At 40.0% G+C, this 72,089-nt stretch overlaps 3 protein-coding genes across 3 annotated transcripts; all 3 read right to left on the bottom strand.

The window, feature by feature from the left end:
* Positions 1 to 6,634: 6,634 nt before the first annotated feature.
* On the bottom strand, positions 6,635 to 13,383 carry LOC139479357 (fucolectin-1-like). Its single transcript, XM_071262215.1, has 4 exons — positions 13,304 to 13,383; positions 12,525 to 12,758; positions 8,971 to 9,207; positions 6,635 to 6,906 (listed from the first exon to the last, which is right to left on the bottom strand). The coding sequence occupies exons 1-4, from the start codon at positions 13,371 to 13,373 to the stop codon at positions 6,635 to 6,637; spliced, it is 813 nt and encodes a 270-aa protein (XP_071118316.1). The 5' UTR covers positions 13,374 to 13,383.
* Positions 13,384 to 20,993: 7,610 nt separating this feature from the next.
* On the bottom strand, positions 20,994 to 26,811 carry LOC139480352 (fucolectin-like). Its single transcript, XM_071263415.1, has 4 exons — positions 26,742 to 26,811; positions 23,550 to 23,783; positions 21,960 to 22,196; positions 20,994 to 21,280 (listed from the first exon to the last, which is right to left on the bottom strand). Exons 1-4 carry the CDS (start codon positions 26,809 to 26,811, stop codon positions 20,994 to 20,996), a joined length of 828 nt encoding a protein of 275 aa, XP_071119516.1.
* A 7,806-nt stretch (positions 26,812 to 34,617) lies between these two features.
* On the bottom strand, positions 34,618 to 41,584 carry LOC139480564 (fucolectin-like). Its single transcript, XM_071263706.1, has 4 exons — positions 41,497 to 41,584; positions 35,935 to 36,168; positions 35,334 to 35,570; positions 34,618 to 34,880 (listed from the first exon to the last, which is right to left on the bottom strand). Exons 1-4 carry the CDS (start codon positions 41,564 to 41,566, stop codon positions 34,618 to 34,620), a joined length of 804 nt encoding a protein of 267 aa, XP_071119807.1. The 5' UTR covers positions 41,567 to 41,584.
* Between the last annotated feature and the right edge of the window lie 30,505 nt (positions 41,585 to 72,089).

Below are 72,089 nucleotides of genomic sequence, written 5' to 3' on the forward strand. Positions count from 1 at the left end.
GTGTATTGCTGGCTTGCTTACAGCTTATATTGGTCGCAAGGATTCATGCTTTTGTATGCAGTATTATGTACCTGACTGCTTCCTTGTGATATTGCCTGTGTGGCCAATATACAATAACAATGAATTGTACAGATTAAAATATTGTTAATTGACCGGAAATAGGATTTACTTCTTAAATAATGTGCATGTGCACTTGTAAGTGATTGTACGTGAGAATGTCATGTGTTATCAGGGCTACCTTTGGAGAGGACATTGACAACAACTCGGCATTAGAGGAAGACCTTCTAAACTTGCCCGAATTTGCCACAGATGATGATGACTTCCCTGACACTTCTGAGCCACTGCTTGAACTCATCTCCACACCGAAGTTTATTGGTTACCTGAGTCCGATCATGGAGTTGGTGAAACTGAAAGCCGGTGACACTTGTACAAGACCAGCCTGTGTTAGTCCGCTCATGTTCACAGACAAGATGTATGACACTGCCTTGGTTGTACGATGGGACTGCACTTCTGGTTACTCGTGTGGATCCTGGGCCTCACAACCAAAGAGGATGTTTTGTGGAAATCTCCAGCTGTCGACCAGTATCCTCTTCAGTGGCAACTCCTACGTGAAGATTCCCAACTTTCTACCATGGTGTTATATGATGACAATAGAATAAATTGACATCCTGTTAAAACTCTAAATATTTTCCTGTATTACTAAGACACAGGTTAGATACTTCCTGCAAATACTCCTGCGACCAAAATACAAATAAGTAGTTGAAAATGAAATATGCTTTCATTTTAGGTTCAAAGATTATAAAAGGGTACAATGTGTGATGCCCATTTCCCGTGTGCCCCATGGAATACTGCTAAAAGCGGCATAAAACCATAGTCACTCCCAGCAGGAACAGACTCTTTGCAGACTTTCTGTCTGGTACAACTAAAAACAACCCATTTTCCTCTGTTTGGGGCATGCCAGTTACAAAAAGGTGTACTTCGACACAGTCTAAAAGTAATGACCGTCCGCATATTCATCATTAAGGATATGTTGAAGTGGTATTACTGGGAGGTGAGATAGGTGTTTCGCTGTGGAAGGACTCGCTGAAGGTTGAGACTGTGACTCCGCGATTCCAACAGTGCTTTGGTTTTCACCCAATGAACGGCAACTTCAACTTCTGAAGCACTTCCCACAATGTCAGACATGTCTTTACCAGCCATGTGTTTACCACAAGGACTTTGTGCACTATAAACCTAGGTTGTTTGCTTTGTTTAAATAATTCCATCGGTGATCTGTTCGCACCGATGGACCACAGTGACCATAGAGTGAGTGAGTTGGGTTTAACGCCGCTTTTAACAGTATTCCATTCCAGTTATAACACGGCGTGTCAGCTTAATGAGGGAGAAAAGCCCGAAGTGATGCAGGTCTAAGACGTTTACCACTTCGGTGAAACCCACGAAAACGGGTATGGTGCTGACAAACCTAGAAACATAATCGGGGCGAACCGGGAATCGAACAATCATAGGTTTCTGGCGTGCCCAAGGGACGCAGCGAATCGCGGCGCCTTAGACGACTGGGCCACCCGTGCCCCCGGGTTGACCATAGGCATCAGTTGCCCATCCTTGTCTCATCCTGGGTGTCTAAGTAACTGGAGGCCTCTGACAATTGTTCGCCTGGAATGTAGGAAGGAGGGTGGTAGTAACTGTGCAGAGGGTCCCTGAGCACAGTTACTGTTGTCCTAAATGAAGAAGAAGGAAACCGAGTGGGTCGTCTTTGAGACTGCCATGAGTGTATTCCCTTTACGTAGGGGCCTCGGTGAAAATTGACCCTGCGATGGTGATTCAGTTCTTGTGTTGAGTTTTGCCACTTCACCCGTGAGTTTTATGGATCCCCCCTTGTTTTCTTCCAGCTCCTTGTTTCAGATTTCAAAGCAGCCATTGCGGGAGTAGATTTAGTCTTGTATGATAACCATGATCGGCCCTTTACCTCTTGTTCTGTTCTTCGGAGAGAGATATATTCACTACAAGGTGTGGCTGTTGTCGAATTTGTGATCAGAAATTCCGTCAGCCCTGGTAAGAGTCCTATCCATCGATCTCAGCATCGGATCTGTCTTACCTATTTGTTCCTCTCCAGCACCCACAGCCTGTCCAAGGAGGTAGTCAAGACGTAGTGCCCAAGAAGCCGGTTACATATATACATAATTAGTGTACCTAAGACATGAGTGGCAGTGAGGAAGCAAGAAGATGTTGTTTCGGGTTGTGAAAAATAACTTACTTATTTTATGCAGTATACCACAGTAGTATCCTCAAAACTTGGAAGTTGATGATACAGTTAATTATTCTGAAAGGTAATTGTACACTTTATTACAGAGCTAAATACTACACGAGCAAACGGGGGTTGATGATGTGAAATCTAACACTAAATAATAAATACTAAGCTATTGAAATATAACCTTACACTAAGTTAATACTTTAATACTTAATTTACCCTAACTAGAGATATTGGAGTTTAGATATTAGGTTACAGTTCGGATTTGTTAAATGGTTTGATACTTAATCATGAACAGACACACCCATCAATTCAATCACGTTAAACCAAAAAATAGACAAGTTACGGGAACCCGGTTCTAGTCAAACAGATAAGGAATCAATCAGTGAATACCAATCAATACATCATGGCAAACAACAGGTAAGTATGGCATAATAAAATTATAGAAGCAAACAGGTGGTAGGAATGGTACTCAGCATGTAAAAAAAACATCTATACAAACACAAAGACAACGATAAGTGTAACGATATGGACAAGAGAAAGCAGTATGTAGATCTAATTATACAAGACGTTCAAGTTTAAAGCATAACAATGATATATCAATAACGTTCACAGAAATTGTAACTAAATCTCAAAGTCTATAAATGCCCAAAGTCACTTGGGTGTAGAAGAGTCTAGCTTCCCGTTGATGAATGTGTCTCGTCTTGGCACACAGCAGGGTGACTGGGCACATGAACACACTTCACCACGACGATACAATGAAATCATTCAATAACGTCAATATAGTCTGTGAGGCACGAAACACACTCACTGCAAAGACGTATCCCACGTAATAAACGCATCAAACTGCAATGTCGCTGATAGTACAGAATACAGTTGTAGTCATCACTATCATCTGGAAGTCCCAGAAACACAAAACAATATGCAATACAACACAACGAATGTTTGTTTGTTTGTTTGTCGTTTAAAGCTGCACTCAGCAATAGTCCAGCTATATGACGGCGGTCTGTAAATTAACGAGTCTGGACCAGACAATCCAGTGATTGGAAACATGAGCATCGATCCACGCAATTGGGATCGATGACATGCATCAACCAAGTCAGGGAGCCTGACCACCTCTTAGTCGCCTCTTACGGCAAGCATGGGTTGCTGAAGACCTACGCATGTATCTGACCGCCTACTTAAGCAAACTCCGCTAAAACAGGAGAAAGGTTTACATACATTATTAGAAGCAAGTAAAGGCATGCAAAACAGAACATTGGTGATTGTATAGGTCATTAGGGTGAAAGTTGCTTTTGTTAAGTTAATATACGTCATATATATATCAAATAATATAGTTTGAAACAGAACGTGCTGAAACCGAAACAAGACAATTAAAATTCTTTACGGAAATATTTATAAAAAACTATACACTCAACTCGGCCATATAGAGTAGATTATTGGAAAGTTCTTGTTTCTTTTATTTAACTTATGGTCACGATACAATGCATTCCGTATAACCACCAAAGTGCATTATCTTTTTTCTTCAGTGACTACTTAATGAGATTAACATACTTTAGCCAATGATATTGTTATATTGCAGTGTATAATGTTATATTGCAGTGTATATTGTTATATTGGAGTGTATTTTGTTGTTTGACAGTGATTGTAACTGTGTTACATTGTTTCTGTTGAGATTTCTTAGACGCTCATTGTATTGTGTTTTGACACTCGTCAGGAAGTTACTACGTTTAGATGTGAGTGGGGTGTCTAAACTTCCGGTTCGGTATACCGCGGACAATGATATGGTATTGTATTGTATGAAAATTAGGTATCTCTCACGCATTTTAGTCGCTACGGTACCAGCCTTCATGTGAGGATCGCTCATCATCCCTGATTCCCTGCCTAGCCTAACTTGGAAGCTTGACCACTGTCGCCTCTGGATGAAAATATATTATTATCACTGACCTTTGCCCTTTCCACTGTATTTTGGTATTTCATACTGACCACTGCCATGATATTATTATACTGGCATTGAATTGTGTACTATCACTCTGTTGTGTACTGCCATAGTAATTGCTGTGCAGTATTTGGTACAGATTTGTAAAACTAGTTTATTTTATAATACAATTGTTGATTGAATACCGCTTGTTGGTTGTTAGTTGGTTTCAAACTGGGCCTTACGTACAGATATCTTATGAACGTAGGTGCATTGTAGAAGCTGTAATATCAGTGAAGACAGAGTTGACTGACTTATAGATTTGTCAAAAATGAAAGCAAATGCCATCTGATGTTCACTTATAAGTGAAATGCTGCACTTCCTCGTTGATAACATCTTTGAAAAAATTTTGGGGAAAGAATTTTAGGCAAGAAGTAAGCATCACAATGGGCACCAGTTGTGCTTTCTATCTTGCTGAACTTTTTCTTTATGCATCTGAATCGGAATTTCAGCTTGAAACAAGGTAATTTTTCCAAGACGTTTAATTAAAGCGTCATTCATATAAACAATATGATATCGTTTAAAAACCATTATATAGCCAATTCCCTCCCACTTATTTACTCATTTTAACACCAATAAATGAGATTAATCTGTTTCGTATTTATATCTATGCATAAAGATTCACTCTACACAGGGCTGTATTACAAAAGGGATTAATTCAACATTCCAATAGTCAACTCTCCATTTATGCCAAGCCATATTCCTGCAGCTCCAGCCCATGGTGTTTACATTTCACAATCGAGCATGCTCCTTCTACCGAGATTTCAAAGAGAATCATACGACTCAGAATTTGCTTGATCAAGGATTCGTCATACAAGGCCTCAGTAAAGCTTTCAAAAAGTTTTATTGTAGACATATGCAGAATAAATTTATAAACTTAACGCATCAGTCCAAAAGGATGTCCCTATTTTAACTTGTATGATCCCATGTTTTTCAGATGAACACTTTGACTTGACTTTGCATGTGTTTGTGACGGGTGCCACCGGTGGGGCAGGATATGCTCACCGTTTCGCGAACACCTGCCATCATCACAATTTGATAGTGATTCATAAACACATACTCAATGTATTCTTGGAATCGTACAATCATATTTCTTATGAATATGGAAAGGGTTTGGTCGCTTTTCTTTATAGATTTCAATCTCTTTATTATTTCAATGTCAGGTTTCGGTAAAGGTGCTAGTACCTAAATCAAGCAAGAGATGCATAACTAGGAAGGCAATGTTATGCGGCAATATTACACATTGATAAACAACAACAAAACACGGTGACAAAGGATGATGGCAAACAGTATCATTATCGACATACCTCCAATAAGTCAATGAGGTTGAAACAATATTAGGATATGAGAAAATGCAGTTTTTCATTCAGTTATAAAATGGGAAGAAAAATATGTTCACTGAATTAATACAAATATCTAAATATATTCGACACTCAGAAATGACCATAACTTTAAGTTAGTTAACTTATTGTTTCAATTTGGAAGTCGACACGTAACAATTTGATAAAATGCATTTTTTCGTTTAGTTTTTTAAATTTGAGGGGAAGAAAACATATTCATTGAATTTACACAAATACGATTGTAGAGTATTCGACACTCAGATTTCATAATAACATGTACATGAGTTTTGTTGTTTCCCAAACATTACACATCTAATCAGCTGCAGTCAGTTATGGTAGATAGTTATAATTCACACTGGCTTCATTCCATACTCCTTTCCGACCTGGCATAGAATCAGTGTGAATCATGAATCACTATTCCTGTCAGATCTACGAGTCGGGAATCCGGATAAGAACGACGGTCTCCAGCAACCTATGCTTGGACGTCTTGTCATTCTTTGTTCATGTGGCCGACAGTGTATACTTAGATGATTGTGTATGACTCAAAATGTAACACGTGAAGACGAATAATTGAATGAATTTGTAGTTTTCTAGCTGATCACATCTTCCGTCTTCTCTGCTACAGAACGCCTCTTGTTAAAATGTTCTGTAATTAGGTGAACACATGTTGGGATTCCTGGTAAAAATATACGCCCACAGCAATCCCCATATGCCGGTCGTAGGTGGCTACTAACGTGGGTGGTTAGACTCGGTGACTTGGTTGATTGCATGTCATAGTATCCCAATCAATGTTCCGAGTGTGAATTACTGGATTTTGGTTTCAGATTCAATTATTTACTTTACCTCGCCACATAAGAAGACAATATCTGTGTGAGGCGTTAAACAACAAACAAACAAACAGTAAATTTGTTGAAACACACTGTAATATCCACATCCTAGGTTTCTGTTGTTGGTCCGGATCTGCATGTGCTCAATCTGTTTGTTTTGTCACTGATATATCTCAACAGCATTGATTAATCACCTTGCCACATGCACATGTTATGCATGTTGAACAGAAGTACCAATACATCAAGTTTCGGAACACAAGGCCTTGTAATATGTCCATCCCGGTTTGCCGTACAGTTTAGCCAGTGACACAGACACAAACTCACATGTTCCATTGTCACTACTGCTATCCAGGATATTAAAGTTAAAGCCATCACATGCCCACATCATCGTACATTCAATCATGCAGGTATTCAAGCTGCCGATGATTTCATACCTGGCTCTGGTCGTGTGATACATCTCTGTGTAGGGCACAAAGGTGGACGGGGACCTCACACTGAAACTGCAGTTATTTTCTGAAAGTGTCAAAGAAATAAAGAAATAATTCATCCTTTCATATATGCAACGGAGTGAGTGAGTAAGTGAGGAAGATTTAACACCGCTTTTGGCAATATTCCAGCAATATCACGACGGAGGACACCAGAAATGGGCTCCCAACATTGTAGCCATGTAAGCCGGGCCTTAAGCACTTTAAGCACTAGGATACTCCATCGCCCATATGTGCAGCTCTGCTTCATGGTATGCATCAGATATTATTACATACTGCTATTGTACATGGTTATAAATCAGACCACTCACCAATATTGTTGACATTTTCAAATTCCCTAAGTAAGTAGGGGACACGGCCATTTGAAGGTATAGATGGGCTCCAAACAGAATTCGTCAACCTTTTTTGGGAGGATTTAAGCAAAGGGGTTCATAGATATATTACAGAAGTTTTTTGAAACAGAAAATTAACTTCAACAATGAATAGGGGTATTATTACATGCATCCTTAAACCCAATAAAGACAGAATATTACTTAAAAATTGGCGCCCAATATCCTCAACCAAATTCATTACACAAAATATTAAGTACATGCATTGCAAATAGATTTAAAACAACATTAGATATACCTGTACAGGAAAACCAAACCGGGTTTATCCGAGGAAGATGTAGTAGTCAAAATATAAGATAGCTCTGTGAAATATTGTATGAAACTAGAAAGGTAAACAAACATCAACTTCTTTTGTTAATCGACTTTAAATAAAGCATTTGACATTTCAAAATAAAAAAAAGTATTAGAAAAAATTGGCTTTGGGCACAATATGATCAAATGGATAAATATTTTAATAAACAACACAACATCATGTGTTATACAAAATGGACATCTCTCAACATTCCTTATATTAGAATGGGTATGCCTGCATGGAGACCCAGCATCACTATATCTATTTATCTTAGTTGCTGAAAAACAAGGATGCATGACTAGAGAAAATACCTACATTAAAGGAATTACACTTATTGATGTTGAACACAAAAACTTGGGCAATATGCGGTTGACACTCAACCGTTTTTGGATGGAGACAGTCTGTACGTATTTATTAAGACATTGAGTAATTTCTACGAAATATCTGGTTTTGAAATATATGTCGACAAAAAAGCTATCTGGATAGGTGCAATGTCAGGAAGTAATTTTAAGTTGTGTACGGAGATCAAACTTGAGTGGCACACAGGCAATTAGACAGGTTTCTTATACCAATTCAACTCAATTATAAGTATTTGCAAGTTTCTATGTACTGACAAAAGAGAAAAAATTAAAAGAATTAACATTATTAGAAAAAATGATTTGGGGGATTTAGAATGATAGAACTTGAAGCATTTTATTGAAGCATAGAACCTCTCTACCCCTAAAAGATATTAACAGAGTAACAGACAAATTCACAACTTACCAATTCAATGCTTATATTTAGTTATACCCTAAGTCTTACTTCTACACACATATCCACTGTTAAAGAATAATGCCTCCACCATTATTTAATATCATATGCCGTTATGTCATATCGTCCTTAATATATTGTCTGGATACTTTTGAAATTGAATAAAAATTGTTTGAAGAAAATGAAAAAAAAATGAAAAAAGAGAGAAGACGTTTTGATATGAGTGTATGTTCCACTCTGATTTTATTAGATGATTTTGATTTTTTATTTCCCCTGCGACTTTCGGAAAAGAATCAATAAAATCCACACCTTAGTAATGCTTACTTTACTATCCACACTTATTATCGGCTGTGCAGTGTCTGCTATATTAGTAACATATATTATCTAATCTAACAGTTGCATTCCAAAATATCTCATTTCAATATGATTAGCCTTGATTATAAGGTTTACAAAGACAAAATTAATCGTGTATGAGATCTTTAAAATGCAATACAAATCAATCAATAGGAACATGTTCCTTCGGTTAAACCCCCTATGGTGTGTATGCTGATATAAACAATGAGATGACAATTACTGTTAATGATTCGTTATCCGAATAATAGTTAATCTGAATAATTAACAAGGTTCAACTATTAAAAATTTAGAATATTGTTTGACTGACCATATATCTTTGGGTGGACTGCCACTTCACACAGAGTTAGCCTGTCCCCACTATTCAGATGTTGCCTCTTCTTTATCCGGACATAGCGCCCCACAACGGGATACATGCATCTAAGAGTTTCTGTAACTGCACTCCCAAATTCCCCAAAGAAGGAATAACACATCTGACCGTTTGCATCAGGGTTTTCAACTGGATCAACTGAGAATACTTCTATGTCAAAGTTGTGAAGACGCCAGTCTGAAACCAAAATATTGTGTAAGAATTCTGTAAGTTTTCACGAGACAGGGGAGTGGATCCGGAGGGGAGGGGAGGGGGAGCTGTTGTATTGATAAAGCTTGAGACTCTGTTCTATGAACGAATATTAGTGGTAATATATATACTGTTACTTTTGTGTGGTACCTGTGTGAACGCTTCCTATAACTTGGGATAAAACCTAAAAGCATCTGGTTTCAACAGGCCACAGAACACTTTCACGGACATGACAAATACGGAGTTACAATGGCTTACAGTTAAGAGTTATGCCCCCTGCTTTATACTTATGTAAACCGCTCCGCCGTTTTTTTTTGAAGATATATTTTCGCTACATAAAACAAGTACATTTTCGTTTAAAATGTGTCACGTTATACATAACCACATAAACACGTTACACAAAGCTGTCAAATAAAACGTTTTGTCGCACTGTACTTTATCTTTGTAGGATAAAATGTGATTACATTTTTAGAGGTTCTTTCGTTAGCAAAACAGTAACTTGCACACACTATATCATGTTTTTAAATCACTATGAAATAGTGATGATAACAGGTGTTCGCGAAAAGGTGAACATACCCTGCCCCATCGGTCACACCCGTCACAAACACATACAAAGGCAAGTCAAATTTTTCATTGGAAACGTGAAATCATCCCTATTGCCATATAGTCTTGTGGAAAGTGTTTTGTCACTTTGAATCTTTATGCATATATCTAAATATGAAACAGATGAAGCGTTCCCAATCTTCTTTATTTCTAGATCAGGAGGATCAATCATTGGAAGGGAATTGCCTATTTGATGATTTTTTTAACGATATCAGATCATTGATACGCGTGAAGCTTAAGTTAAACTTCTTCGCCAAGTTATCTTGTTTTTACTTGCCAATCCGAGCAGATGTTCTGATTCGAATGCATAAGAAAACAGATCAGGAAGAAGGGGAACGCAATTGGTGCCACTGGGGATGCCTATTTCTTGCCTAAATGTCTTCTCCCCAAAGTTTACGTAGATTTTATCGATGAAGAAATACAGCATTTCAGATATTGATTTCAGATGGCTTTCATTTTTGACAAATTGACAATTATGACTAATTAGCCATTCCTTTTTTAATTTTCTTTCCACAAGAACCGATTTGGATATAATTTCGATTGTGTTCGTGGAGGCACGGGTGGCCCAGTCGTCTAAGGCGCCGCGATTCGCTGTGCAGAATTGCGTCCCTTGGCCACGCCAAAAACCTATGTTTGTGGGTTCGAGTCACGGTTCGCCCCGATTATATATCTAGGATTATCAGCACCATACCCGTGCTCATGGGTTTCACCGAACAGGTAAACGTCTGAGACCTGCAGCACTTCGAGCTTTCCTCCCGCATTAAGCTGACACACTGCGATATAACTGGAATACTGTTAAAAGCGGCGTTAAACCCAACTCACCCACTCACTCTTGTGTTCATTGCGGCGCTTCAGCTCTGAATCGCGTTGGCCATCACTATTATTAGTTCCAAAGCTACTGTCATGATTGTTTTCACTCACAGCTTTCATTGGAATGATCGTATTGTGCTGTGAGAAGACGGTAATGTTTGTCAAGTAAAGCATAACAGTCAACGCATGTCAGAAGTTGGATGCACTGAACTCGATACACTGCACACAGTATATTAATTTAGCCTAACCGAATCCTCGCGCTGCAACATGTTCAATGACACAGACGAAAAGTACGGTCATAAGAGTTTCATTGCAAACGAGGAAACTGGCGAATGAGAAGACGGCTGAGCAAATGTCTGTCAAGTTAATTAAGAGTGAAACAACGTTAGTGTCGGAAGCATTTTATAGGGTCGGTCGGGTAATCGGAACCACAAATCTTACTGATAGGCCTGGGTAGCAATATACTCAACAACAAAAGTTCCTGTGACACGTAAAGTTTGGTTTTCAATATTGTAGTGCAAGTATGGAATCAAGTCACAAAAGCGCAACTGCTACAGAAAAGCATTCATTCCATGCAAAAGTTTTATGCAAGCCCCATGCATATCACTACCCATAAAAACATGTGCGTTAACGGGATTCCATATGCATTGTTTAGCATCGTGCTGACAACAACCACTCTGAAAAACAATAAAATTACGCAATTATTCAACATGACGAAATGCCAAGCCTGTCCGAAAATGAGCGTCTGCGAACCATTGGTATGCTCAAAGCAGGATCGAATCAACGTGATGTTGCAAGACAATTTAACGTCCACAGAAACACCATTGGACGGCCATGCAGTGGGGACAAGTTCTATTCACTGACGAGTCTCGTTTTCACCTCAGCCACAGCGATGGACGGATTCGAGTGTACGGACGTCAAGGTGAACGTTACGTCAATCATTGTGTCATGGAAGAAGATCGGTTCGGGGGGCGGCAGCGTTATGGTATGGGGTGGGATTGCAGCAAGACAGAGAACCCGTTTGATAGTGGTAGAGGGAAATCTCAATGGACAACGCTACCGCAACGAGATCATCAGCCCTGTTGTTCTACCGTTTTTGCGTCGTTATGGCCCATGCATTACCTTTCAACATGACAACACCCGGCCTTATATTGCTCAACTTGTTCAGGATTGTCTTCAACAAAACAACGTGAATGCCATCCCCTGGCCGGCTCGCTCCCCTGATCTCTCACCAATCGAGCACATGTGGGATGAGATGGATCGGCGCCTTCGACGTCAACCGCGTGTTCCACAGACACCCCAGGAACTTCGAAACATGCTCCAGCAGATATGGACAGATATCCCACAGGACTTTGTGCGACGCCTGGTCCATTCCATGAGACGAAGATGTGTTGCTTGCATCGCAACCAGAGGTGGACACACACGCTATTGATTGTAAATTGACATTTTGTCATGTTCATGTTTGTTTTGTGAAATGACGCATTTTCTGAAGTCAGTATGGCAAATTAAACCATTTGAACACTTACAGGAATCTTTTATCAGTTGTAAACCGAAATTGTTTCAGTTTTGGTAAAAAACATAACTTTGAATTAAAATCTTATTCAATTTCACAGGAACTTTTGTTGTTCAGTATATGTATACAAAATTTCACAATTCTCCGAAAATAAATCCAAACTTTATTTCCGAAACGGAAATGACACAATCTTTCAAATCCTGAATAGCAAATATTTTTTCAGCACTGTAGAGTAGTGAAAACAAAATACATTTTAACCCCAGAAGCGGTTTTTATCAAGAGTGATTTAAAGCTATGGTAATGTTTCGTTCATAATCGTCGGTTCATAATCATACGAAATATATCGTGATGTTATTCAATGTGAATGATAAATACTCACCAAATTCGCTGAATCCTCTGTTCACGATGGTGACCGCCTCAACTTTAACGACCTGCTGCAGATCCACCCGCCACCACGGCAGTGGATGACTACTGGTTGCGGGGCTGTACGTACATGATAAACCTTCGAAGATAAGTTCTCCATTTCCGTCCACGGCTAGCCCCGGAACAGCTGAGAAGCCAATAGCACTCTGGACAGCAGGTTTTCCACTGGCAACGTTGTCAAGGCAATATGCTGAGAGAAAGAGAAGAAATTTCAGACCAGTTCTTCCAACTCTGAATGTCCGAGACTTTAGACCAGTAATTCCTGCTCACATTAGTATTAATAATAATAATAATAATAATAATAATAATAATAATAATAATAATAATAAGAATAATATAAAATAATAATTCTAATAACACACTCAAACATGTATAAGGTTGTTACGTAGTAACAGAGTTTTCGTCGAATTTCATATCTTAGTTTAACCATGTGCTGATGTCTGATATCTTTATTATGCTCAAAAGTACAGATGGATGTTTGATTTCCACGTACGATTATATTCGGAGGGGTTTTCAGATCTTCGCACACAGAGGTATGTATGAAGGATTTTGGCCTGAAGGATGGGCCTACAAACTGTTGGAGCCTACATGCTCATATGTGTTTGATCATTTCAGCATAGGAAACATGTAACTTTTTTGAGAGGCATTTAGGAAACATGTGTTTAAGCAGTGCAACAAACACATTCTTTACAGATTAACGATTACTGTACGTCCAACAGTAATTACGGGACTTACCACAGACAGAAGAAAAGTAGCGAATGATGACCACCAGTATTTGACTGTAAAACAGCGCTGAAACATGCATCCTTCCCTGCGCCGATTGTCACCCAACACAGACGGATAAGGATAGTGCTTTTTGTTTTGACTTGCTTCCAAGAAACGCAGTCTTATTTATGGTGTGTCATTTGCCATATTCAAACGTTCTGTGTTGGTCAATGTTCCGTATAGACATGTAAATAAATAAAGGACAAGATCACTACTATTATTCGTGTTTGGTTGGCTCAATGGGTTCTGTACAACCTGTTGAATATTTATTTATTTCCCCAGGGATAAAGGTTTTGTCTACTATGTCCCTATACGTTTCAAAAGATTGGACAACCAATAGGATGGACGTTTACCGCTCTGATTAACTCTGAACACTCTGAGAAATAGACGTCGATGGAATTAATCTTTAATGTGAAGCTGTGGCAGAATTGTTTACGTCGTCATGTGTTTGTCAGGCAATGTCTGAAATGGAGGGCCAAGTACACTAGACTAAAACTGGGACTATAAATGGTTTCCACATGCCGTTGTAGGAAGGTTGTTTTGTTGCCATGTTATTGACATCAATAGTATGCAAGGGAGATCAGAAAATATTACATCCCAAATCCATGATTATATTGTAGTCTTCTGTAACATACCATGTGCTAATATCGTTATGGGAGTGAATGAACATTTTAACGTCGCATCGGCATCATTTCAGTCATGGCCAGAAGATAAAGGGCAAGTAAAGGAAATAATTATTATTTTTGATTTTGTTGCGAATATCAACTTTCCTAAATACATGAAGTCAATTTTCGAGAAAAAGTGTACTCCTCAAAACGAAACGCAATACGGATATTTTGGGCCATAAAAGCAAACTTAGCGGACCAAGAGGTGCAAAACGAAGAGGTTTAATGTGTTATAGTGTCAGTGACAAATTTTCCGGATCAAAAGCATCACAACAAGGACATGCAAACCATTAGTCGGGAAACACGTACGATTCAGATAAACGTGCCCATTGCATTAACAAATGGGCCATGGAGCTGCACGTAATTCACGTGCAGCAGGACAATCAACGGTATTATAGTGCAGGGCGTTTGATTGCCTGGCATCTTCGTCAATCGAACAGTGACTGTTCAACAACATGGCAAGATTAACAGAAGTGCAAATAAACAACGTCATGGGCCGCGTGCAGGCAGGGAAATCCCGATCAGCTGTAGCCAGAGTTTTCAATGTAGCGCCCAGCACCAACACAAGGCTATAGGATGGGTTTCTACATGAAAGGACGACCACAGCCACCTCAACCGCATCCAAAATACCCGGTCTGCGCAGAATCTCCGACCAGACCGTACGAAACCGTTTAAGAGCAGGTCTACGAGCAAGACGTCATGTTCGACGTGTAATAGACAACATAGTCAACAACGACTGCATTGGTGTCGTCAACACAAGGTATGGCCTCAACTGCGTGCAGGAAGTGGACAGGTTTGGTGGGGGTAGCGCTATGATGTGGGCGGATACCTCTCATCATGGCAGGAGAGGTTTGGTCCATATCCAGGGCAATCTTACGGCTCAACGATACAAAGTTCTCCTATCACACGTCCTCCCATTTTCAGCCAATGGCAACGGTGTTTTCCAGCAGGACAACGCTCGACCGCATACAGCACGGATCACAACAACGTTAATGTTCTCCCCAGGCCCTTCCAGATCCCCGAATTTGAACCCGATAGAGCACCTGTGGGATGAGTGAGTGAGTGAGTGTGATTTTACGCCGCTTTTAGCAATATTCCAGCAATATCACGGCGGGGGACACCAGAAATGGGCTTCACACATTGTACCCACGTCGGGAATCGAACCCGGGTCTTCGGCGTGACGAGCGAACGCTTTAACCACTAGGCTACCCGACCGCCCCACCTGTGGGATGAATTTGATAGACGGCTACGCCGACGTGAACAACAACCCGAGACTTTGCAGGAGTTGGCTTTTGCTTTGCAGGCCGAGTGGGCTCTCATTCCCCAGGATGTGATTCGCATACTCAGCAGGGGATGTCAGGCCGCTATCGATTCCAACGGGGGACATACCTGTTATTGATGGTAGCTGACCTTCACCTTGGACTTTTCCTATGTACCGATAACTGAGATGACTACAATCACCAAGTATTCTCTCCAAAACATTTTGGCTTAATACCTTTTACGGTTCCTCGTATAAATGTATTTTCCTATCTCGCACAAACCTGGCTTTGCGTTTCTTTTTTTGAACAGTATATTTAATGTCAAAGTGAAAGTGTTGAAATCAGACGCCCCGTAATCGTTTTCCAAAACAAACCTATTTCGTGGCGTGTCCCAAAGCGTGTCCCTATATAAATCTATCTTACGTTATCTTATCCAGAAACTTATAATTTTGGGTTCGATTCCCGGTTCGTCGCAATTCTGTTTCTAGGTTTGTCAGCCCCGCCCTCGTGGGTTTCACTGAAGTGGTAAACGTCTGAGACCTGCTTCACTTCGGACTTTCCTCCCACATTAAGCTGACACGCCGCAATATAACTGGAATACTGTTAAAAGCGGCGTTAAACCAAACTCACTCACTCACTTAAGTTATCTTCGGTTAAGCAGCTATTAGGTTACGTTAAGGAGCGGTCAGCCGCAATTCAAACACCAGTCAAGAGCAAATCTAAGGGTGTATCTATTTCTGGTAATTCTGCAAAAATAGCCACACTGCATGCATACTATAGATGAGCATAAATGCAGATAAGCCCCGTTATGCGAATAAAATGTCTGAGGCGGAAAAGGGGCAGGCTGGGAGCTGGCCTGGTCTTTAAAATTGCGAAGCCCGACATGGGAACCCGTTTTAACCCCAGTGGAGGATCTTTTCGTTTCAGCGACGATTGAACCAAACATTTTATCGTCTGTTTTACGCTATTTCCGTTTTAGAAACTTAGATTTTGGTCAAGCATTGGTGATTAAACATGCCCTAAAATATTAAAATCTGCAAAATGACCAGTTTACTTGCCCTTTATATGTTAAGAGTTTTTGGAGCCAAAGATTAAAGTGGCAAGTTTTCACCAAATTCGATGGTCGACTGGAACTGAAGTCGCGTCTTCATGTTAGTGAGTCACAGAGATCTCTTGAACTATCCTTGAAACGAAACTCATTTGCACCAGTGGTTTTATACTTGCATGGGATTTATTGTTCATACATTTTTACGCCTGGTGATGCAAGTTTACAGTTTCAACTAAGTCAACGTTACGTAGGACCCGTGGAGATCCGGGGTAGAATAGGTCTACAGCAACCCATGCTTGTCGTAAGAGGCGGATAACGGGATCCGGTGGTCAGGCTCGCTGACTTGGTTGATGCATCTCATCGATCCCATTTACGTGGATCGATGCTCATGATGTCAATCACTGGATTGTCTGGTCCAGACTCAATTATTTACAAACCGCCGTCATATAGCTGAAATATTGCTGAGTGCGGCGTTAAACAAAACACAAACGAGCAAACCGTTACGTAGATGTTGTCATCTGTAGCACAAGCTCAGAAACTTACCACAGGGTACAACACCTGTCCTGTAGATCAAGCCGTTATGGACATTAAGTGTGACGGTGGCCCCAGGATCGTGACAGCAAGTCACAGATGTATCATGATATATAGTAATTTCTCTAGTGCCCTGACTTGCACATTGATACAAGTCACAGATGTATTGTACCATGTATTTACTTAGTCAAAAGCGTAATTCTATGTGACGAAAGTTACTTAGTCCGCTATGCTAAACCTACATTACAACATTACGCAATGCACGTTATTGTCAGTTTAATCAAATATTTCCCAAATGCGTGACTATGTTGATCTCACATAAGTAAACCACAATAAATCAAAAAAGATATTCGTAGATATCCAATATATGAGTGAGTGAGTATAGTTTTACGCCTCTTTTAGCAATATTCCAGCAACACTACGGGGGGCGTGACAAGCGGACGCTTTAACCACTAGGCTACCCTCAGTACATGATGTTAAACAACTTATTTGTTATAATATTTGTACTTTTACGATTGCAACGATTCGAGTAAAAGTGGTAACTCGTTCATAGTGAAATATTCCAAAAGGACAACAAAACAAAGACACCACGTGTTGTCGATAAGAAATTTTATACCACGGATATTCGTGTACATATATTTCTAGTGTGAATATCGAGTAAACGTTGCTGTGAGTCATGATAAAGATTTTAGCAATATTCCAGCAATATCACGCCGGGGGACACCAGAAATGGGCTTCACACATTGTACCCATGTGGGAAATCGCACCCGGGTCTTCGTCGTGACGAGTTAACGCTTTAACCACTAGGCTACCCGACCGCCCCTTTGCTGCTTTAAATTAAGTTATTTAAGGATTGACTGTGTATTTTTTTCGGTTCATTGAGGTATGAATCGAAAAACCGATGTGCAAACTGTATGAATCCGCGTAGCGGATTCTTACAAAAGTTTGCACATCGGTTTTTCGATTCATACCTCAATGAACCGAAAAAAATACACAGTCAATGCTTATAATTAAATTCGACAACGTAAAACATGTTTTATCTACAATAGTTTAACCCAAAACAGTTGCATATATCAAAACAGACAAAAATGACGGCATTGATGAACATTCCAGGTGTAGGAATACATACAGTGGCGTGACATGAATCAGGTGATCGTTTAATTTATGCACATAACTTGACACGCCTACACAGTCAGTAGCCAATCAACGGAGAGTGGGATTAAAACAATGTTCATTTGACCTGTCAATTAAGGCAAGAGGCGAAAAGACTTGCAACAGTCAGACTGTAACGAACCGGAAGAAATATGTCCGAGAGAAGGCGGCTGTTTCAAATAACATGGTCATTTACTGCGTGATTCAAACATTACTTCCCTGATTACGGTAAAACAGTTGGAGAAATGCTAGTTAGAAATGAAACGCAAAGACATGAAAGTTGAACCGAGGCGAGCGGGAAAAAAAACTGGCGAGCGAGCCTGCACGTTTGCTGTTTCATTCATTCTCGGCCTTCGGTTTCAAAGGGTAGTTTGGACAATGAATATGCATGAAAGTCGCTAAATGTCCTGTGCATGACGATACACGTGAGCAGAAAGGGAATTCCCTCGACTGTAAAATTGGGATTCCCCGACATTCCGAAGTAATAAAAGTAGTGCGCAGCGGTGGGCGTGGCTTAATTTTTTACATTCATTGGGAAATGAATGCAATAACACGTGACCAATTCAGCTAATCAGAATGCAGGAATTTCCATGAACACAACCAAAATTTAATTATAGTCATATAATATCAAAAGTTTTATTCTTTAAATACTATTCTATGAAGCAAACATACTTGAGCGAAGGTGTAAACTAGCTAATAATATCTTTCTGTGTTCTTGCTGGCACAAATTCATGTTAAGTTGTTTGAATATAAATAGTTTCAATAACAACTTTGAACAAATGTCTGTATGTGGCATTGTAGAAGCTGGAATGTCAGCGAAGATAGAGTTGACTTATTATTTCAATGTCACGGGTCGGTACGGGTGCTAGTACCTTTATCAAACAAGCGATGGACTCAGGGTAGGGCATGGTTGGATAGCGATGATTACACATAGATTAACAACAATAAAATTATGCTACAAAATGATAATAGCAAACAACATCATTTACCATAAGAACCCAATAAATCAATAGAGCTGAAACTGCACACAAATATTGTTATATGACAGTGTAATGTACTGTTAAACAATGTTGTAACTGTATCATATTGTTTCTGTTAAGATTCACTAGAATCTAAGTGGGCAAGAGCATGCCTTTCCCCTCTCCCATTACATCAAGACCAGCGATTGTGTGAAGAACATATTTTCACCCTTGATATCCAGGCTGGTGTTATTTTGAAAGCTTGACCACTTTGCTACTAGGTGAATATTATTATCACTGACTTAATTGCTATTACCAATGCTTTTATATTTTATACTCCATTGCTTTTACGACTGGCCAGGATATAAAAAGTTCTCATGCCCACATTCTCGTACATTCAATAATGCAGGTGTTTAAGCTCCCGATGATTTCAGGCCTGCGTCTGAAAGAGAAGAACTTGTAGACCATTGCTACTATATGCTGAATGAAAGAGAAGAAATTGTAGACCATTGCTATTATATGTTGAATGAAAGAAAAGAACTTGTAGACCATTGCTAGTATCATTTATATTAGGGCAAACCTGGTTGGTGGCGTGAGATAAAGCTATAAGTACTGTATACTCTTCCTTGTCATTCTTAGCAGATATACGGATACGCAAGGAAATGTCCAGACACAATTTAAACCCCATTCAAAATTTAATCAAAACCAGTGGCTATTTCTGTCAATCCTGCAGAAGGAACATTTTTATCGTCTTGTTTTCTAACATAACACCTTTTCGTGACATCATACTTGATCCTGTTTACACTTTGATTTTCACGTTGGCAGATAGAAAAGAGATCTAATTGTTGCACAAACATATTTCAAGGAGAATAGGTCTTTTGTTACTTCTAGTGCACTTGTGGGAATCATTTTGTTTTGTCTCACGTCAGATGTAAATGTTATTGTCAGAAACAACAATAAGTGGGATTTGAGATGTCGAGGGATCTGAAATAATCATGAAATCGATGATTCTATTCGTGTCAATGATTCCAAGCTTCAAGCCGCCAGTAAAACATCAATGACACGGTGGACAAAGTTTAAGAGTTATATTTGTTTTGTTTTTGTTTTTGCGCGACATTCAAAAATATTCTAGCGGTACAACATCGGTTTGTAAGTAATCGAAATAGTGGTTGATATCATGAGCAAAATCATACACAGTCGGGGTAGCAAAATCAACCAAATTACCGTTACGTATAAACTGTCCATTCGGTAGAACACATAAGACACAAATAGCGACTATGCTTGTCGTAAGAGGCGACTAACGGGATCGGGTGGTCAGACTCGTTGACTTGGTTGATGCATGTCATCGATCTCAATTGTGTGGATCGGTGCTCATGATATTAATCACTGGATTGTCTGGTCCAGACTCGATTATTTAAAAACCGCCGTCATATAGCGGGAATATTGCTGAGTAAAGTTAGTGTTGGGAAAATATGTGTGTCTTAAAATATCATAACTTGTCAATAACTGAATTTTCGGTTTCGGTTTCAATAATTATACAGACACCTGTCATATTACAAGAACATATCTTAGTGAGGAGCTTAACAACAAACAAACAAACAAACAAACACATAAGCTGCCAATTAGTTGAAACAAATACATGAAATACAACATTCATATCCTAAGGAGGAGAAAATAAGGATGTCAGCTTCTTCATTATGAGGAACAAAACGTTTCGGAGAATATACTTACTCCTTCATACTTACTCACGTATCACCTGAAGGAGTAAGTATATACTCCAAATGTTGTGTTCCTCATAATAAAGGTGTTGACATCTGTTCCTTAAGTGTATCACTTCAAAATGCCATTCAAAGACTTGATTCACATCCTAGTTTTCCTTCTGTTGGCCCAGATCTCCATGTGCTCAATATGTTTGTTTTGTTACTGACAGTGACCACCATTCACAGCCGACTTGTATGTTTCCAAGGCTATATCTCAACAGTTATGATTAGTCACCTTAGCAATTGCACACTGCAGAGTTGAGCAGCCGCACCAATACATCAATTCCTACACGTATTGTGGTGGAGTTTCGGAACAGAGGGCCTTGTAATATGTCCATCCTGATTTGCCGTATAGTTTTGCCAGTGACATAGACACAAACTCACATGTTCCATTGAGATTGCGGCTGTCAAGGCTATTAAAGTTAAAGCCATCACATGCCCACATCATCGTACATTCAATCATGCAGGTCTTCAAGCTCCCGATGATTTCATGCTTGGGTCTTGTCGTGTGATACATCTCTGTGAAGGGCACAAAGGTGGACGGGGACCTCTGACTGAAACTGCAGTTATTTTCTGAAAGTGTCAAAGAAATAATTCGTATTTCTATTTGCGAAACTGGTATTGATCGGTTATATGGTATTTATCAGATATTATTACATGATACAATATGGTATTACAAAACGATTATAGTTCCCTAGCAAGTGTTTCGGGACAGAAATCAGTTAAATCGACGCATTTACTATCCACACTTATTATCTGCAGTTCAGAAACAGTGTCTTCAATGTAAATTATTATAATAATTTGCGTTTTCCGTATGATTATCAAATGGTCGTATAAATGATATTAACTCATCTCATTATCAGTGACATTTGAGGACTAAAGTCTAAAGTGCTCGTTTATGAGATTGTTTGTCCAACTTAATAGGGCCATCCTAATGAGTAAAATAGGAACTACAACTACCACTACTACTACTACAATTCTACTACTACTACTACTACTACTACTACTACTATAACGACTCCTACTACCACTACTCAAAAGAAGTTAAAGAAGACCCGACGTTTTTTATATGTTTGAATTTCATCTGCCATGGCTGGTCGGTATTGCAACGTTAACGCTCAGCCTTCCAACTGTGGGTGTTCTTTAAAGTGTCCTCAGAAGTGGTATAATGGTACAAAACTACCTAACAATTGTTAATCTGAACAATTGACAAAGTTCAACTATTAATCAATTGGAATATTGTTTTGCTGACCATTTATCTTTGGGTGGACTGCCACTTCACACAGAGTTAGTCTGTCCTCACTATTCAGATTCTGCCTCTTCTTTATCCGGACATAGCGCCCCTCAACGGGATACATGCATCTGAGAATTTCTGTAACTGCACTCCCAAATTCCCCAAAGAAGGAAAAACACATCTGACCATTTGCTGCAGAGCTCTCAACTGGATCAGCTGAGAATATTTCAATGTCAAAGTCGTGAAGTCGCCAGTCTGAAACCGAAATATTGTGAAAGAATTGTGTACGTTTTTACGAGACATTAGTTGTAAAACTAAGCATCAAAATCTAGCCACAAATAGACATCAGCATGACTATCATGTAGTCTTTAGTAGTAATACTCAACCATCTTATGAGAGGCCGGTGGATGATGAAGATGAATGGAATTGGTTAAACCCCAAAAGAAGTAGGAATTACCTACTTATACTCATTTGATGTATACACAAAACTTAAATGCACAAAACCTTATGTTTATGCAAATCCGGCACAAACAATACATGGTGTGTTGAGCTTTGCATTTGAAGCCCAGTTTTGGACTCAGTTCCTACCCTCGACTTACATATCAGCTTGGGAAGCGAACAAAACGAAAGTTTTACATTCCTGAATTGCAAAAGGCACCAGTTTAGCATTTGAGGTATGCATTAACAGCGTTAGCTGAACATGTTGAAGTTAAGGAATTAGGCTACATTTAAACGGAGAACAATTCTTGTCTTTGAAAGGTAAATTCGCAAACTAAATATTACGACCTGCAAAAGGCATCTGTTGTCTGATTTTGTCTCCCTTTGACAATGATATTGAACAGCTTGTGACTTAAGATGCGGAAGTGAACACTACTTTCATTTGAACATATGTTGCCTTACGAAAAGTAAACATTAACATTAAACACGAAGTAGCAAAAGGCCGAAGCTCTACCCTTAATAATACTACTAAAAATGCCTACCATCTTCAAAAAATCCTCAATAGCAATAAGCACTTTCAGTACTGTAGTGGTTATATACAGATTTGCTACCCCGTTTAACCTACCGTAAGTCTGAGAATAAACGCCACTTCAAACGACTCAAAAACGAAGCCTCAAAGAGAGACATTTTAAACGATAAAAACTAAAAAAAACCTACAAAAACAACGCCTACCTCGTATATACGCTTGGTCAAAGGACATTCCGTTATAAATACAAGCACTACACTTTTTCTAATTTTTATTGAAAACACTGATGCGAGGCATCAATCCGGGTAGGCGTAACAGTCTAGTCATTGAAGCGTTTGCTCGTCACGCCGGGGATACAATGTGTGAAGCTAATTTCTGGTGTCCCATACTGTGATGTTGCTTGAATATTGGTAAAACGGCGAAATTGGACGCGACAAAGGCCTGTCTATTATTATAAGAAATCCATGAGCATTTGTTTCTTAATTACTATCAAATAGGTGATAGATGTATAGTATATATGGACAAAATATATTGACTGTATGTGTGTTTTACTGTTTAGGAGCTCAATGTCGACCAAAAGTTGTAACGTCTCATGCATAAAAAATACATCGTGATATTATTCAATGTGAATGATGAAATTTTACCCTTTTCGCTGAATCCTCTGTTAACGATTGTGACCGCCTCAATGTTTACCACCTTCTGCAGATCCACCCGCCACCAAGCCAGTGGATGACTACTGGTTCCAGGGCTGTACGTACAAAATGAACCTCCGAAGATAAGTTCCCCATTTCCGTCCACGGCTCGACTCGGCACACCGGAGAACCCAACAGCACTCTGGACAGCAGGTTTTCCACTGGCAACGTTGTCAAGGCAATATGCTGAATGAAAGGATAGGTGTTTCTTGATTGTTCGAGATTTTAGACCAGTACTTCCTGTCAACACTGATATCATTAATAAAACAATTCTACATCTAATTTGGAATGTATAAGCTTTGCATATGAAGTAAAGAAGAAACCTCACTGGTGTGGTGGTCGGCCATGTCCGAGAGCCGCAGCCCGTGCCAGGGAAGCTGCAGGACCCAGAAATCCTCCCAGCCAATCAGCTAGCCGGGACCCCATGAGGGAATCAGTCAAGTTCAAAGCAAGCAAAGTAAGTAGACGTCTTTTATGGCCTTTCGCTTACCCTTGCTAATATAGCTGACTCACAGTAGTGTCAACTAGTGCCACTGGTACTAGTATCGTCGGCATAGTACCGACATAAGTTAAAACTACACTGGTATGCATGAATATTGAAATAGGCACATATATTCAAACGTCACCTCTTTCACGTCACGGGGCTTAATTTGCATCACTATTTTGCCTTTTACGCCCAATGAAATCTGCTTCTTCGGATAATAATTATCTAGTGTTGTGTTTTATTTACAAGTCGAATTAAGTTGGGTAAATTATGTTTTCAATAGGGTTATTCAAAATTTCACACGAGGTCTTTTCGACTCATTATGATGTCATTTACGAAGGAGGTCAAACCTAACTTTCGGTCGCATTACTGTCTTTAAAAATTCCATATTTCAGTTTAACCGTGTACTGAAGTCTAATATCTTATGTATGCTCTATATTCTAGATGGATGTTAGATTTACAATGTCCTTTGTAGGTAGGGGTTGTCAGGTTTTCACCCAAAGAGGTGTCGAATATCGGAGTGAAAATCTGATTTTGATGAGATTCTGAAAATGCTGACACTTATATTGACATGCGGATAGTGAACGCTCAATACATTTGTTTTCTTATTGTGTGTGATGTGGCTCATATATGTTTAATTGCCTAATTCATTATTTCAAGACATGAACCAATCAGAGAAGACATACCATCCCCATCTTATAGCCTTAAATGCAGTCGACCTTAGACAATGTTCAGAGAAAATTATTGGATGTGTCTTTTATGTACAGCAATGCCAGATTGATGTTATGGCACAATACGAGACGTTGGTAGTGTTTCTAAACAACTAACTGCCAGCATTAAAGTAATTGGGTCTGTCTGGTATGTCAAAGACGTCAACGCAACCATGGACACAAAAAAGGACGAAGGCCAAATGATGCATCAATTTGGAAGATTTGTTGCTTCTCCTTCAGGAACCATTGGGACTCCATAAAGTAAGACCATCCTCTATGTCGTTGAAGGAAATCAAACGACTCCAGCAATAATTAGTGATGGATGGGTCTGCAGACAGTATCGACTAGAGAGTATCGTTCTTGATATTACTCTGAAACGTTGGACCAAACCAGAAACAGACTCTCAGACGAAGACAGCATGTTGCTTATAAGGGCGTTGATGCCTTAAATTTAAGTAACATTCTCATTCCGGTTTCGGAAAATATCCCACACTATTTCACATTTCAGGCACCACCAACCTTTTCACACCATTACATCCAAGTTGTTCAATTAAGGCAACGACTAAAAAGTAAATAGACAGGTCATGATGAAAATCCCAGTACTTGTGGCTGCCAAGACTCATCACACTGCTCCTATACAGTCATTGGTGACCGACAGTTTTTCCAATACGGACCAACATATTGTGGGCAGCGTTTAAAAATCATTACGGATGCTGTCGAACCACATGCCAAGGAATGTACCAAAAGAGAAGAGAGTAGGTTACATCACTACCTGATGTTGTTATTTGAAGAATGCGCAAATTGAAAAAGAGCAAACAGCATTGGAAAAATCCAGTTCTGTCCCGGCCAGCTTTGATCAAAGTCCTACATGGAACGTTTGTAGTTGGTCCCTCTGACAAGGCCTTAAACAATCATGACAAATATATGTAAGCATGACTACAGTATTTGGTTTTATGATAGAGCTAGGTATAAGTGACAAGTCAAATATTGTCACATATAAGGCCAGTATGTTAACCGGGAAAAAAATCTGTGAAAAACACGCATCAGTACTATCACCTTTTGACCTGACTCTAAAACCTAGGATATGTCCATTTCACTTTTACACTAGATTCCAACGCTCAATACATATCCATACAAAGCATGTTGCTGCGTCCAGAAAAACGTAATGTACTAACAAATATCTGTCTCAAAGATTAACGATAACCTTTAATACAATCAATGAAGGAATTCTATATATTCGCAGAAAGTATTTGAGACAGATGTAATTAATACTATGTGGATTCTCAAAACTTCAAAGGACCTCATTGACATGATTCATTAGTATAGAAAAGAACAGAAGTTCAATTAAGTTCAATTAATAATGTCAAAGCATTTGATTTTCAACTTGGTAAACCACTGTCCTGCATGGCACACTTAAGGAAACACTTAACTCCGTGATACATGGGCCATTTGTTGGTGACGATAGATATAGTTACATTTCTATATCTCAGAGGTTCGGGACAATTTGCAAAAAAAGAGCAAAAGTCATCTGAATTTCACCTGAAGTTCACTGAGAGAACAATATGTAAAATGTCCTCACAAGAACATCTGTGTGAAAGTTTGGGAATAAGACATTAAAGCAAGAAGTAGGCATCCCCATGGGCACCAATTGTGCTCCCGTTCTGGTTGGTCTTTTGCTTTATGCATATAAATCAGAATGACTGTTTGTAATTGGATTGTCAAAATCAAAACGGGTGAATTTGGACGAGAACTTTAGCATGAACTCCAGGTATATCGATGATCGTTCAATAACGGTCAAAGAGCCTAGTCCCTTTGAATGATGTACCCACCTGAACCAGAAATAAAAGAGTGAAACTGTCTCATTTGTTTCATATTTAGATCTATACATAAAGATTCTGAGTGATAACCAATGAAAAATATTTGTATGCCATACAGTAATTGAAGGACTTACCGCAGACAGAAGGAAAATAGTGAAGGATGAATCCCAATATTTCACAGCACAACAGTGCTGAAACATGCATCCTTCTTGTTCCGACCATCCTCTGCCTACACAAAGTGATAAGGAAAGTTAGTTTTGTTTTGACGCACTTCCAAGGTAACGCAGTCTTGGTATTGATACGTCACTGGTCCAGTACAACGTTCTGTCTTTTGGAATATTCTACAAACATACATACAACAAATGAAGTACTTGATCAATACTGTTAGACTTTTCTGAGTGGCTAACAAAGTTTCACACTACATGTATAAATAAAGGATATTTCCCTCGTGACAGTCTGCATCCTTTTAAACAGAGTCGCCGAGCTCAATACAATTTGTTTTCAATTTTCAGGAACAGAATCGATGTACGTTTTGTGCTACAGTTTCCTTTGACTTTTATGCAAACTTGCAGAGTAGTTTTTTGTCTGCCAAAGTCATATGCCATTACAGGATGGTTATTTTACTGCCACGTATGCAATGGGGGTCAGAAAAGTTAAAATGGACAACTGAGGAGAAAAACGTGATCGCGAAGTTGTCACGAACATAAATATTCCTAGATTCATTACCTTCTTAGAAAATGTTTAAATGTCCAAGTGAAAGTACTGAAATCACACGCTCCGTAATTTGATTCCAAAACAAACCTATTTGGTGGCGTGGCCAAAAGCTACATGTACTCTATTATCTATCATCTGATGCTCATTATCAAAACAACAATTAATTTCTGTAACCAGCATTTTATGACTGACCTCCTGTTTGCGTACAATAAACCACCTGCTGGTCCTATTCCTCACAACGAATGCCTATCAGGGATTAATCTTCTGAAGGCATCTTCTATGTTGTTACTATTTTTTGGCATAAGGTGTGGACATGGTTCAGACAGAAAAGCCTCGTGATGCAATTAAAAACTCCGAGGCAGAAGTTGGCAGACTCAGTACCGCCTAATCGTTGAAATTGTGCAGCGGAAGGTTATTTTACTGCCATGTTGTTGTTGCCATCAATAGTATGCAAGGGTGATCAGAAAAGTTAAAAGGACAACTGAGGTGAAAAACGTGATCGCGATGTTGTCACGAACATAAATATTCCTAGATTCATTACCTTCTTAGAAAATGTTTAAATGTCCAAGTGAAAGTACTGAAATCACGCGCTCCGTAATTTGAAATTGTGCATCGGGAACTTGTTTTAACCCAGGTGACTTTTTGTATCGTTTGTTTTACGCTATTTCCGTTTTACAAAATTGATTTTTGTGATTACGCTTTCCCTACAGTACTGTTGACGCGCTTGTTGACAGGGAATTAGCTCTTTGGGTAATAAAGGACAAAATCGACATCACTGTCCCGGAACGCTTTATGCACAACATGTCAACAATAAACAACAAGTGCACAATGAGCGGAATACCTGCTCTGACAACAGAAACACAGCGATGAGCGAACCTTTCAGCTCAGGCATACATGAGGTGAGCGGAGCTACAGCTCACCTCAGGACGTTTCCTGCGAGCGGCACATCCTGCTCGAGGTAGTCCCAACATCAGCACTTGGAATCCCAAGCTTGACTAACACATATACTAATGGTAACACATATATAGTAATGAACAACAATGGACAGACAAAGAGACAATGACGTTGCTTTGGAGATTGGACATATGGGCGTGATGAACCGACACAGTTCAGGGGATGATCAATTAAGGCAATAAATGCCATACTATAAAAAGCAGTAGTTAAAGGGAAGTGATATGGTAGTCCAGGCTGACTGACAGTCAAAATACAATGAAATGTTGGTGAGGATTAACAACGGGGATTAGTGTCTTAAAAATAATGACAATTAAGTTATGGAGACATATACATGTCATGGCTACAGGGTAATTAGCCTTTGGAGTCAAATGTACTTTAGACAATGGTAGTCGTAGGATCAGTCGCTATGACAGTACTAAACTCTGCAAAATTGCTACGTTCAGTTTACCTAGCCTTTAATATGAAGGGATATTGGAGCCACAGAGTGAAGTGGCAAGACTTAACCAAACCAAAGACATCTTCAAGCCAACAAGTGAATCACAAAGCTTCATTGAACTATCTCCCTTCAATCATTCGTACTGGAAACGAAACTCATGGTCACGAGTGGTTCTTTTCTTGCATCTGGGAATGATAGTTCATTATATATATTTACGCCATGATATACAAGTTTATAGTTTACTTTTTATTAGCTCCGGGAAGATCCGGGTTAGAATAGGTCTTCAGCAATCCATACTTGCCGTAAGAGGCAACTATACTTGTCGAAAGGGGCGACTAACGGGATCGGGTGGTGCAGCTCGCTAATTTGGCGTATCCCAGCGTATCCCAGTTGCGCGATCGATGCCCATGACATCAATCAACGAGTTGTATGGTCCAGATTCGATTATTTACAGACCGCCGCCATATAACTAGAATATTGTTGTGTGCAGTGTTAAACAACAAACAAACAAACTTATGTATATAGTCCCCAATTATTATGTTTTTATGAACACAAGGCATCCTCGTGAACATGCATAGAATACGAGATGTCTGTTACAACCTTGCGCTTATGCTTTGCATTAACACATGTACATGACAATAAAACAAAATGTGTGTCCCGAGAGATCGCATGAAAGGATTTGAATGGAAACTCAAGGAATCATTAAATCCAGACGACTGGCCGCTCTATTATTTTACAGCATGATATATAACTTGACACCTTTTCATCACGTCATATTTGACTCTGTGCACACTTTGAGTCTCAGGCTGGCAGACACAAATTAGATCGTATGTTAACACAAACATAGTTTATGGAAAATAGGTCTTTTGTTTCAGGTGAAGTTTGCAGATGCCAATCCTTGGCACTGTAATACAGATTATACACAATTTATAATCTTGTTATATAATATGAACTCCTTTCTTCCAATAATTAATCCTGTTCACACTTTGAATTGCACGTTGGCAGATACACAATAGACTTAAGTTTCACACAAGCATATTACTAGTGCACTTGGCTTGGCTGCAGTGATATATATTATTCAAAACGATATGCTGTATTCCCAAACTGTTAAACAGTTCTCGGTTGTCATTGCGAATCGATTATACCCGTGGGCATCCTTAAGTTTGTTTGGTCTCACGCCACATGTAAATGTTATTGTCAGTAACAGTACTGGGATTTTAGATGTCGAGGCATCAGAAAAATACCTGAGGTGGATCACCAAGATGGTAAACAGGTCTTGGTTGTTACGCACAACTCATTACGAAACGTTTGTGGTATCCTTCAGGCGTTATTGTCAGTAACAGCGACTGCTTGGGTTTCCAACGTCGAGGGATCAATCAATCGATCGATCGATCGATCAATCGATCAATCAATCATACATTCAATCATACAGCCAAACAATCAACCAATCAATCAATCAATCAATCATGAGGTAGATCATCACTGGCATGAATAGAATGATCCATCGTGCGTCCTCGATACGACATGTAACGTCAAAATCAATGACGCAATGGACAAAGGGTTGTTGTTGCTCTACTTGTTTGATTTTGTTGTATTTTAATGTGGTACAACACATAAGACACGAGTCTTATTTTAGAAAGTGCTGTTATGGCAAGCATCAACTAAGGAGTGTGACGATGGTCACGGGATTGTGTATCCCCAGTCTGGTGAATTTACTTGCAGGCTACAGTAAGTCAGAGGCCTGTTATGATACATCTTCATTTCTCTTGTGTCCTTGCTTGAAAAATGCTTCCATTGTATAGTACTATAGATGTAAATGCCACTCAAAGAAGTTACTATGTATGTATCTATTCAAAGGTGCAATTTATTCTGTACTCACTACTTACTTTGTTCGTTGTGACAAAACCCGTGAAGATCCGGGGTTGAATAGGTCTTCAGCAACCCATGCTTGCCGTAATAGGCGACAATGCTTGTCGTAAAAGGCGACTAATGGGATCGGCTCGCTGACTTGGTTGATGCATGTCATCGATCCCAATTGCTTGGATCGATGCTCATGATATCAATCACTGTATTGTCTGGTCCAGACTCAATTATTTACAGTCCGCCGTCATATATCTTAAAATTGCTGAGTGCGGCGTTAAATAACAAACAAACAAACAAACAATCATTGTGACAAAAGTAATACATTACGCATTGCACGTCAGTTTAGCAAAATTGTTCACAAGTGCATAGGTTGAACTCCAAAACAAATTGTTGTTTCTTAATAACAGTAATAAATCAAAACGAATAATCAGGAATATTCAATACACGATGTCAAACAACGTATTGGAGATTTGAAAAAAGTAATTGCCAAAAATAAAATGTAATCATACACCACGTGCCGCAATTTATAAATCTGATTTTATTTTCTAGTTAACGGAGAGTCACGACACAAATGTACCTTAATTGCATTACTTAATCTTAAAGTAGAGCGAATATTTTAGTTTGTTGCGACCATAAATATATCACATTCATTTAATCGACAGAATAAGCTGAACAGACGGTTTGAATATAATCATATTTGCTCACATTTAATAAAGGATATTTCATGTGTCGAGTGAAATATCCCGTTTCTCTCATCGAGGGACGGGGGAAGGAGATATTGAAAATATTTCCTTTTCACGCATCACAAGATGGAATATTCTATTTATTATATACTTTTTGGTGTGTAGATGTCTACCGGAAAATTAAATTATTTCATTACAAATGTAAAACCTTGAAACGTAAATTCTCCCTACCTTACACACAGGGACGGTTCACAACCCCTTGTATATGATACTTTAAAAGTAGTTTCGTGTTTGCAAAATCTTTTTTAAAAAAATTAAAAAATCTTTATCATACAATTAGATATGATTATATACAAAATCAACTTTAAGAAAAAATAGTCTTGAAAAATTGGTGACCGCTGTTGGAGGCGAAAGAATACACGCTGGTCATGTAACAACAATGCCGCTTTGCGAAACGATCAGACTCGATTGACGAGTCAAATGAGAAATTTATAGTTTATAACAAAACATTTTCGAGAGAATAACAAACGGCAAGAAGTGATATTTAGTCCATAAATGACAGTCTGTCATTATTTTGCTTTGTGAATGTGAAACTAACGTAAAAAGGACGTCAAAAGTTTGTGTACGGACTAGACATTTACGCTAAAGGGAGACAAGTTAAGGGGAGGTAACACTTGTATGACAATAGTTCTGTCAAAGTTCACTGCAGTGAAAATATCACTTTTCCCAACTTCTGAAAAATGTAAAAATGAAAATTATCTCAAACAATTTACACAATTACAACAAATATCACATAATGTTCAATGCCAATTTTGAACATATGTATTGTAATCAGCCAAGGGAAGATCCATAACCTGAGGCAGCTACCAGGAACCGTCACCAGCAAGTCCGCCCGATAGTGGTGGACATTGGCAGCCTCTTGAGGTTGGAGCCCATGATTCAGTGACTTCTTGTATCGTGAAAATGTCGTGATGAGAATATGTAGTCCTTAAATAAATTAGAGAGTAAATTAGGGAAAAGGTTTCGTCTTGTAATTAAGTTATGGTCGTGTTGAAAAGACGACGTGTATTGCAGTTCTGCACTGTACGTTGGGTACTGTAGCTGTAAAGTGTGATATACATCTTTACTCATTCTTACTCTCTAGAGGTCCGGTAACATCTCTCTCTGTGGGGGCACGGGTGGTCCAGTCGTCTAAGGCGCCGCGATTCGCTATGCAGAGTTGCGTCCCTCGGGCACGCCAGAAACCTATGATCGAATCCCGGTTCATCCTGATTATGTTTCTAGGTTTGTCAGCACCAAACCGTGCGGATGGGTTTCACCGAAGTGGTAAATGTCCGAGACCTGCATCACTTCAGGCTTTCCTCCCACATTAAGATGACACTCCGTGATATATCTGGAATACTGTTAAAAGCGGCGTTAAATCCAACTCGCTCACTCTAGTTAGTTGTACAGTACATGCGTGATACACGTGTGTCCTGGCAGTTAGTGACATCTGCCATGCTTGTACTGGTGCTAAAGATGTTGAAAGCTGTCTCACATGAAGACCGTTCTTCCTCAACTGGTCAACGTGTGACCCTTAAATATTTGAATAACAATTCTATGGTATGAATGGTATTCTATAGTATATATTCTGAAACATAATACAAAAATTAAATCTGAAGTTTACACGATATACGTCTTTTCCATTGGACGGGAGATCAGTCACATGACCGCGAAATGGACGTTCATTAGTGTATGAACGACACAATTTGACGTTCATGCGTTTTTCACGCGACCTTATTCTTGAAACACTGACGGACTACTTCCCTAGCACAAATACACACAGAAGCGTTCTTTCTGATCATTTTAGACACTTTAATCTTGAACTCAGCCTTTTAGTATACATTGAGAAAAGTGAGAGAAAATGACTGCATGATCGTTCACGAATATCCTCGCTACGACCCATCCAAGTGAACAAAACGAAGAAATGCACATCCAAACTATCGTAGTATCGACTCAACCCGTGTCTTGGCTGACAGTGACAGCAGTCCACAGCAATCTATGAATTTACCCTTGTATCTATTTGACACATCTTTAATCACCTTTCAATGATCGGCCAATCAATCAATGATGACTAAAACACATGTACACGCCACTGGTTAACTGACAACTTCCGAAATCTCTCCCCTCACGTTTATCGTGTCGGCCATTTTGACGTCTGTTACTTGATGTAAATGTATTACGACGCGCTGTCATCTTGACTGACTTACTGAGGTAGTTCTTCATCGGCCTTTCTTGTCAAATGGTGATATTATTTGCCGACGTATGTTGTGTCAGATGTTTCTTAAGGGCAAGTTGGGCATAGATACGCTCATGTCACCTCTCTCTTTGACGTTCACACAGTTTGACCCTCACTCTATGAAGGTTCATACTCCAATGAACTCACACAAAGTTCAAGTCAATTCTTAAATATATATACACCTTGTGATTTACATTTTTAACATCAGTGTCAAGAGTTTTCAAGAATCTTTGTGAACTTGTACTTTTATTCGAATTCAAACCAACTGAGAAAAAGTAGTAACTGTTAACATAAATATATAATTAACGTCAATGCAAGCGAATGACCAGTCTTGATTGTCGACCGAAACAGATTCAATTTGGTGTAAAGGGCAAAACAAATGTGAAAATCATGAATAGTCTAGTGAATTCTGTGATAACACCTAGTGCTATCGAAAAATTCCCATGTAAAAATTATTATTACTAAAGAAAGCAAGCTTGATACAGACATACATACGTTATCACGTTGAGAGCAGAAACGTGGTGATGAGCCAAGTTTAACAAAAATCAGTTACCCCCTTTCCAAAGAAGAAGGCAATGTATACATTGATGCTTATTTATTGTAAATTGCGTGTGTGCATACAACTGTGTTTGTTCAGGTACGTCTGTGCATTTGTGTCCTCTTCATCGGTTTGTCATTCGTTATAAACGTGTCTGAATGAGTCAGTTCTGTGAATTGATTTGTGTGCATACTACTGTGTTGGTGACGGTACGTTTGTGCACTTGTGACCACTTTAACTTTGTCGCTGTATATGTGGGCTGTATCATTGTGTATGCCTTCATACGTAGCATGTAAAAGTAAAACATGTCTCAGGGTATTTGTTAAAGCAATATTAGTTTTCGAGAAGATCACTTTTTGCCTTCAAGTTCCTTATTAAAATTTCCTAACTTTCAAATTTGCAGGAACGCTTCAGAAGGGATGTATTCTGTTTTCATAAACCTCAACATAACCGATAAAAGCAACTTTGTCATTGACACATGTCAAGCTAGGGTTGAGCAACCCTGCCGACATACTATTTTTCTATACATGTTTGCTGGAGTTTCTTAACACATGGCCTTGTAAAATGTCCATCCCGGTTTGTTGTACAGTTTTGCCAGTGACACAGACACAAACTCACATGTTCCATTACTATTGTTGCTGTCCAGGATATCAAAGTTAAAGCCATCACATGCCCACATCCGTTTACATTCAATCATGCAGGTCTTCAAGCTGCCGATGATTTCATGCCTGGCTCTGGTCGTGTCATACATCTCTGTGAAGGGCACAAAGGTGGACGGGGACCTCTGACTGAAATTGCAGTTATTTTCTGAAAGTATCAAAGAAACAGTGAATACTTTCATATGTGATTATAATTATACTTATTTTTCAGTTACGTTATTGATCTAATATATTTTTTTCATGCTCAAGAAGTAGTTATATATAGATCACGCATTATTACAGTATTACAAAATTACAGTTTGTTTTTTCCTTAAGACTATGAAATGGTCAGATACATCATGTTTCTAATAGTTGCAGTCCAAAATGCATCCTTATCAGTGACATTTGATTTTAGAAGCGATAAAGTATAAATTACTCGTTAATGACACTGTTCGCCAACATACCAATACTAAATTAATTAAATAAGAACATTTTGCAACTTCAGTTGAACTCCCGTTGGTGGGTTGGCCTGATCAATACTGTGAGATGACAATTACATTTGGCACCGTCAAGGTCTGAACAAGGTTCAACTATTAAACATTTAGAATATTGTTTGACTGACCATATATCTTTGGGTGGACTGCAACTTCACACAGAGTTAGCCTGTCCCCACTATTCAGCTGTTGCCTCTTCTTTATCCGGACATAGCGCCCCTCAACGGGATACATGCATCTAAGAGTTTCTGTAACTGCACTCCCAAATTCCCCAAAGAAGGAAAAACACATCTGACCATTTGCTCCAGGGTTTACAACTGGATCAACTGAGAATACTTCAACGTCAAAGTTGTGTAGACGCCAGGCTGGAAACAAGGAAATGTATATGTGTAAAAATCATTTAGTTACACGTATTATCATGTCGACATTAATTGTTACTTAAACGTTCATATTGCATGGGAATCGCGACACTGGTCTTTCTGTTGATGAGCCCACACAAACCAGTGAATAAAATGCGCATAAGAACCAGTCATCGAGAATCAGGGGTTCGAATCCCACATTAACTATGATCAAGAGAGCACCATACCTGCGGCAAACATATATGACATGAATAACCTTTGATTCTCCTCTCCCCTCGCAGTTCAAAGCATGAAACCACTCTCACACTCTCTGTCACCACAGCTGATGTGTGATCCAGCCAATGTATCCACTCTATCAATGCATGCCTACCCCATTCGCTGGATCCCCTGTTAACGATGGTGACCGCCTCAACGTTAACGACCTTCTGCAGATCCACCCGCCACCACGGCAGTGGATGACTACTTGTTCCGGGGCTGTACGTACACGATGAACCTCCCCAGTGAAGATCTCCGTTTCCGTCTACTGCTCGACCTGGACTTGCACTATACCCTATAGAACTTTGTACAGCAGGTTTTCCTCTGGCAACATTGTCAAGGCAATATCCTGAAAGAAGTAAAAATAACATTGTTGTCCTCAACAAATAGGCAGGCATTAATCCTGTTAGTTAATGTACCAACGGAAAACGTATATGTGCTTCATTTGAAGTGATATACATGTTATGTTATTGAAAGTAACAACATAAGTCATTCATCGGAACAATATTTTTTCACAACACGTTCATTCACAAAACCAATACCTAGTAACAGGAGACAGAGAGACACGCCCTAGAAACTTCTATTAAAAAAAGCTCAGCGGGGGTTGTTTCAAAATAGCACTATATCTCAGTCACTGCGATAAGCATTCTGTTGTTTGAATTAAAAAACAATGAAGTATTTCCTCAAATATATCAAAGTACTATGGCGAGTTGATTGCAAACTTTAAAACTCTCCGAAAGTATTTGTGTTAGCTTACTATTTGTAATACTTTCAGCGCAAATTTAACAGACGATGGCTTTGGCGAAAGCAGCGACCACATTTTCGGAAGACGGATGTTTATTTTGTAAGACGTTTTCTGATTGGACTATCGAAATGTGCAAAGAAAAGTACGCTTGAAATGGCAAGGGTGGAAACTAGACTTAGTGGACACGTTTGCCTTGGAAAGATGTTAACGTGGGCTGACATTATCCTACTGAAAAAGTGACGTTACGTCCCTGCATGTGCACAAAGAGTTGAACGTGATCTCGAACGATGTCGTACATTACGTCATTCAAATTTAGCAAGTTTTCATGATGAGTTTGTTCTCACATGAGCTGTGATTCCACCCCATACTATTACATGAACCCCGTACATGAAATTGCACGCGCAAATTGTGAATCACGACATTAAAGTCGAGGATATGTCTTTCTGAATATGTATTGAAAAATACATTATTTTAATTTCAGAATGAATAATTCTTATTGAATGTTATATGAAGCACAGCTACGTTTTAGACATCCGTGTCTCATTAATATGACAAATTATGGATCAAAGACAAAACTGGAATAAAAATAGAATTTTCAAAATTGACAATTTTAATAGGATATCAACAAAAACGAATCGAAAAATATTCAAATCAAACATTTTCGACTTCAAACCAAATTTCCAACACATTAAACAAAAAATAACCGATTCATATTAGATCGACAGAAATATAATGTATATCACATTCACAATGTAAATACACACAGTTCATGAAATTTTGGTCCCTCTGTCGCCATCTATTCGTTTAAATCCACGAACTTACACAATCCAACAAATATGTCTTGCCACCCTGACACGGGAATAGTTTTGTTTGTTATTATCTATAGAATAAATTGTTATACTTTGTAACCTGTATGTATTTAAGATTGAATGTGAACTGTATTGGGTAAACTTATTGTTTGTGTACTCCAAAAAGTAATAAAATAATATTTTTTTAAATATGTCACCTGGTCGGATAATATGCGCTTTGAATTAGGACGAACAACTCCGACACAGTTACAGTTTACTCACTACCATAACTGGAAATACAAAATAGCACCGCGGTGTAGCCAACAGTTACTAATGTCAACAAAAGTTGCAACTTAACAGATTGACATCCAAATAGTGTCTGCATTTATGCTGAGGTCTAAAATATGATGTCATCATGAGGCGGAACATACATGAAAACTTGCCAAAGTTCGGCTCCCCTACACTGGTACAGACTCAAATATGCACTTTGACAGCGTTTAAGAGAATGGTTAAAACATGTATTACTATTTACCATTTAATATGTTGCGTTATTTACCAGAACAGGACATGAGCATGTTCCGCGATCGATATTTGTGGCAAAACCTTGGGACAAATGATCGTTTCAATATTTTTTGGAAATAGATCCTTGGTTTTTTAAATATCCCATACCCCAAAAGTATTTATTTGTACAAAAAGCCACTTTGAAGTGCTGATGTTTATGGAAAGTTCATCGTTTAAAATACAATCCTTCGCATTGGCTGTCTCTGTCCCGGGTAGTTAAAGATATCAACAAGGTGTTGCCGCCCTGTCCCCCAGCAATGCGTGAACAAATGGGTAAAGGTACACTTGGGCATTCGCATCAATTGATGTATTGATACGAGGGGCGTTCAATAAGTTTTACAACTTCATTATAAGACCAAGTCACAGAATATCTTTTTCACTTTTATTTTTCAATATAATCTCCATTCACCACAATACATTTATTCCATTTGTCTTGATACCTCTTTTATAGACAGATTGGCCTCTAACCACGCCTCTGTGGCAGCCTTTATGTCCTCGTCATCCTGGAAGCGTCTTCCACGTAGGGCAGATTTCATTTGCCGTAACAGGACATAGTCACCGGGGGCTAAGTCTGGGCTGTAGGATGTTTGATTTAACTGTTCGAATCCACATTCACATATGGCGGCTTGTGCATTTCTCGACTTGTGAACCGTAACGTTGTCATGCAATAATAGAATACCACGTGTTAACATCCCACGACATTTCTGGCGAATAGATTTTCGCAATTTTTTCATTACATTAGCATAATACTGTCCATTGATTGCAGTTTTTGGTGGCATGTAATCAATCGGTAATATGTCTTGCATCACAAAATATGGTGGCCTTTACCTTGCCAGCCAATGGTTGAGTGCGAAACTGTCTCGGAGGCGGAGAATTTTGGTGCTTCCATTGAATGGATTCCAATTTAGTTTCTGGGTCCCAGCGGTGGATCCATGTTTCATCACCTGTCACTAGACAAGAAAGAAATCCGGCTTCATCCGCAGTATAGAGATTCAGGAGGTCTCGACAACTTCCAGTTCTCTGATGGCGATCTTGAGCTCTGAGGTTTCTAGGTATTCATCTTGCAGATACCTTGGACAAGATGCTCATGAATAATGGTTCCAACAGTTCCAACAGATATTTGGAATTCACAAGAAAGTTCAGATACTTTCACTCGTCGGTCAGACAAAATTCTTCTTTCTGTAGGTGGCACGGGGGCCCAGTCGTCTAAGGTGCCGCGATTCGCTGTGCAGAGTTGCGTCCCTTGGGCACGCCAGAAACCTATGATTGTGGGTTCGATTTCCGGTTCCCCCCAGTTATGTTTCTAGGTTTGTCAGCACCATACCCGTGCTCGTGGGTTTCACCGAAGTGGTAAACGTCTGAGACCTGCATCACTTTGGGCTTTCCTCCCGTATTAAGCTAACACGCCGCGATATAACTGGAATACTGTTAAAAGCGGCGTTAAATCCAACTCACTCTCTTCTTTCTGTAGCAGCAATGGTTTCCGGTTGGGTGGCATCTGAAGGCCTGCCTGACCTTGGGTCATCGTCTATGGAGTCCCTAACCCTTTTAAACTGAAGAGACCAAAGGCAAACTGTGGAATAGTCAGGAGCATCCTGACCTATCACTTTACACATGCGATCACGGATTTCGTTTGCTTTGCATCCCTCCTTGGTAAGGAACTTTATTACAGCGAGTTGTTCATGTTTGAGAGAACCCATAATTGCGACCATCCTCAGGTGAATGAAGCCATCACATCTCATCTAACTTATATTTTTGTGTCTACACAACACAAATGCCCAAGTTGCAAAACTTATTGAACGCCCCTGGCACACTTATTGATTTTATGAATAATTGCGTAGTAATTGCATTTTCTTTGTGTAATAATAATTGATGCTGGTTGCATATTATTGGATCAGTAACCACCCATAATTGACTGATATTACTTGTTTGTCGATCAGAAAGAATAACAAGGTACACATCATGTATTATAGTTCAGTGACGACTGAATAATTATTCATAGACACCATTTGATTGGTAAGCAGGCAAGTACAGCATGACAATTGAACATAAAATATATCTGTAACCGTAAGCTAGAGCTAATTGTGTCCAAGATACAGGAATACAGTATCTCAATTCCAATGTTTATCACAAACGTTATTGATATTATTATTAATTCTATTCGAATATTTTACTTTTGACAACAACATCGTGGACTTATTAACATTTTCCATGTTGATTGAGATACTAAATAAAGAGTTGCCTTACAAAACTGGCTTTAGGTTACATCCATGGGTGTAAAGGTATAATTTCTTTTAATATTGTCACAATTTCTGCATGTGATCTGTCCGTAAAACTAAAAAAAATAAATTATATGAGCATCTAATTTGCTGCAGCCGAGTCCGGGGAAACAATGCATGATTTGCATGTAGAACAAATGTTTAAGTCTATATACTTATTTGTAGGGACAGGGCCTTCGATTAAAGTGCTACATTCACTTAATGAACAAGCGTTGATTTAAGTCCTCGGGATAAGCTTTCCACTGTTTAATCGCACAAGGAAGAGTCGATTTTGCGAAGCTTTGGGTCCTACATGTACAGTTGATTGCAACTTAGATCCATAACTAAGATTATAATTGTTATTATCTGATACTTGAGCTGGTGAATACGTTCTCTGAGATATTAAGGTCCGATACCGGTATTGGTTTTATAAAAGGTCTTCAGTTTGAAACGGTATCTTCTTTCTTTTAGAGATTTGAAACTTGTTTCATCATAAGGTTTCGCACGACTGGTGCTACGAACCGTGTTGCCAATACTACTCAGAGTTCCAAATCGTGTTTTCTAACAATAGGGAATGTTCGTTTGTGCAATTGCCCGCAAAAATGACAACAATAGTAAAAAATGGTATGAAAGACTTATACTTGTACATGTTCTCTATATCTGTTTATCTAGATAATCAGTAATTTAAACAAGAGCCACAAACCACTTTCCATACTCATAAGAAACATCTGCAGAACCTATTGTACGATTAGTCATGAACATGTGTTTATGAATCACTATCAACTAGTGATTAAACCAGTTAAACCAATATTAAGTTAATATACAGTTGAGTAAGTTAAGGCATATTTATAGTGCATATCAACATGAAAGTTGTAAGAAACAAGTTGGAAGAATACATTTTCTTTCATGTTGATACATCTTGCCATTGACATATGCCATATATGTAAAATAAATGAAAATAAAACGTCAACGCCAGAGAATTATAATTCTCAATTATTCTCGATTATCCGATGAAACAGGATCCATTGTGTATGAAAGGTAAAATGGCGGCGACATTAACATGAAAAGATGACCGCAAATGAGCGATGACGCCAGGTGTTCGTTAAAGCAGGTGTATATACCAGAATGTGAACGTAATACTTGGTTCCGAATGGTGAAATTTCTATTTAAAAGTCTCTTGTCTGTATCGATCATTATTAATATTAACATAATTATAAAAGAATATAAGGATTTGCACTGGACATCATTTTTGTCACTAATGAGTATTCGACATCAAAGAGATTGTCAACAATACTGGGAGTTTCTCATAAGTTGAGACTACTTACCACTAACTGATGCGAAATGATGAAGAATAAGCAAGCACATGCGGGTCAATTTAAGAACAACGACGCCCATCTTTCCTCACACCATATTGTCCACCTGGAGCTGAAGGTGGGACGTTGATATTATTGAACGCATCGACGACATCTCTTAAATTAATTAATGATGGCTTTAAAATTGTGTGGCCTGGTTCACTGGGGTTTATCGCACGTTGTTATGGGTACGCGGTTCACCCTTCGATTTTCAAAACAACACAGTAACTCTCACGGGAACTCCTCCGATTGGGAGTTCGATAGAAGACAGCAAGGGTTGTCTCAAGCTTTTATTAGCTTACATCCCCACAGAACAGCATTCCACAGAACTACCATATCACATACAGCAACTATTATATGTAATGGGAAATGTCATTACATAATGTCAATATTGGAGTTCTTCATATTCACATTTTCCCTGTCATTTAGACAAAATAATCTCTTACTAAACGACAACCACAGTGGTCTAGTGGTTAGAACGTCTGCCCGGAGAGCGGAATGTCGGTGGTTCGATCCCCGGCCGCGTCATACCAATTTTGTTCTTGTTGTTACCCTGCCTGGCACTCGGCAATGAAGGGCTAAAACAAGGACTAGTCGGCTCGGAGTCAGTAAGCAGTGTCTTTGGGGGGGGGTATTCATCTTTAACTGCAGCATGGCATCTCAGTGGGCTAGCACTATGCAATGGGCATTAGTCAAACAAACACACACGGACGCACACACACACACACACACACACACACACAACCCCATTTCACCTCACCTCACTTAACCTCACCTCATAAACATGCAGGCGTTCATCCGACAAAGTCTGGTTGGTGGTGATTTCAATGTGGTCAATGCGCATGTTTCTGGGTCGTGTAAACCAAGCAAGGATTGGCATGGCTATTGTCATCATATGGTGCTTCAAATCAATCATAAACATAGATTGAGGTCATCTGGGGTACTGCAATTGGGTGTGTAGAGTTGAGTCCCTGAGTAACAGAATCCATGTGTTCGAATCCCAGATTATGAACATTAGTCCTCATCACGGTCTATTTTTCGTCAGCACTGTATGACATCACAAACGTGCCACTTGTAATGCCTGCCGATAAGGCATACTAATTTGGTGTTCAGTCTCTATGTGAGGGTAAGTGAGTTCGATTTTACGCCGCTTTTAGCAATATTCCAGCATTATCACGGCGGGGAACACCAGCAATGGGCTTCACACATTGTACCCATGTCGGGAATCGAACCCGGATCTTCGGCGTGACGAGCTAACGCTTTAACCACTAGGCTACCCGACCGCCCCCAGTCTCTATGACTTGGTTGATTATGTGATATCGTTCTCAAATGATCGTGGCCCATGCTTTCTTCACTGGTGTGCCTTGTCCAGGATGTCATTGCAAAGGTCTATAACCACCAACTTGATCCCTTTTTTCACGGGTCAAAATTGCTGTTCACCAAACCCCACGTCATGCCATGATATGCTACGTTGTCCATAGTACTGTTTCTCAGAAACAACAAGGTCTAGAAAACTTTGTTATGGTGTGGTGTGTAGACAAAAAGGGCTCTGATTCAATGATGCCCAAACCGATAATACTTGTACAGGTTCGAATCCGTGATTCGGATCATCAGAACCATACCCGTGCTGGTGAGTGGACAATATATTAGGAATGCATCACTGTGGGGGTATCCTCCAACGTTTAGCTGACACGCGTGATTAATATTAATATTGATCAAAGCAGCGTTAAATCCAATTTACCCACTCATTACCTTTATGCCGCGACCCGTGAAGATTCGGGGTAGAATAGGTCTTCAGCAACCTATGATTGACGTAAAAGGTGACTATGCTTGTCGTTAAAGGCGGCTAATGCGATCAGATGGTCAGGCTCACTGACTTGGTTGATGCATGTCATCGATCCCAATTGCGTGGATCGATGCTCATGATATTAATCACTGGGTTGTCTGGCCCAGACTCGATTATTAACAGACCGCCGTCATATAGCTGGAATATTGCTGAGTGCGGCGTTAAACAACAAACCAACCAACCAACCTTTATGCCGAACCAGGTGCGGAACAAGTCCCGAGTGTCCAATGCTTGTCGTATATGAAAACGAAAATAGGTAGTCAGACTCCGCCACTTGGCTGTCTCAGTTGCAGCCTCCTGCGACGGTGGGGATGGTTGCTCATGTTATCAGTCACTGAAGACTGTACAGTTCAGAGTGTACATTGAGTGATCATCCAGAGGATAGCATCACACTGACATCGCTGAAAGACTGGTATTTCCAAAAATTGGCTGTTAAATGTACCTATACGGTCTTTAGAGTTGACAAAATGTATGACAGTACATCCTTGAAACTTTATTTTCAGTTATGTATACTCTGTTTATAAGTATATACCATGCATTAACACAAAATATAGTGAACCAGGTCTGAAATACTTTATTTCATCATGGTATATATGGTTGAAGTACAGGTCAAAGATACATTGCGAAACATTTATGTAGCACAATAAAGCACACTATTGTCATTGAACACATTAACTCAGATGAGATATCTAATTTATCTCACGTATAAAACACACATATTCATTCAGCATTATCAAATAGTTTGCTTGTAAGAATGTTTACCTTTAATGTTTATAACTGGTGGAACGTCGATTTGAAAAGTGGTATTAAATGGTGCACTGACACTCATGAACTCGAAACATATTCTACAATATAGATTTTCAATGCAAGAGAATAAAAAAAACAAGTATAGATTATCCACTGAAACAGATTCCATTTGGCGTACAGGTCAAAATAGCTGTGTTTGTTACATGAATGACACACTATCAGTTCCAAAATGGATGCCAATGTGCATCCGCGAGACTACAAATGGCGATCTGCATTGACGTGTACCTGTTACATGTATATGCATTTGTGATTATCAATTACTTGGTGCTCGTGCGTTGTGTGTGCCCCAAGGTGCGACCTGTTTGCATTATGTGTACATATATTAACATGTGCGTGCTTTTGAAATTGCTGGCGTGTGTTCATGAGTGTGTTTTGGATGGTTGCGTTTTTGTACTTATTTTTATCCTCATTGTGAATTTGTTTTTATATAATGTGTTCCAGATATAAGAAGAAAAAAAACATAATTTGTCGTCGGGTTTAGCAACAACAAATTATCCGTATACAAACTGGGTGTCCTTAGCAAATTGCTGTGACCATAATTAACATTTTTGGTTCCTCTGTTTATGAAAGGCGCCGCGATTCGCTGTGCAGAGTTGCGTCCCTTGGGCACGCCAGAAACCTATGATTGTGGGTTCGAATCCTGGTTCGCCCCAATTATGTTTCTAGGTTTGTCAGCACCATGCCCGTGCTCGTTGGTTTCACCGAAGTGATAAACGTCTGAGACATGCATCACTTGGGGCTTTCCTCCCACATTAAGCTGACACGCCGCGATATAACTGGAATACTGTTAAAAGCGGCGTTAAACCCAGCTCACCCACAGTTTATGAAAACAATGACGTGTTTTGAAGCACTGACCTAAACACTACACTGTCTCTAACATGGTATTGTCCCTCCGTGGTCTAGTGGTAGAGCGTCCGCCCGGAGAGCGTACTTGTTACCCTGTCTGGCGCTCGGCATTAAGGGGCTAAAACAAGGACTGGTCGGCTCGGAGTGTCTGAGTGGGGTATTCATGTTAAACTGCGGCATGGTATCTCAGTGAGCTAGCACTATAAATCGACATCAGTCCGGACTAATACAAGCAGCCACACACACACACACACACACACACACACACACACACACACACGTACATGCACGACGCTATGTAAGTGCAATAATCTTGGACGCGACGTTAAACCCCATTTCACCTCACCTCACCTCAGAGTATTACCAATCTGTAGGTTTGATTGTTAACTTTTCCTTGCATGCCGCAGCTAAATACCGAATATTTATGTTAAATGTCCTTTGGCCAAAGAGGGCTGTAGATGTGGGTGGAGTGAATGAGTGAGTTTGGTTTAACTCAGCGTTGAACAGTACTTCGGATATCTCATGGCATGGCAGCTTCATGTGGGAAGAAAACCTGAAGTGATGCAGGTCGTACTTGGTTCGAATCCACGAGCGCAGGAATGACACTTACAAACCTAAAATAGAATGAGGTTGAATCTGTGTTTCGCCCTCAGACGACGGGGCCACAAGCGTGCCCTTTTGAGCCGTTAATCTTTGAGGACGACAGTGGCAGTGTAATAACATGTAAGTGCTTATGAAATAATTATATTCTTATAGCGTCGTCGAATTTTCTAATATACATACTCGTGGTCCTATGTCGGCTGTGCTTGGACGATATTAAAGGCGTGCATTCAGTGACATTCGTTAAAATGGTAAATGATCTAAACGTAACAATTTTAGCGATGAGACACGGGAAATCGAGTGCTCTTAAATATTAACTGTTGATAATATTCGGTTGACCTTCGGACACCTAAAGTGTTGAAACGAAATCGTAACGATAACAATATCTAACGAGATATTTTTGAAAGTCAATGTTTAACCGTGAGAACCATGCGTAGAGTCGCTACCACATAATGTAAATAAGAACAAGGGGCAAAACACTTTTCATAGCTATAGTCGATTGTGCGATTCCGACTGTATCATGTATTTACGAATCACTATCGAATGGTAATGATACAGGTGTTCGAGAAAAGGTGAGTGCATCCTTCCCCACCCGTCACAAACACATGCAATGGCAAGTCAATTGTTTACCTAAAAAAAAACCGGTTACATTATGGTACATACATTATTTCTGTCACTGATGCGTCAAATTTTGAAAACAACTCATCTGAATGCTTAACGGAAGCATTGAACGTTGTAACCTTCATCAAAAACGTTTTTAACAAGAGTTGTATGACGCTTTTTGACATCTTCCTAGAACATGTTCCTCTAGCACGCGATGTCCCCTGGTAAAGAGTGTTAAGTGATTTTGGATCAACTGAAGCATATTCACAATCATCTAAATATTATTGTACATGTTGATTGGCCTATGAAGGGCAAGCGAAGCCCTGAATATGAAAGAATCTGTTCGTGTTAAGTATCGAATAACATGCTCACGATAGCCCAGGTATCCCTATTCAATGACGGTATAACCATTTGTCTTGGTGCACGTAAATATTTAACCATCAAATCCACACAAAACTGCATTCGTAAGCCTGCGGTATTGACTTCACGGGTTCGTGTGCCACTGTTAATACAATCAATTTTTTTTTAAATCAAAGTACACAGTTATCAAATTGATTTATGGAAGCAAAGCATATATGTCATTACCAAGTGGGCGACAACAATTCATTTATTTAAAGTCCGATCAAAGACAAAGATGATTCAAAGTTAGTTCATCTATCTTAGTGAGTGAGTTAGTATCGTTTTACGCCGCTTTTAGCACTATTCCAGCAATATCACGGCGGGGGACACCAGAAATGGGCTTCACACATTGTACCCATGTCGGGAATCGAACCCAGTTCTTCAGCGTGACGAGCGAACGCTTTAACCGCTAGGCTACCCGACCGCCCCTCATCTACCTTAAAAAAGCGAATTCACAAACAAAGTCGCACTTTTGATCGCAGGGGAAATCATGCCATGTTTTCTGGTCATTGATATACATGGCGACACAAGCCTCCCGTACCGGATTGAGAAAAGTGTTTCCGTCTGGCTGTCTGTTTTCCCAATAGGTATAGTTGGGCAGTGTGTTGCTGCCTTCCCACACCCACTGAGTAGCCTTCTCCCGGTCATTCAGTCCTATCCAATGGCATTTTATATATTCCGCTGAAAGGTAAATACTCGCATTTACGACAATATTAGCTAGCTACCTATACTACTATATTAGCTAGGTACCATTAAACATTTACAACCAGATATGTACAATTAGTGAGGTGGCAAACATGGCCATAAATACATGAGAAATAATACTTAGTATTAGATGATCACGCTACAGCGTGAACATCAAAGTTACAAATACATTTTCAATAACTGAATCTGCTTTTGTGAGTGAGTGAGTGAGTGAGTGAGTGAGTGAGTGAGTGAGTGAGTTGTGTTTAACGCCGCTTTAACAGAATTATATCACAGCGATTTTGTGTGTATATATATGAGATTTATCGAAACGAATTCTCTAACAATGCTTTAGAAACATAAACACACCGGACTATGCCGGACATTGTCGGATAGTGGTCAGTAGGATGCGCTACTGTCGCTGGACAGTGACGGGGTTGGTTTTACGACCCGGTGACACAGCATTATTAACATCTTAATAGCATTGTAATGTGACAGATTTGACCGTACAGTGCAAATGCTGCTTTTTTCGTTCAGTTAATGAATATTTTAAGATTAAAAGATGTGAAAGGCTTACCCCATATGAATTTCATGTAGAAGACTACGAAACCCATTTCTCCCTCCGACGTTATCTCCAGGAGATTCATCTGCTTATCATCACAGTAACTCTGTTGGAAATAACATATTTACAATTAATAACTGTGCTGATGATGAGCGAGTGCGTTGGTTTTAACGCCGCTTTGAACAGAATCCCAGCGTTTCAGCTTGATGAGAGAGAGAGGAAGGGAGCTAGAGAGAGAAGGAGAGAGAGGATGCGAGGGAGGGGAGAGAAAGGGAGAGAGAAAAAGAGAGGGAGAGAGAGAAGAGAGGGGTTGGAGTGGGGCGAGAACGAGATAAAAGAGAGATAAAGACTGAGAGAGGTAGGGAGAGAAGGGATGGGAAGAGGTGGATGGAGGGGGGCGAGAGCGAGCGAAAGAGAGAGAGGGAGGGAGAGAGAGGGAGGGAATGCGAGGGAGAGAGAGGGCGAAGAGAGAGAGTAAGAGAGGCGAAAGAAAGTGTGTGAGAGGGGGCAGCGAATAGACAGAAGGGTGGAGAGAGAAGGGATGGGAAGAGAAGGGAGGAGGGGGTGGGAACGAGAGAAAGAGAGAGATACAGAGGAGGGAGTGGGAGGGAGAGAGAGGGGGAAAGCGAGAGAGAGGGGAAGAGAGAGTGAGAGCGGGAGGGGGGGGCGAAATAGAGAGGAGGGTAGAAGGGAGGGAGCGAGAGAGAGAAGGAGAGAAGGTGTGAGAGGGATGTAGGAAGAGAGAGAGAGAGAGAGAGAGAGAGAGAGAGAGAGAGAGAGAGAGAGAGAGAGAGAGAGATTCACTCACCTTGGCAGATTCCCATGTTGTGCCCGAGTGAACGTACAAATAACAAGATCCGTTGAATGACATTCCTCCATATTCACAGTCACCTATAAGGTTCATTCGAATACTGTTACTTACATGCACATTTCAATTCTTCTATTAGGTTAATGCTGTAGGTTTACGTACGTTCACTTATATCTACACATGTGCACACGCTTATAGAGATACATGTAATAGTCGACATGAACCCTCACAGGTGCCTACATACCTACAGTGTGGTACACAATGCTCATATGTTTTACGATCTCACTATAGGTAGCAGTTCAAGCGCTATATCCGCAATTCCATAACAAGATTACAAAAATCAGAGCATCCATAACGTTATTAAACATATTAAGTGATCTCAATTAAGTCATTAACAAATATGGGACGGCATACTGACCTCAGAGTTGTTAAGCATTATGTGTCACATCGCAGTTACCAGTTTAAGTGAGTGAGTGAGTGATTGGGTTTAATGCCGCTTTTAACAGTATTCCAGTTATATCACGGCGTGTCAGCTTAATGTGGGAGGAAAGCCCGAAGTGAGGCAAGTCTCAGACATTTACCACTTCGGTGAAACCCACGAGCACGGGTATGGTGCTGTCAAACCTAGAAACATAATCGGGGCGAACCGGGATTCGAACCCACAATCAGAGGTTTCTGCACACCCGTGCCCCCTACCAGTTTATAAACATTTAGGTAAATGTCTGTTTTTGGCCACCTTCACTGTTAGACATTATCAGATTAGTCAAGCCTGATGTTTCCGATCCCTACATGATTTAGGATAATAAATATGAATTTGCTTACCTTTTAAACTATAATTTCCATTTTGTGATTCAGCAGTGAATTTGCGTTTAGTCCACCTGTAATTGATAATTACATTAAATCGCAGCTGCACGACTCTGACAATGATACTACTACTACTACTACTACTACTACTAATTATTATTATAATGATAATAATAATAATAATAATAATAATAATAATAATTATAAAGCGACAAAACCATTTCCAGATTCAATAGAAATCTCTGCATAAAGCAGAGTCGATTGATCCCTCTCAAATATCAGGGTTTCGTAAAAAGGGGGACGTGTCCAGCCCCACCAAAAACCAACAGACTAAGGAACATGGTCGGGATGCAGCAGGGATTCGAACCGACATGCAGTGAATCATTGCACAGCTAAGGGGCGCAATCTCATGCAGCGTCTCTGTTTTCGCAAAAAAACTACATGTATATTGAAACAGGACATCGATACCTGGTTTCACAAACGTATTCAAACTTCTGACTGGCGTTGATAGCCTCCCACGAGAAAGTAGCCATGTTGTAGGCTATACCATACTCCGAAGCACTGTCGATGTCCGGAGGATGTCCGGGTGACCAGTTCTTGTACTCAATGATCTCTTTGACATTGTCCTCTTTCCTCCATATCCAAATCCCATCACCCCCATAAACACCTGCAGTCCAAATATGATTCCGTGCTGGACAATAAATAAAAATAGAACATTTTCATACGGCTGGATGCATTTAGATTTATCATGTACAAATAAAACATGGTATTTATACAACAGATGCAATTTGATTGGTTGACAAACACTATGAATTGGATTTGATTCCGGAAACCTTTGGGACATTTCACTGAGCATGAATAATCACAAATTTGAAACCAAATCCTCGTGGCAAAAATATTTTACTTGTTGTTACGCTGCCTGGCACTCGGCATTAAGGGGGTAAAACAATGATTGTTCGGATCGAAGTCAGGATACTGAGTCTGAGTGGGGTATTCATGTTAAACTGCGGCATGGTATCAGTGGACTAGGCATTAGTCCGGACTAGTACAAGCCCCCACCACAACCCCACCACCCCCATCCCCACCACCACACACACACGTGCATCCACATCGCTTTATAAGTGCAATAATTTTAAACGCGACGTCAAACCTGAGCTCACACTTTTTGACAAATTATCAGGACGATTCCTTTTTTGTCCATTACATTCCAATGTCAAGGTCATTCCAGCGTAACGTCATATCATTCCAGAGTCAGGAGAGCTCTTATTAATTATAACTTTTCTATTCCACAATGTCAGTCGGTTCCGGAAAGTAATACTCAGTAACACTCAAATCTCCTAACTGACACTCTGCTGACCATGGTATATTTATTGAAGACTTGTTACTCACATTTGTCCTTCAGAAACCTGGCAAGGAACTTGGACTTTTTCTCCGTTGAATCAGTCAAAAGCGTCATTGTAATACCCATGCATGATTCCTGAAATTTCATTTAGAGATAGAGATAAGTATTAGCGACTTTCATCAATAACATTTAACGACTATTTTATGTATTAATAAATCAATGCTCAGTAATTGTGTGAGTGGCGGGTAGAAAAAGGACACGATTGCCCAGTTCGCGAACTCCAGGTGTCATAAACCCATGCTTGCCGTAAAAGGTGACTATGCTTGTCGTAAAAGGCGACTGACGGGATCGGGTGGTCAGGCTCGCTGACTTGGTTAATGCATGTCATCGATCCCAATTGCGTGGATCGATGCTCATGATATTAATCACTGGATTGTCTGGTCCAGACTCGATTATTTACAGACCGCCGTCATATAGCTGGAATATTGCTGAGTGCGGCGTTATACAACAAACCAACCAACAACCAGGTGTCATAACCAATTTCCAGTGATCCATTCATATAATATAGTTTTCCCGTTTATGTCCTATGACATTTGGATCGGGTGATATTCGAGGATGGTTATTCTCTGGCCTTGACGTTTTGATGTTACATTATGCGATGTTTACTCTTCATCTGGCATGTTTCGTATTTCTTTTTTGTTATTTTCACGGGAAGCAAGATTTATTCAACATTTACACATTGAAACCCCGTTAATCTATAGCTAGTCAGGCGAATGGACGTTATTTCACGTACTGTGATGACCGCGTCCGTGGTCTAACGGATGGCTGCCCGAAGAGCGGAGGGTCGGTGGTTCGACCGCGTCATTCCACAAGAATGACAACCAAACGAAATTTCCGCATGTCCTTTGGCAATAAGTTAGAATATCGTGTTCTTTCATTAACATCGTTAATGCAGGTCGCTGTGCTAAGATTGGGCTTGACTAGCGTTATCCCCTCACATAAGCTCGTGTTGTGGGTTTTCGGACGCGTAAGACACATTCGTAGTTTTCTCACTATATCACATGAACAACGGTTAAACATCTCACTCACTTATACAAGACAATTTTATCTTAAAAACAGGCCATCATTCGAGTATTAACATTGTCTGTGTGACACAACACCCCTTGTTATTGCGAGGGTAATCGCGATAAACATGGCCGTCCGAGAACGTTGATGTCCGAAAACATATAATCCGACGATATAGCACGCCATCGACCGGTATGTTTATAATAAATAATAATAATAATAATAATAATAATAATTGATTTGTAAAACGCCTGTGACAAAGTTAAAATGTAATGTCTATGTACATATGCCAACAATCAGGAGATCTATTGAAAAGCTGAAGTGAAGAAGTGGGTTTTGAGGAGAGACTTAAACGTTTCCTTAGAAGCAGAGTTTCTCAGATTCAAAGGCAAAGAGTTCCATAACTGTGGACTGCAAAAGGAGAAGGCACGGTCAGAACACGGTAGAGTTCCACCAGAGGATCGGAGAACACGCTCTGGAGAGTACACGGATATAAGATCTTTGAGATAGTCTGGATAGTCGCTATGGTAAATTTTTAGACTTAAATGCGAATACGGGTGGGCCAGGAAGCTAAGGCTCCGCAAATTGCAGAGTAAACTTCCGTGCCAAAAACATGTGATTGTGCGTTCCAATCCCAATTCGACCTGACAATGTTTCTAGGTTTGGCAGCACTGCACCGTTTTCGTGAGTTTCCCCAAAGTGGTAAACGTCTGAGATTATATTTGGATTTCTTCCCACATAAAGTTGACACGCCGCAATATAAATGGAATACTGTTAAAAAGCGGTGTTAAACCCAACTCACTCACTCACGCTTTAATTAGTCATTGTAACTTTGAAGTGATTCGTGGGTGTAGTTTTCTTTGAACACGTCACTGTCATGTATATGTTTATATCTAAAAGATACGAGTACTATTGGCTCTATGGTTTTGACGTTTACTTACCGTCGCAGTTTTTAGATCTTCAGATTTAAAGACAAACACGTGGCATGTACCCTGAAAGTATGTTCCACCAAACTTACACTGCTCTGAAATAAATTGCAGGCATTAGATATATATCTATATTTAGGTCCATCCATAGTACGACCCGGAATATGTAGAAGGCGTCATGGAAAATGATAAATACAAAATTCTTTGGAATAGGCCCATTTACAGCCTCAGGCATATCCAGGCCAAGAAACCTGATCTTGTCCTTTTTTATAAATCCAATGAAATCATTTGTATCATTATATTTTCTGTCCCTTTCGACACTAATGTGATTGGCAAGATTCAGGAAAAACATGGCAAATATGCAGCCCTCGGCTTTCGAAATGTCACGCTTGCATCCCAAGTACCAAATTGTCCGACTCCCCATTGTTCTCGGTCCCTTAGGTTTGGTACCTCCCAATCTGTTGACTGACATCGGGGGAGTACCCGGGTTTGCTACCAGGAATACAGCCCTTCTGACAATCTAGGTAATGCAGAAGGCTGCAGTGTTGGAGGGTCTTCACATTCTCCTAAACGTTCTGGTTGGGTTTGACTAGGCAGCGCTTCCTGGGAGAAGTCCCATTCGCTGTCTGGGCTGCGTGTAGAGGGAACAAGGGCCCTGAGCTGATAATGAGCCTAACCAACCTGACTGTGCCAGGATCACCCAAACGCTCTTTGCTGCATTTTTTATTTTAATCTGTAAATAATATTATAAATCATTTCCCCAAAAATTATATTTACCTATCCACTTGTATGAACCACATTTTATTTTGAAATGAAGACTATATCCAATGCATAAACTTACTCAAGGACTTCGTTTCCTGATAATGGACAGTTGTACGTCTTGTGGCAGCTGCATGTACGTCCTTGTTGGCGCAGGAGGCAAACTCATGACGCTTAAAACCTGGGTCAGGAATCCCTGTAAACGAGGTGACACCACCGTGAAACTATGTTAAACAAAGTACAGTAAACTACGTTTTTAACGAACACGCTTATAACGAACTGACAGATATAACGAACCTTTTTTCCCCGACAATTTCCTGTATATATACTGTAAACATGCGTATTACGAACTACGGTTATAACGAACTAGAATGAGAGCTCCCTTTCAGTTCGTTATATCCGTAGTTTACTTACTTAACATTCCTCTCTCTTTTCTGAAATGGCACCTAGGCTACCTATCGCAAATCTTTAAAAACGGAACTGACAGTTCTTCTTGATAAAGTCATCATCTAGGTAACACATGGACGAGATTACTAAAATCTTTCCGATAATAACACTGATCGCATTCTAAATCTTAATATATTTTGCACACAGATTGTATGAAATTATGTTACAGTTGTTGTGTCTATACAAATAAACACAAATGACTGCATCACTCACTCACTCTACAAGGATAAAAAGAAACATACCTGGAACAAGCTGAAAGCATCGCTTGCCTCTACTGACAGGATTTTGTCCTGGGCGCGGTGTATCAAGAAGAGAACATCTCACTGTGTGATACAGAAACACGTCACACTTCGACAGCATTGAACACACGATAGCACAGTCCAGCAATGACTTGACCAAGAAGGTAACTAAGATCATGTTTCTCAGCTTGCCTTTGTTTACTTATGTTGAGTGGACTATGGCTTCGGTTTTCAAATCCTACAAATTGTCACATGCGTATTGCAACAAGTCACAACTATGGTAAATGAAGTAGCTCATGCAGCTTTGGATTTGATGAGAGCTTTGTTAAAGGGGATCTCTTTGCAAAACTAAACCACTTCCATTGATAAAACCACGTGTCTTTTATTCCAGTTGTCGGGACCAGTTTGCAAATAATAATTTAATTATTCATGAGATTAGTCGTGCCTGAGTTTATTTACATTCCCGAATTAAAAAATTGATAGTATGTACATTTAATACATTTCATTTATCATATCCAAAATTGCGAGGGCTCCTTTAATACGTGTAACCCGTTAACGATTTAACTTGAACTCTTCCAATTTGTAGAGGATGATTGTTAACGGTGCATTTAATATCAGGTGTAAACTACTTGAAAATATTTCTGGTCTATTTCTTAATTTAATCACTCATATTTTGACATAATAAGAGGAAGACGGATGATGTCAAGCTCTCGCCAACGACGACTGGATGATTTTGAAAGTCGTTATGGGATGAAATGGTTGTCTAAATCCCCCAATTGATGACTAATTAAACCCGTTTTGCATTTTAGTTTTAGTTTAAGTGTAGAACATGTACAAAGATGTAATGGCTTTATGTCATCATTAACATTGTCACTGCTTTTAAGGACCATTATCTGAATAAATTATTGTCAGCCTTAATCTATCATAGTGACTTCATACATTGACAGTTAATCGCTAATAATAAATAATGTATGTCAACAGGACCGACATCGGGCTTTGGACATTAATGAAATTGTTTGCAAGTTCCTCAGAATGTAATATGTAACATAACTGAACACGAATCGCAAGAACGCAAATGATCCCAGAGCACCGTCGGAAGTATGTACAGTGATAAAACGACAAACGCTCTGTTAAACCATATTTCACCTCTCTTCTCCTCAAATCATCGAGGAGCGGCCGTGTAACCTAGTGGTTAAAGCGTTCGCTCGTCACGCCGAGGACCCGGGTTCGATTCCCCATATGGGTACAATGTGTGAAGCCCATTTCTGGTGTCCCCCGCCGTTATATTGCTGGAATATTGCTAAAAGTGGCGTAAACCCATACTCACTCAAATCATCGATCCAACTGGTTTAAAATTACTGTCAGTTAGTTTGCTTTTGCAGTACAAGTTTTCTCATCTGAATGGCTCTCACAGATGTCGAATGTTTGTATACATTTATTAGTACTTTTAGGAAAGATGTAAAGATATGGACCTTCACCAAACGACTAGAGATATAAGGATATGCTAAGAAACCTCTACAATATAAATGTTCAACGGTAAAGTATGCCTTTCCTTATTGCATCGGAGACGAATATCATAAAGCCCTTACATGGCCTCTATACATTAGTCAAAGGGATGTTCTCCAGATGAGTTGGTGAGTCGACGAAAATTTTTGTTCGTATTTTCGGATAACCTGGTCCTACAGGTTTCAGTAACCTTGCATCTTAACTGCGGCAAGTGGTGGACAGAAGTATGCTCTTCTCAAGACAGTAGGATGGTGGGTGTAAAATAAAAGCTGATTAATATGTCAAAAACGTTGAGCAAGACGATGACGTTTTAGATGATTCTACTTTGTACAATGTAGTTTTAGGAAGTGTCCAGATTGGGTCTTTCGAGATAGACGGGATGAGAAATAAGGAAACACATTTTGCTAGTTTGTTTGTCCTTGGCATTGTCTATATCAGGCCTCGAAACTTAACTGGACAGCATACTGGAGTACCTAGTTGAAGGACAGATTGAAACCTCTACTTCCACTTGCATATCGTTGTGATGTATACGATCATCATTACTTTCAGATTCAAACACCACATTTAGAGATTCTATATAAATAGAGTGACCAATTTATTGACTACCACTTCCATCTCCACATTAACCTTGGAAACACATAACGACCGCGTCATCAGCTGTTTGGTATCTTGCTCACCTGGTTAACGAACGTGGGTCATTTACAGTATAAGTCGATATACATTTGACAGGGTTACCCCACTGCCAGTGCGGACGATCATAACTCATATATCAGGCCAATATTTATACACGTAATTGTGAATTTAATAACATTTAAATGTGAAATTAATCATGTATATTTTTCTTCTCTATCTTATTTGTTCTTTTGACTCTGCACCATACTTTCTGCAGGATCGGGGCATGGGTGGCCTGAGGCGCGCAAGTCGCTGTGAAGAGTTGCGCCCCTTGCGCACGCCAGAAACCTATGATTGTGGTCACCCCGACTATGTTTCTAGGTCTGTCAGCACATTACCCGTGCTCATGGTTTTACCAAAGTGGTGACCTGCATCGCTGCAGGCTTTACTCCCATATCTAGATGACAAGCCGTGATACAACTGGAATACTGTTACACACATTTCATTCACTCACTCATTCACTTACCCAGTCTGAAAGATGACGTACTTTCCATATTTATCCATCCTTTGATCTTTGACTATCCGTGGTCTCAGTGAGAAAATTCCCAGATATTATAGGTATCTACAATACAAAGATTGTAAGTCCTTACAATTTGCCTTGCATTAACAACATACACTATTTGTTTTCCATGTACTCAACTTTTCATTCTCCTCATGCGTACATCTGATCCAAATCACTTAATGTCCTGGTAAGCATGCTGAAATTGGGACCTATTATGCCTCGAGACACCATGACCACAAGCCCTCGTTATAACGTTTCTCTTGAAGTTGGAATGATGTAAATAGGACTCTAAATAGGACTCTCATCTCACATCTCTACATCTTTCATAACCAGTGTGTAAAGAGTTGTCTCGTAGCCCTAAACATCTATGGTGGATTCCTCACCTTGGTGAAGCTGATTTGTGGTGTCCATCAACGTGATATGGCCCTTGTGATGCTAAAACGCGTAAAACCATACTCATGTCCAAACTATTGTTTGTGAAGCATAGTGAGTGAGTATGGGTTTACGCCGCTTTTAGCATTATTCCAGCAATATCACGGCGGGGGGACACCAGAAATGGGCTTCACACATTGTACCCATGTCGGGAATCGAACCCGGGTCTTCGGCGTGACGAACGAACGCTTTAACCACTAGGCTACCCGACCGCCCCTGTGAAGCGTAGCGTGAGGGAGGGGGGACTTTAAACAATATTTTAGTTGAACCTTTGCATGTCAACTTGATGTTTACCACTTTGGGGAAACCCACGAGCACGGTCATGGTGCTGACGAACCACAATCAGAGGGAATCTGTGATTTGAACCCACAATCACAGGATCATGGCAAGCCTTACGGAGCCTTACAAAGACAACAGGGCACCAACCCTTGACCATTCAGTTTACTTATATAATCATATATTCCTTAATCTGTTAATCTGTTTGTTTGTTCACTGTCTTCACGCAGCGCACGGGTCTGTACCATCCAAACCAGTGATTGATATTATGAACAGCATGACACTCCGACTGGACACAACTATTAAGCCATCTCGTGTGACAGGCATAGGTTGGGCACAAATTCTAAAAAGGAAACCCTAGGGGATCAATTATGTAAAAAGTATGTCACATGATATGCACAGACAAAGAAACAAGAAGGCAAGTAAAAGTGTTTATTTGCAAGCAGTTGTTATAAAAAATTAATTTTATTTTACAAATTGTACCAATATCAAATAAGAAGCAAGGTTTGTCAGTGTGAAAGCTGAATATTCCCAAAAGTTCGTGTCCACTTGATGATACATGGCGACATCACGCTCCCAATTTGAAACAAATAGCCATCACACGATCTCTAGTCGTTGTGCTGGTCCATCCTGCAAAAACATGCGAATGAGAAAGGTTAAAAAAAGTTAAAATGACAACCCTGTTAATCAGAACGGTATCGTTTCCTGGCCTGCCAGATTAAAAAATGTTCCTGGATAATAAATATACCGTTGTTCCAGAGTCGAACCTTTGCATAAATAACTGTTCCCCACGGGATCGCCTAGATCAATTTCAATTTCCAAACAAACGGTGTCCAGAGTAACAAGGATAGAAAGTAGACTCTTCTTACATTGATCGTCTGTCCGCCACGGTTTCGGGACTCGGGGGATGAGGACTTTTACTGTGTGCATTTTCAATTAGAACAGTTGCAGAACAGAAACCTTTGCTATGGAATATCGATGTCACTGGTTCGTATGTGATATCGATCCAGTTAACTGATGAACTGTTTCACAGACAAGGTGACATTATCATTAGAATAAGGTACACGCGCGCGCGTGCGTGCGTGCGTGCGTGCGTGCGTGCGTGCGTGTGTGCGTGCGTGCGTGTGTGTGTGTGTGTGTGTGTGTGTGTGTAGTACTCTTGAACCCAACGTTCGACCCCGTTGTACCTCAACCCACCCCCCTCGCTTATATGTCAATATTTTTCTCTTTGAATTTGACCGGAATAACCAGTTTCTGTCATTACGAATCATTTGAAGATTAAATACAAATGTTTGTATCACCCCGGATCGTACCGGGATTTCCGGACTAACGAGTGACCAAACGTCCCCATCCTGTGGAAACAACTCACATAAACTAACGGCCAAAATAACCATTACCATAGTTTAAAATCACCCTTGTTTAAACACGACAAAAGATGAAATAAAATATATCGAAAAGATAAAAATCTCAACAAAATCAACATTTAAAATGACACTCATACAGCATCTGATCTTGGCTTGACAGTTGCCCGAATTGAGGTGGGGCAGCAAATTCAAGCTTTCAACGTTATCGACAAAAGGTCACACACATTTATAATCTCTCAAGTTCAATGACACGTCACATTAATAGCGTGTGTGACCACACCCTACAAAACACGCAAATACTCGCCAGGGCACAGACAAAGTCAGTCGTCCAATGACGTCTAGTAGGATACGCGGCCAATCTTCTTGGGGGGGCCTGGATCAGTTCTTGTCAGTTGGCTGGAGGATGTGGTCGCTGTCATACACGACGATCAACGACATCGCAGAGGTGTTCTATGGGGGAAATGTCTGGGAGCTGATAAAGGACTCCATGTGACAGCTGTTGTAGAAATGGTAGAACATTCGGATGAAGAATGCCATCTATGTAACGCTGAGCTGTCAAATTTTGAACCGTGTTCTCTCCTGCATACAAATTCCTCCCTAAACCATAACACCACCTCCACCATACGGCACGACCTCTCGAAGGCAACATTCCGGCGTTTGTTCTCCCCTTCGGCGCTGAACTGCATTCATCACTGAAGACGACCCTCTGCCGGTCACGTCGTACAATTCGAGCCAATCTCAAACTCTGACGATGATGTTGAGCTGTCCACAACTGTCCTCTGTAAGGCTCTAATTTCTTGAGCCCTGAGTCGCCTGGCCACTGTCATCGTCGCTGATGGCGTCACTGTCATGAATCAATTCCGGAGATGCAAAGTACACAAGTGCAGGTCTTCTTCTTGGGCGTAGTTACTCTGGGTCTGCCTATTCCTGGCGTGTCTGAAGTCTTCCCGGGCTGTCTGGAACGTGTCATCAGGCTAGTTACAGCAATGCGATAACAACCAAAATGTCTAGCAATGTGGGCAAGGGTGGCTTCTGTATGACCATACAGGTTAGTTACAGCAACACGGGAGCAAACAAAAGTTTTAGCAATGTGGGCACGGGTGGCTCCCATATGTATCATACCCGAGACCATCTCGCGTTGTTCGGGTATCAGTCGTTTTTTTATCAGTGTGTGTGTCTGACATGCCGTCATTGTCATGTATATACCCTTATTGTATTGTAGTTTTGGCTGCCCAAGCAACTCCTGTTTTTTACTTTTTTATTTTTAAAGTGGTAAAGTTTCCTTTGGCCGTCTGTTTATGTTGCCCTTACATGTATCAAGTCTGACATACTAATTAGCAATTACACTGTGTGTACAATTGTGATAAATAAATATTAGGGTTAAATGTGATCGTGTGGTATGCCATGAGGACACAGGATGTTATAGCAGCGTCTTAGTTTCGGGGTTTATTGTGGGGCACATCATCACACCTTTGCTCACATATGAAGGCGCACTCTTTTGAGCAAACACCATCATGCCAACTGTTATCTGAAACCATGAGAAGGTAGACACAGTCGGGGTCTGAACTGTAGAAGTGTGCCTTCCCTGACGGCTGACTCTTGTTCCAGTGAGTGCAATCAACTGGCTTGCCACTGCTTTCCCACAACCAGCGACCTTCTACCTGAATTTCTGAGAGGCCAATCCAAAGACAGGTGTCTTTTTCGGCTGAAAATGAATCACGACACATTAATAACCATTGATTATAAATTTCAATCACGCCCTCTAATTAAATATTCTTCAAATTTTGTGCTGATATTTTATTAATATCTTATTCTTTGGTAAATTGCACTACAGCTTAGACAATTACACACTGTTACAGAATGTCTCTGTTATACACGTCAGTAAACAGCTCAATCAAGGCACATGATCACGTTAAATGACTATGTGGCTATTCCGTTACACTATCTGGCCTTTCGACACTAACACCGTGATACGAAACTGTGGACCCGGGTTATAATCAGTCCCAAGCATTCTGTTTCTCCATAGGTATCTGCCGCCTTTGTACACTGATACCGTGTAACATGTTGTACGAAACTGTGGACCCGGGTTATAATCAGTCCCAAGCATTCTGTTTGCCCATAGGTATCTGCCGCCTTTGTACACTGATACCGTGTAACATGTTGTACGAAACTGTGGACCCGGGTTATAATCAGTCCCAAGCATTCTGTTTCTCCATAGGTATCTGCCGCCTTTGTACACTGATACCGTGTAACATGTTGTACGAAACTGTGGACCCGGGTTATAATCAGTCCCAAGCATTCTGTTTCCCCATAGGTATCTGCCGCCTTTGTACACTGATACAGTGTAACATGTTGGTACGAAACCGTGGAACCAGGTTATAATATCAGTCCAAAACATTCTTGGCGACTGACAAGCGACGAAATTACCTCAATGGTTTGTTCGTGTGCGTGATCTCGTACCGCCATATGTGTGGCGTGGAACTTTTCTATTAATAAATATCCAGCATCCACGAACAAACATAAACCTGGGTGAAACTTACGGTGAATGAATGAGAGATAATATGACACAAAACGATGTTCATCCTCTGATGTGTCCTCCAGTAGAAACATATTTCTATCGTCACAGATTTTCTGGAGGCACAAAACAAAATCAGAATTATGAGTAATTATTACCGAATTATTACTCTTTATCGAGTGAATAGAAACAATACACAATGTGTCAGCATCGTACCCGACTGATCAGATGGGTGTCTTGTCGTAAAACGAAACCATGTGTACTGATAATATTTATCTCATCTCGTTGTCTGATAAAGCAGCTACATTCACAAGTAATTGTCGTCAATGTAATTACGGCGGACATGGGTGGCCCAGGCGTCTAAGGCGCCGCGATTCGCTGTGCAGAGTTGCGTCCCTTGGACACGCCAGAAATTATATAAACCTATGATTGTGGGTTCGAATCCCGGTTCGCCCCGGTTTCTAGGGTTTTGTTAGCACCATAACCGTGCTCGTGGGTTTCACCGAAGTGGTAAACGTCTGAGACCTGCATCACTTCGGGCTTTCCTCCCACATTAAGCTGACACGCCGCTGGAATACTGTTAAAAGCGGCGTTAAACCCAACTCACTCACTCACTGCCTCAATGTCATTACGGAAATATAAGACGGATACGAGATTTCGTACAAGCTGAATTGCTGCTTATATCCTTCCCCTGGGATGACCCCAGTAATTACACCTTCGATCACATAACACACTTGGTGGGGTGAATCTTTTTTATTTTCACCTCCACTTGTTTAATGATTTATTGATCTTGCTTCGCTGTCCCTAATTCGTCTCGCTGATGAACCCATTACAACAGTGAGTGAGTTTGGTTTAACGCCGCTGTTAACCGTATTCCCGTTATATCGCGGCGTGTCAGCTTCGTGGGAGGAAAGCCCGAAGTGATGCAGGTTTCAGACGTTTACCACTTCGGTGAAACCCACGAGCACGGGCATGGTGCTGACAAACCTAGAAACATAATCGGGGCGAACCGGGATTCGAACCTACAATCATAGGTTTCTGGCGTGCCCAAGGGACGCAACTCTGCACAGCGAATCGAGGTGCCTTAGACGCCTGGCCACCCGTGCCCCCCATTACAACAGTGTATAACTTCAGTGTTGTATTAACTAAGTGTACACATATTACATTCAGAAATAGCTGGTACCGGCCTCTTCACGGGATCGTACATCTCCGCATTAATGTCCGTATGAACAGGACGTTTATGTGAAACTATGATGACTCTCAATAGGCGGTCAATGCCTCCTCATCTAATTTGTGACGCTATGGAATGGATGGATGAACCAGATTCCCACTGTCCCTATCGATCTAGCGACGAAATTGTATTCTGCATTGAACTACAACTTTGTATGAACACTGAACACGATACTCACCTTGGCCTCGTTCCATGGTACGCCTGCATTAAAATACATGTAACACGACCCCCTATAGAATTTCCCTCCATTCAAGCAATCACCTGCAATGCATACAAATTGACAATGTAAAGGACAGTTCACATCACATGAGGGTATTCAAGCATCATTTTATCATCGCCGTTTGTGGTTAAACGAATGGTGTTTTTCTCGGACGTCGGAGAGAGTATTGCCTAACTGTGTTGGATACTGATTTACTTCCGTTTGAGTAGAAATTAGAAAAGTGAAATGTTATACAAAAAACTCACCAAGTAGATTCATGTCGTCCCCATTGCCATCAAAAGTGGCACCAGTCCATCTGTAAATGGAACATAGTTAAGGCGCAGAAGCGTTTTGACGGTATGTGTAAGTAAACTGCAAGAGTGTGAGTGAGTGAGTATGGTTAAACGCCGCTTTTAGCAATATTCCAGCAATATTCCAGCAATATCACGGCGGGCGACACCAGACATGGGCTTCACACATTGTGCCCTTGTAGGGAATCGAACCCGGGTCTTCGGCGTGACGAGCGAACGCTTTAACCAAGAGGCTACCCGATCGCTCCTATACTGCAAGAAAGTCACAACAAATTGATGATTTGGTTTTCTTGTCACCTGCCTGGAAAGATGCCAAACTATGAAAGATGATAGGTCAAGCCAGGATATATAAAGATGGAGTTAGTGTTTATAGATAAACCTAGATGTCTGATCATTATGCCTTAAAATGTTTTGAATGTAATGATTGCATTTAGTCACACTGCAAGTCACATTATCAAATGAACTTTCTATCAATGGAATAGATTTTGCAAATAGATTCAAAGTGGCAGTTTTAACCTTCTTCACCAAAAGTTAGTTACCAATTTTGACTTAATCTATCCTTAAATACTATGAATATTCTGCCTGTTAAGATCAGTGATTAAAACAGAGTATGTGAAAGGTGAAGAATTATTTGTCTCTGTAAAAACCTAATTTAAACACGAAGAATAAAAATGCAATGAAAAGTTATACGACAGGATCTTGGGTCAGTTACAATTAAAAATACCAGATTGAATTACTAATTGTTATGTCAAAGCATCTACAATGGTATTTTTGGTATTATGGGATCAACAAATATCAGGTCCTCTTGAACCCTAAATGAATATTCGCATTCACTTGGTAAACGCCAACTGCTATGTACATAAGCAAAGAGATACGAGGATATTTTGTCTTTTGATACAGAATTTGTCTCCTCCAGTACTTTTCTTTTTACGACAAGCTCTGACGAACATTATGCAGCTGTCGGGGTCTATTTCCAATGTGTGTTTATCCTCCGAACAGCAATATTCCAGCTTTTTTAAGGCGGCCGGTAAATAATCCAGTCTGAACAACGCCGTCAGGTTATGGTGACGCGCACTAATCATGACCATCGATCCATTTCGTCGCTTCTTTCGACATGCATAGGTTGCTGTGTACCAACCGGAATTCTCACGTGGATATTTAAGAACCGACTTTCACTTTTGTGTGAGTTCATTTGTACAACAAATGTACTGAAACAATTATCCTCAATAGATGAGAAAAGTCCACCTCAGTACGTCAGTCACAATGACAGCGCGTCGTAATACATTTACACCATGTACAAGAGGTCAAAATGGCCAACTCGTTAACGTGACGGGAGTGATTTCCGAAGATTGAAATGAACGTCAACTTCTGTCGTTCATACTCTTATGAACGCAAATTTCGTGTTCATGTGACTGACCTCTCATCCACTGGAAAAGCTGTATATCGTGTTAACTTTAACTTACAAAATTATTTGTTGATAAATCAAAAATATTTTTTTCATTTACACAACGGTACAAAATGCAAAATATTCTTACGTGTTTTCACAAACATACTCGGCCGTAGAGCCACATCCGACGTCGTCCCATTCCCCATTAAACACTAAACAGTTTTCTGCCCGAAGCCACCCTCCATCATTATCAGGCTCGCCGTCAGCCCAGTGTGTGTACGTGAAAGGTTGCTTAGACTCGAGCCAAAGCCACTCTCCCTCTCTGTCCTGGTCACTTCCGGCCAGCCAAACACTGTTCTTGGCTGGAAAATGAAGAATTGAGATGGATGTGTGGTCGTGGTATGGGATGAGCATTTCTTCTGGTCTGGTCTTTTCTATCGGTTAGCATTTGCAAAATTTCTATGAAGTCATTTTATCGAACTTTAACAGAAATTGTCAAGGTGATATTGATAAACGATGCCTGTTTTCTATCCCATTTCAACATGGAATGGATGGTCCAGTCATCAAAGATGCCGCAATTGGCTGTGCTCCTTGTGCGTGGACGTGGGTATAGGTTCGAACCTTGGAATAACTTTAAATATGTTTCTAGGTTTGTCAGCACCATACCTATAGTGGTGGGTTTCACCAAAAATGGTAAATGGCTGCTTTAGAGCGTTCCTCCAACATCAATCCTATTTCACGCCGTGATATAATTGAAATGTTAAAAGCGGCGTTAAACTCACTCTCAATCACTCACTCATTCACTCACTCACTCTACACAGGATCACTTGGAATGACAACTGAAGCCAACATTACAACATTGATCCATGATTTTACTGCATTATGAATTCGACGCCTGTACATAACCACCCTAAATACTGGCTAAATCATGATGATGATAATGAGGATCAGTAATGACGAGCCTCCGCGTTGTATTGGACAGCAGTGCACTTCAACTCAATGCATTACTTCCCGTTATAAATTTCTTGTGAGGCAGTCCTAAATATGTCTGCTCGTCTAACGATACCATCTTTAAAACTTTTTTAAAACCACGTTTGAGACGGCTATTGTCGGGTAATTATGAGAATATATTGGCTAATAATATCACGAGGAACTATGCTATTCCACGATACTGCTGATGGTTAGAAATCTGCCAGCGCTCACGTCTACTTTCAATTTCTGAGGACTGGTGTCACGAAATATATTCGCCCCCAGAATAAAATCTCCCCCCGGCGAATTTATACCGGTACAGTTCCGCCCCTCTCGAAATAAACTCTCCCCCACCTTGCCATGCAGTTCAATAGTTGATGTTATTTTGGGTTAGGTAATGTTGTAATCTATTTTTAGCCATTGATTCCATTACTTAGCATAAGTTTGAAGTTAGGGATATTGGTCTATATGAGTTAGCATGTATAGCTGGTTTATTAGGTTTAGGGATTGGTATGACTAGGGCCTGTTTCCAGGGAGTAGGAACCTGTTCGTTTAGGTAGATGAGATTGTATAGTTTGAGTAGTGCCTGGAGTAGTTTTAGCGGGAGATTTTTAATTATTTGGTAAGAAGTTAGGTCAAATCCTGGGGCTGTGCCCTTTTTCCTGTTTTGGATTACTTAGAGGAGCTCCTCCATTGTGAAGGGTTGGTTTATTTCTAGATTGTTATTGTTTGGTTCTTTTGTGGGTTTGTTTTTTGTTTTAAGTTTATCTTGGAATTTTTGGCTGAAGTTGGTGTTACTGCTAACGGCTGAAAAGTGTTTGGCGAGATTATTTGCTTTTTGGGCGGGGTTGGTTGAGTTGTTAATGTTTTTTTATGTCGTTTTAAGCCTCTAATGGCGTGGATTTTGCGCCAGACCGTTCTGGCATCTGTACGATTATTTATACCTTCGCAGATTGTTTTCCAGTCTCTACTTTTGGCTAGTTGCACTAGTTTTTTAACCTGGTGGTTTAGTTCGTGGGCGATGTTTAGATGTTTTTAGTCGCGTTTTGCTTTATTGAAGGCCGATTTACGTTTTCGTCTAGTCTGTTCTGTTTCCTCATTCCACCATGGTACCGTGGGTTTGCCTAGCCTGTCTTAGATGTTTATATCTAAAATTTTGGAATTGGATACAGTGATAAAGTCTTATATCAATATGTAGACTCATAAATATTGGTTTTATGTTTTAACGGAGATATGATGTTTTCTAATGAAATATCACGTATTAGTGTAATTTGCATGCTTTACCATTCATTGTACCGTTCTAAACCATGTGAATGTTGTAATATCAGTCAATCGGGTGGGAAAACAGCCCAATCCTCGCTCTATAAAGGGGTATGTCAATCATTTTGCAAGTTTAAATGACCCCTGATACTGAATTATTATCATTTTCATATCGTAGCCTGTATTAAGGAATATATTTTAGATCTAAAATCAGAGTATAACGGACAGCCTGAGCTGGATGCGCGCGTGGATATATTGACAGTTTTTTTATAGTTAGTGTTAAAACCGAATGTTTGCGAGGATTAATAAGATTTCTGAATTCTGTTACAACAGTAACCGTACATGTATTTGTTACATTAAGTCATTTCATTCACATTTGTTTGGTATGATTATGTCTTATAAATATTTTAGGATGGAAGGTACAGTTACCAAATAAAATATGCTGAAATATGAATTCATTATGACCATATTTCATAATCTATTTTTTAAAGTAACCCTCCTTACATTAAAGATAACTATTTAAAGAATATAGTACTTAAAGACATTGCAACAAACCGAATAATCAGGGGGGAGACTTTATACTGAGGGGGGCGCGAAACATATCCGCCCGGGGGAGATTTTATTTCAGAACAGATTCTCCGGGGGAGAATCTGTACCGGTATAATATCTCCGGGGGGAGAATTTGTACGGGGGAGAGTTTATACCGGGACACCGGCATTAAGGGGATACAACAAAGATATAGGTCAGCTCAGAGTCGGTATGCTCAACTGTTAAAATTGTTTCAACTGTATGTTACACTGCGGTAGAGTTTCTACCACAATACAACCGGCAGTAGTCCGGACAAGTAAACACACACACACACGCACGCACGCACGCACGCACGCACGCACACACATACACGCACGCACACACACACACACACACAAATTTGTATACTGCATAAACGTCGTCATATAGATACGATGGGATTGAACCCAATGTTAAACCTTCGACCTAAATTTACGGTATCAACGTCGGAGCTACCACTATGTTCAAGACAATTCTTAAAGATACTCACTTTTTGCTTTCAAAAATTGTGCAAGGAACTCAGTTTTGTCCTTTGATGTATCTTCATAGACTCGCATGTCTTTTGTGTGGCATGCTTTCTGAAACCATGCTCATGTGGTACCAGTAATTGGTTTTTTTTATATTATTTTCAAACTGTTACAATGTCAGATAATGGTACTAGTGATAATTGTCATAGTAAAGTACTATGTATATTTACTACAGCACTTTGCCTATAGGGGGCATGGGTGGCCCTGACGTCTAAGGCGCCGCGAGTTGTGTCCCTTGGGCACGCCAGAAACCTATGATTGTGTGTTCGAATCCCGGTTCTCCCCGATTACGTTTCTAGGTTTGTCAGCACCATACCGTGCTCGTGGGTTTCACCGAAGTGGTTAACGTCTGAGACCTGCATCACTTCTTGCTTTCCTCCCACATTAAGCTGGCACGCTGCGCTATAACTGGAATACTGTTAAAAGCGGCGTTAAGCCCAACTCACTCACTCACACACTCACTTTGCCTATATGTTATGGTGCGGTACTAATTCTTCAGGTATATTTACACGTATTTATTTACCATGCATGGAATGGTAATGTAAATAATTGTCATAGCCGTCTACCACTGATGATTGTCATTTAATCTTACAAGATGTCGTTTAAGTATAAACCTTTACGGGTTTTAGGGTAAGAGAGCAGCATATTACTTAAACACTTACGAAAAGAGACAAGAGCAAGTCACAACACTTTTTTTTCAAAAGATGCAGTCTTTTTAATCTTACTCTCCATCTTTTATGCATCGTAGAAATAGTGAGTATTCTTGTAAATAAGACAAGACGTTATTTCCCACAAGACATTTTGCAAAGCATAGTATTCTTACCTCGGCATTGGCGTATGTGTCGATTTTACTGAAGTATACATGACAGCGGCCTTTGTAAAAAGTACCCCCAAGCTTACATTGTCCTGAAACAGTGTTGTGTTACGTATTTAAACATGTATTTATTACAATTGTCATTTTCTAAAGTCAAAGGTTGCTTGCGATACGAAATGCACTGCTCACATGGTACTACCAACAGTGACGTGTGGGTATTGGTTTCAGGATGTGCTGCCTTTTGTTGAATGGACTTCTCACTTTTCATTATGACACGAGATAACGTTTGTTAACCGCTTTAAAAGACTTTGGTGCATTCATTTGTTTGTTTGTATATGATCTGTAAATAATCGAGTCTGGACCAGACCACCTAGTGATTGATGCCATGAGCATTGATCCACACAATTGGGATACGACGACGTGCATCAACCAAGCCAGCGATCCTGACCACCCGATCCCGTTAGTTGCCTCTTACGACAAGCATAGTGGTGTCTTTAATCATAAAATTAACACCTGCTCGTGCAGTAATTCAAACAGTTAAATCAAAGTTTATATTTTTTCTTAAGTATAAATGACAATTATAAATTTTCGTCGAAATAACATTATTACGTGTATATTGTGATAGCTGAAAACATTAAAGGTCGGATATGTTGGATAATGGAAAATCGCAGCTGCAACACTGATTGAATCAGGTCTAGATATGATATCCAAACCAGCTATCAACGCAAGGAATAATTTATAAATTACTGTCTCGTGATGTCAGAAATGTCGGACACACATCTTTCAGAGAAAAAAAAGTACACCGTGTGCACACTGTTATTATCAAGCATGAGAATATTGACCTATAATACTCAATGAAGTAACAGCGTGCAAGAACACCCGATTCTAATTTATCACATGCCACAACCTTTGAACTATAGTTTTGTAATTTGAAAGAATCGGATGTTGTTTAACTTCTTATGAGTAGTATATGTTATTTGCCTACCATTACTTACTCAATATCCCCGAATGAAGGGGTTTCACGGTAGTTGTTGCGGTACGTGATGAGCTGTAAGATGAAGAGACCTATGAGATGCTCTTGAATAGACGTAATTTACCGTTTTATTATGACTGAAAAACTGTTTAATTCGACAACCCCACCCCCCTTGATTAATACACAATAATAAGTCTATCGCAATAATATGAAGTCCAACACATTAGATCTTCCCCCGTCTTCCGTCAGAAGAAGGTTTTTCGGAGGTAGAGAGGAGTGTTTGGGTCCCCGAGGTACATGTACGTTGTTAACAGTGGAAGCGAGGGGATTTTATGAGCGCTGTCTTGATGCCGTTATTGGAGGAGAGGCACATGTAACCCTCGTTTGAGAAACAGAACAAAGAGGAACAAAGAACGGGGGGAACTTATTTTTCAATTATCCCACTCACTGGAATCTGCGGTAAGTTTGTTTTGACGGGACCATGGACGTGGACGTCAAACGCGGTAGAAAGGTTTCTTGACGCGACATTAACATGGCCGGCCACTCTATGATGACTGAAATCGTTCATGTTGTTCAGTGGCTTGTTGTAGATGGTAGCAATATGGTAAGATTGCATGTGTTCAGGTTCCAACTTTTACGCTTCTGTGATATGTATTGCTAATGCTAAAGCTGCCATCATCGGCTGTGACATATAAAACAATCTGAAGAAATACAGTTTGTGTAGCGATTTTTCCGTTTAATTTGAAATATTCACCAATGAGTCGGAAATTGCTTTTGCTACCTGTTGACTTCCACAGTTAGACACGATTCTAAAGCAGTCGATCCTTTTCACGCTTGCACGTGATCGTTTATATGTAAGGAGCGACTGAGTATAGTTTTACGCCGCTTTTAGCAATATTCCAGCAGTATCACGGCGGTGGACACCAGAAATGGGCTTCACACATTGTGCCCATGTGGGGAATCGAACCCGGATCTTCAGCATGACGCGCGAACGCTTTAACCACTAGGCTATCCCACCGCCCCATGTATGTAATGAAACTGTCTTCAAAAGCCACAGATTTACGGTAACCGCCGAAGTCAGGGACGCAAATGCAGCAGTTGAAACTTCTTTCGGCCTTATGTAGCTACTAATAATGTTCCCAAAAATATTTATGATTAATACAAGTATGCAAGTACGTACGTCATATTAATTACGTTTTGTTTGAACTTACGTATATTCACACATGAAATCACACATGACGGACGTACATCCCTTGTCGTGCCACTTGTTGTCCTCACTGTCCATTGCAGCACAGTCCTCGCCATAGAACAGGAAGGCGTCCAGATGGTCGGGTTGCCCTGGCGCCCAGTTCGTATATCGAGGTATCTCGTTGCTGCCTTTCCAAACCCAGTGACCTTCTAGCTTAGCATCCGAGAGCCCAATCCAAATGCATTCATAGCCTGATGCTGAAGTATAAATTGTTGTTACACATAAGCTACATATTCATATATAGGTTTTTTGTTATAATTTTATGTATTATGCAATAGCTAAAGCATATTAGTCCATTATTCACGTTTCCATCTTGATACAAATCGATTTGACAAGACAATCACCATTTTTCAGACAATATATTCTCAAATTTCATTATATACCACTAGGCCGCACTCGCCTTGGCTTCCGATCCGACTATATTGCCGTTTTATGTGTAAGTTGTGCCTTACGCTGCTGTCAACGTTATTCCACTCGGGGCAGCAAGAATAAATACATAATTATTGTATTCACGTGTGGAATCGATACACGTATATTCTATCCTAGGATTAGGAGTGACGGGCAATGATACCAAGTGACAAATGGCGCTGGACATTCACAACTAGATGACATTGTCCTAGGGCTAGTAATCATCTAGGAAAGGAACTATCTTCGTAAGGAACCAGTTTGATGTGTAAAACAATCGTTGAAATGTGTTGGACGCACCAATCCTGAGTAAGATGCTACAAACATTATATATCTATATATCTATATATATCTATATATCTATATATCTATATATATATCTATATATATATATATATATATATATATAAACTGGGTAATAATGGTCGTCTATTGCTAAACGGGATCGGGTGGTCAGGCTCGCTGACTTGGTTGATGCATGTCATCAATCCCTAATTGCGTTGATCGATGCTCATGATGTCAATCACTGGATTGTCTGGTCCAGACTCGATTATCTACAGACCGCCGTCATATAGCTGGAATATTGCGGCGTTAAACAACAAACCAAACCAAACCTTGCAGCAGGTACATACTTCACAGTGATGTCCACACTGGACACTTACGACGGATA

This window comes from Haliotis cracherodii, unplaced genomic scaffold (genome assembly GCF_022045235.1).
Source record: "Haliotis cracherodii isolate W230 unplaced genomic scaffold, xgHalCrac1.p SCAF_4, whole genome shotgun sequence".
Lineage (NCBI taxonomy): Eukaryota > Metazoa > Mollusca > Gastropoda > Lepetellida > Haliotidae > Haliotis > Haliotis cracherodii.

Excerpts from the sequence above, each read along its gene's own strand:
- LOC139479357 (XM_071262215.1), bottom strand. The coding sequence starts at position 13,373 with ATGCATGTTTCAGCGCTGTTTTACAGTCAAATACTGGTGGTCATCATT. Across the intron at positions 12,759-13,303 it reads CTACTTTTCTTCTGTCTGTG|CATATTGCCTTGACAACGTT; the intron begins GTAAGTCCCGTA and ends TCTTTCTCTCAG. Across the intron at positions 6,907-8,970 it reads AGTCCACCCAAAGATATATG|AAAATAACTGCAGTTTCAGT; the intron begins GTCAGTCAAACA and ends TGACACTTTCAG.
- LOC139480352 (XM_071263415.1), bottom strand. The coding sequence starts at position 26,811 with ATGCATGTTTCAGCACTGTTGTGCTGTGAAATATTGGGATTCATCCTT. Across the intron at positions 22,197-23,549 it reads CAGAGGATTCAGCGAAAAGG|ACTGGCGACTTCACGACTTT; the intron begins GTAAAATTTCAT and ends TTTCGGTTTCAG. Across the intron at positions 21,281-21,959 it reads AGTCCACCCAAAGATAAATG|AAAATAACTGCAGTTTCAGT; the intron begins GTCAGCAAAACA and ends TGACACTTTCAG.
- LOC139480564 (XM_071263706.1), bottom strand. The coding sequence starts at position 41,566 with ATGGGCGTCGTTGTTCTTAAATTGACCCGCATGTGCTTGCTTATTCTT. Across the intron at positions 36,169-41,496 it reads TCATTTCGCATCAGTTAGTG|GATATTGCCTTGACAATGTT; the intron begins GTAAGTAGTCTC and ends TACTTCTTTCAG. Across the intron at positions 35,571-35,934 it reads CAGGGGATCCAGCGAATGGG|CCTGGCGTCTACACAACTTT; the intron begins GTAGGCATGCAT and ends CCTTGTTTCCAG.